Source organism: Equus przewalskii, chromosome 6 (genome assembly GCF_037783145.1).
Source record: "Equus przewalskii isolate Varuska chromosome 6, EquPr2, whole genome shotgun sequence".
NCBI classification, from domain to species: domain Eukaryota; kingdom Metazoa; phylum Chordata; class Mammalia; order Perissodactyla; family Equidae; genus Equus; species Equus przewalskii.
This window is the reverse complement of record NC_091836.1, coordinates 75,333,399-75,405,487: the sequence shown is the minus strand read 5'-3', so window position 1 is coordinate 75,405,487 and position 72,089 is coordinate 75,333,399. Positions and strand designations below refer to the sequence as shown.

The window sequence follows — 72,089 nt, the reverse complement described above, 5'->3', positions numbered from 1 at the left end:
AAAGGTATGAAACTAGAGATCAACTACTGGAAGAAAATCAGAAAACCCTCTATTATGTGGAGATTAAACAAAATACTAATGAACAACGATTGGGTTAATGAAGAAATCAAAGGAGAAATAAAAAAATTACCTGGAGACAAATGAAAATGAAAATACAACATGGCAAAATCTATGGGATACAGCAAAAGTGGTCCTAAGAGGGAAGTTTACAGCAAGTGGGGCCTACATTAACAAACAAGAAAAATCCCAAGTAAATAATCTACCAGTGCACCTAAAAGAACTGGAAAAAGAAGAACAAACAAAGTCCAAAATCAGTAGAAGGAAAGAAATAATAAAAATCAGAGCAGAAATAAATGAAATAGAGACTTAAAAACAATAGAAAAAAATCAATGAAACCAAGAGCTTGTGCTTTGAAAAGAGAAACAAAATTGATAAACCTTTAGCTAGACTCACCAAGAAAAAAAAGGGAAAGCTCAAATAAATAAAATCAGAAATGTCAGAGGAGAACTTACAATGGACACCTCAGAAATACAAATGATCCTAAGAGAATACTTTGAAAAGATATACACCAACATATTGGATCATCTAGAAGAAATGGATAAATTCTTAGAATCATACAGCCTGCCAAAACTGAATCAGGAAGAAATAAAATTTGAATAGACCAATCACCAGCAAGGAGATCAAAACAGTAATCAAAAACCTCCCCAAAATAAAAGTCCAGGACCAGATGGCTTCCTTGGTGAGTTCTACCAAACATTCAAAGAAGAATTAATACCTATCCTTCTCAAACTCTTCCAAAAAATTGAAGAGGAGGGGAAGCTTCCTAACTCCTACAAAGCCAACATTACCCTGATCCCAAAACCAGACAAGGACACAAAGAAGGAAAATTACAGGCCAATACCACTGATGGACATCGATGCAAAAATCTTCAACAAAATACTAGTGAATCAAATACAACAATACATTAAAAAGATCATACACCATGATCAAGTGGGATTTATTCCAGGGATGCAGTGATGATTCAACATCTGCAGATCAATCAACATGATACACCACCTTAACAAAATGAAGAATAAAAATCACATGATCATCTCAGTAGATGCAGAGAAAGCATTCGACAAGATACAGCATCCGTTTATGATAAAAACTCTGAATAAAGTGGGAAGAGAAGGAAAATCCCTCCACATAATAAAGGCCATATATGACAAACCCACAGTGAATATCATTCTCAATGGAGAAAAACTGAAAGCTTTCCCTCTAAGAACAAGAGCCAGACAAGGATGCCCACTTTCACCACTCTTATTTAACATAGTATTGGAAGTCTTAGAGCAATCAGGCAAGAAAAAGAAATAAAAGGGATCCAAATTGGAAAGGAAGAAGTGAAACTGTCACTATCTGCAGATGACATGATTTTATATATAGAAAACCTGCAAGCTGGCAGGATACAAAATCAACGTACAAAAATCAGTTGTGTTTCTATACACTAACAATGAAGTAGAAGAAAGAGAAATTAAGAATATAATCATATTTACAATTGAAAGAAAAAGAATAAAATATCTAGGAATAAAATCAACCACAGAGGTGAGAGATCTGTACATTGAAAACTATAAAACGTTGAAAGAAATTGAAGACACAAAGAAATGGAAAGATATTTTGTGCTCTTGGATTGGAAGGATTAACATAGTTAAAATGTCCACACTTCCTAAGGCAATCTATAGATTCAATGCAATCCCTATCAAAGTCCCAACAACATTTTTCACAGAAATAGAAGAAAGAATCCTAAAATTTGTATGGAACAACAAAAGATCCCGAATATCCAAAGGAATCTTGAGAAAAAAGAACAAAACTGGAGGTATCCCATTCTCTGATTTCAAAATATACTACAAAGCTATAGTAACAAAAACAGCATGGTACTGGCACAAAAACAGACGCATAGATCAATGGAACAGAATTAAGAGCCCAGAAATAAACCCACACATCTATGGACAGCTAATTTTCGACAAGGGAGCCAAGAAGATACAACGAAGAAAGGAAAGTCTCTTCAATAAATGGTGTTGGGAGAACTGGACAGCCACATGGAAAAGAATGAAGGTAGACCATTATCTTACACTATACACAAAAGTTAACTCAAAATGTATTAAAGACTTGAATATAAGACCTGGAACCATTAAACTTCTAGAGGAAAACATAGGCAGTACACTCTTTGACGTTGGTCTTAGCAGCGTATTTCCAAGCACCATGTCTGACCGGGCAAAGGAAACAAAAGGACACTACATCAAACTAAAAAGCTTCTGCAAGGCAAAGGAAACCATCAACAAAATGAAAATACAGCCTAAGAATTGGGAGAAGATATTTGCAAACCATATATCAGATAAGGGGTTAATATCCAAAACATACAAATAACTCATACATCTCAACAACCAAAAACCTAACAACCCAATTAAAAAATGGGCAAAAGATCTGAACAGATATTTCTCCAAGAAGATATAATGATGGCCAACAGGCACATGAAAAGATGTTAAGCATCATTAACTATGAGGGAGATGCAAATCAAGACTACAATGAAATATTACCTCACTCTTGTCAGAATGGCTAATTAACAAGACAGGAAACAATAATTGTTGGAGAGGATGTGAGGAGAAGAGAACACTCATACACTGCTAGTGGGAGTGCAAACTGATGCAGCCACTATGGAAAACAGTATGGAGATTCCTCAAAAAATTAAGAATAGATCTACCATATGATCCAGCTATTCCACTGCTGGGTATTTATCCAAAGAACATGAAAACACGAACGTCTAAAGATACATGCACCTCTATGTTCATTGCAGCCTTATTCACAATAGCCAAGACTTGGAAGCAACCTAGGTGCCCATCAGGGGACGAATGGATAAAGAAGATGTGGTATATATGCACAACGGAGTACTACTCAGCCATAAGAAACAATGAAATCTGGCCATTTCTGACAACATGGATGGACCTTGAGTGTATTATGCTAAGTGAAATCAGTCAGAGGGAGAAAGTCAAATACCATATGATCTCACTCATAAGTAGAGGATAAAATCAACGACAAACAAACAGAGAAACAGAGATTGGATTGGTGGTTACCAGAGGGGAAGGGAGGAGGGGGAAAGGGATTATTAGGCACATGTGTGTGGTGATGGATTGTAATTAGTCTTTGGGTGGTGAACATGATGTAATCCACACAGAGGACGAAATATATAACAATGTACACCTGAAATTTGTATATGTTGTAAACCAATGCTACTGCAATAAAAAAGACATTAAAAAGATAAATAATAAATAAATGAGATGATGTAAAAAAAAAAAACAAACAAACAAAAAAGAAATGGAACCCCTAATGATTTCTTGAATCTTTAGATAAACCTTATACTAGAAACACTTTTCAGGAACTAAGACATTTCCCTGTGTACTCAAGCCAGAATGGGTTGAATTTTCTGTTACTTATAATATAAAGTGTCCTGACTGATATACAGAGAGAAAAAAAAAGAATTACCTTAATGCATTTTAATCTTCAGTTTGCTTTTTCACTTAACTGTATGCCATGGTGAATACTTCTTTTTAAAAAATGGAAGCAAAAAATTCCATTGTACTATATATACTGTAATTTATTTATTGCTCTGTTGACGGATTTGGAAGTTGTAATGTACATTTCTTTTACTATTGCAACAGTATAGCAATGAATATCCTTATAAATATATCTATATGTTATAATGCTGTGCCACCAGCACTGGAGGCTGTTTTTCTTATGTTTCCCAATTTGATAGGAAAACAACAATATTTTAATATGATACTGATTTTTATTTCTTTAAATTTTTAGCATCTTTTCATACATATATGGACCATTTTTCTTGTGCTGTCAATTGTCATTTTGATTCTTTGTACATTTTCTAATTTTTCCTTATTTATTTATACCAACTTTTAGTATTTAAGGATCTTAACCCTTCGTCCATTACATGCTTTGTAAGTTTTCCTCCTGGGATTTTTATTTATCTTTGACTGAATTTTTGCTTAATTACATCGTTCAATTGTTACTGTCTGTGAAATATGGTTTCCTTGTTTTAGGAAGATCTTTCCAACTCCCCAAATATTTTCCTATGTTTTCTCCTAAAACCTTTATTTTAATTTTTAATATTTTTGTAGTTTCATTTTTTAAATGTACATCTTTAGCTTATCTGGAATTTCTATTTGTTTACCGAGTGAGATGGGAACTAATTTTATTCTCTAACAAAAATAACATAGTCCAATATCCCAATGCCATTAATTGAGTAGGCCTTCCTTTTCCCCACTAAATTGAAATGCTACTTTATTACATTTTAAATTCCAAATATGTTAGTTTCTGGGCTCTTTATTAAGTTGTACTGATCCACTGAATAATAATAACTAGCAGTTATTTAGTGTTTCTATGCCAGCCACTATACTAGGCAGTTTACAGAAAGTATTTAATTAAATCCTTTCAAGATAGGTATAATAGTTTATTTTCACAGATAAGGCTAAATTTTTGAGATGTGAAAAATTAGCTTTTTGTCAATAATCAGACAGTTGGAAACCCAGAATTTGAACCTGGGAAAGTCTTCCCAGATGATAAATATTTAAACTGTGAACTGGAAGATCAACAGGAGTTTAACAAACACCAAAGGTAGAAAAGTATGTTCCAGATTAAGAGAAAAGCTTGAGCAAAGTCATGAAGGTTGGAAAACTCAGATTTTGTGTGGAGAATGGATCATAGTCTAATTTAGCTTTATTAGAGTGCCTAAAGGGGATTGACGCTAGAGAAGGGAGTAACAGCAGGATTGTGGAAGGTTTGGCATGCTTGAGAAGTTAGGGCTTTTATCTTGTAATCAATAAATCGCTATGTAAGAATTGTAAGAGAAAACACAATAAGATTTTTGTTTTCAGCATACCACCAAGGCTGCAACATAGCTGATGCATGTGGAGGGGTTGAGGATGGGAAGTTGGGAGACAGGGAGACCATATTAGTGAGGATGCTACTGCAGAAGAACAGGTGAGGGGTGACCGAAGCCTGAGTAGGAGTATGTAAGTGAGAATGGCGAGGTATGTATGGATTCTAGGCATTGCTGAGTTGTGGGAACCTACGTTTGTATTTATGTTTGCAACGATAATGTAGGAAGTGAAAGCATAATGTTATATACTTTAAGTCAAGGCATTAGTGACTGATTTCATTATCTAATGTTCAACTTTTAGTGAAACTTACAGTTGGTTCTGCCCACTCACTCTCACTTTCTGTAGTCTTCGCAGACAGACATCAAAGCAGGTATGTCTGGTGCTATCCTCACCACCTTTCACCCCACTGTGTTCATCTTACATGGCATCCAAGGACTGGAGAACTACGACACCTGACTTTCCATCCCCTTCTTCCTCATGTACATCACTGCAGTCTTGGGAAATGGAGTCCTCATCCTTGTTGTCCTCAATGAACACACACTCCATGGACCCATGTATGTCTTCCTATCCATGCTGGATGGCACGGACATCCTGCTGTCCACCACCACTGTGCCCAAGGCCCTGGCTATTTTGTGGTTCCATGCTTGAGAGATTGCCTTTGATGCATACATCACTCAGATGTTTTTCATCCATGTTGTCTTTGTGGCTGAGTCAGGAATCCTTCTGGCCATGGCATTTGATGACTATGTGGCCATTTGTACTCCCTTGAGATACACAACCACGTACAACTTCTACAGAAATTGTAAAAATGACCCCTGCAATCTGGGGATGAAGCATTGGGACCATTTTCCCTTTCATATTCCTGTTGAAGAGGCTACCATACTGTTGGATGAATATCATCCCACCCTTGTACTGTGAACACATTGGAGTGGCCAGATTTGCCTGTGCTGACATCACTGTCAACGTCTGGTATGGCTTCTCAGTGCCAATGGCATCAGTTTTGGTAGATGTTGCACTCATTGGTATTTCTTAGACTTTGATCCTCCAAACTGTGTTTAGACTTCCTTCAACACCTGTGATTCTCACATTGGAGTCATTCTTCTCTTCTTCATCCCATCCTTTTTCACTTTCCTGACCCACCGATTTGGCAAGAACATCCCTCGCCATGTCTACATTCTTCTTGAAAATCTCTATTCCCCCAATGCTTAATCCCATGATTTATGGACTCAAGACCAAGCAAATCAGGGACAGTATGGCTCACATGATATCTATTGTAGGACATCTTGAGAAAGCCCATGGTTCCTTCATAGTTTTCTCTTACTAGCAAGAGAAAAGAGAACTTACCAATCAAGTTCCCAAGTGTAGGTGTTGTAGCGTATTGCAGCAGAAAGCACTTGGGCTTTGAAACAAAATGCATCTGAATTCATATCCTAGCTCCCTTACTTTCTAATTTTTGACCGTTGGCAAATTCCTACCTTTTAGAAATTTAGTCTTAACCTATAAAGTGGAACCACTTGTACCTATGCTCAAAGGTCTTTGTAAGGATTAAATTAAATATGTAAACTACTTGGTATAATGCTCTGCATTTAGTGAGCTCTCAGTGTTAGCTATAATTCTAATTTGAAGTTTGTTGCCTGAGGAGGATGTTTTAGATTTGATATAAACGAGTTTTCCAATACTTCCAGAGGCTCCTCTGCCTTCTCTTGCTTACCTTCCAAGACTGTATGTGACCATCACCACCTGAAACACTGTTGCCATCATAACCATAAGTTTGTTGTGTGAATGAAATTAGGTAATGAATATAAAAGAATGCTTTTTAAAAAGTATTAAGCTGTTGAGACAGACTAAGGTTGATATTGATTACATTTTATATTTAAGGAATTATCACAATTATTATATTCAAAAAATCTCTTTACTCATGCAGAAAATGGGTAGATTGACACAGGCACAGGCATTGCCCATAAAGAGCCAGTTGTTCAAGCTAGACACGTGAACAAAGAACAAGGCATGGGGGTCACATTGGTAATAGAAAATATGATATATCACACAAATATTCAGATGTTAAAAAGATGAAACAGGGTAATACTCTATGATTCTATGTTAGCTTCCATATCTATACTTTTTTTCCTAATTAGAGACAGTCGTATGGCTTTAAAATACCATTTCTAAATTAGGATGACTTCCAAATTGATATCTCCAGCCTAGACTTTTCCCTTGAGATCCACATTCATATAATCAACTGTTTCTTGACATATCTGGTTGTATGTCTAGTAGACATCTCAAAATAAACATGTCTGTATTAGGATAGCTTAAATTTTGCTTAATTTCAGTGAATTAGCAAAACAAAGTTAATTCCTTTCTCATTTAAAGTGCAGTGTGTGTCAACAGGATCTGTTCTCCATTTAGTGACTCAGGAATCCTGGATCCCTCCATTCTGTGAAACTGTCATGTCAACATGCATTTTTCAGAGCTGCCAAAGCAGGGAAAGAGAGGGAAGCTGAGGCACTCCAATTATTAACTGCCTTGGTCTTGAAGAGATTCATCACTTTTGTTCATGTTTTCATTGCTGAATGTATTGTCTTAAAATGGTCCCAACTCAACTGCAAGGGAAGGAGGGAAATGTGAGAGTGCTCCTGGATTTGCAATGAGTGCTAATTGTTCTGCCACCATCTGTGCTTTTGGTCACTTACTATGTTTTTTTCCCTTCTTCCCATGTATCTACTTGCACAAATCCTCTCCACAGGAGAGACCCAGAAGCCCCAGGCACTTTACTCAGCTCAAAGTGTAGGATCTTCAGGTGATATACAAGAACGTCTCTATGAGATTTGGTTGGGGCTCTTCTTGGTCTAGAGACCTATGACTTAAAAAACATTTATCTGCTTACTCTTCACCCTCCTATTAAAAATATAGTAGTGTAACAGAGATGTTTAACAACAATAGCTTCTCCCACTTGGAAAAATGAAGAACATGAGACATTCAACATTCATTAATTCATAACAATTTTGCAATCTCCATTGGGCAGACATTGGGAAGTTTTGGAGAAGTTTCTTGATTAGACTCTCTCAGAAACTCTCTTGTCCATTTCTCTCTGTGACCCATGAAAGCTTTTCTGAAAGCTGCTTCTTTTTCCTTTATCTTCTTGGGCCTATATCTAAAATGGGCTTTGGAGAATATGTCCTTCTTGGGGACAGTATAGCTTTCTCAGTCCACTTCCTGGTGCTGAAAGGTTAGGTACCAAGACATATGTTAACTCTTGAATAGTCAAGAGTTAGCTGAGCTCTTGGTTTCTTTGTGATATATGTTGAAAAACTCGTATTCTTCTCATTTATTTGGTTCCACTTATGTACCGGTAAATACGCTCCTAAATCTTTGAAAGACATAATACTTAAATTTTGTTTATTTTTCCCTTTGTCATTTCCATGTACATCTCTGTGAACAAAATGGAAGCTAATTTGGGACTATGATGCTTTAGTGGGAAGGTACCTGCTTTAATTTGAGCTTTGTCCTCAGTTGCTTTATCCATCTGAGGTGTTTCCTAGACAGCACACCCAAAACATGATCTTCATCTTTAGGTGCTTTAATTAACTGAGAAATGTACTGTAATATGAGAGAGAAAGAGAGAGGAGAGAGAGGATAAGGAGATATCTTGTTGAAGATACTTTATTGTTTTCTTTTTCAAATTATTATTTCATGAGAATTTTCCCCTATAATTACAAAGTTTTATAGACATACTTTTTATGAACTTCATTTTATTTTATGAGTAATGATGCAATGAACATTTTTCTAAATAAAATTTTGCTTTTTTAACAGATTATTTACTTTAAATAAATATTTAGTGTAAATTACTGGTTTTCTTTATTTTTTTGTTTTCTATTTCATTAATTTTGGTTCTGTTTTTATTAGTTTCTCTGCTTGCACTGGTTTTAATTCTTCTATTTCTTAAAATAGCTTAGATTATGGATTTGAGATTTTTCTTCTTTTCTAATACAGGTATTTAAAGCTATAATTTTCCATCTCCGCAGTGCTTCAGATGTATTCCATAAATTTTGATATGTTGCATTTAGATTCTCATTTAGTTTAAAATATTTTCTAATTTCCCTTATAATTTCTTCTTTACCCATGGTTTATTTAGAAGTGTTTTGTTTTATTTCTAAACATTAAACATTTGGGGACTTTTCAAATTTCTTCTTGTTGTGAATTTCTAATTTAATTTTGTTGAGATCAGAACACATATTTTGTATGATTTTAATCTTTTAAAATTTGTTGAGACTTGTTTTTATCATATCGTATATAATCTATCCAGGAGAAATATCCAAGTGTACTTGAAAAGATATGTATTCTGCTGTCATTGGGTTAAGTGTTCTATAAATGTCAATTAGATCAAACTGGTTGATAGTGTGTTCAAGCCTTCTATATTCTTGCTGTTATTCTGTCTAGTTATTCTATCAGTTATTGAGAGTGGCATATTAAAATCCCCACTCTTATTGTTGAGCTCTTCCTTCTCTCAATTATGTCAGATTTTACTTCATACATTTTGGGGCTGTATTGATAGCTGCCTATACATTTATAGTTGTTACATCTTTCTAATATATTGACCCTTTTAGCATTATTAAATAACTAGAAATATCTCATGTCTTAAAGTTGATTTTATCTGATATTAATATAGTCACTCCAGCACTCTTATATTTTTGTTTGCATAGCTTACATATTTTAGCTTTCATCTTTCAAACTATTTGTACTTTTCAAAGTACTTTCTTTTTTTTAAAGATTGGCACCTGCGCTAACATCTGTTGCCAATCTTTTTTTTTTTCTTTTCCCTAAAGCCTCCCAGTACATAGTTGTATATTCTAGTTGTGAGTGCCTCTGGTTGTGCTATATGGGATGCCTCCTCAACATGACCTGATCAGCGGTGCCATGTCCGCCCAGGATCCGAACCAGCGAAACCCTGGGCCGCCGAAGTGGAGCGTGTGAAGTTAACCACTTGGCCACAGGGCCGGTTCCTTGAAGTACTTTTGATTGGAGTGTTTAGTCCATGCACTTTTGATGTTATTGTTTATATGTTTGGATTTATACCTGCCAGTTTGGTTTTTGCTTTCTGTATGTCTGTTCCTCGGTGTTTTGTTTCTCTGTTACTACTATTTTACTTATCTTGCATGAAATAAATATTTTTAGTGTACTATTTTAAGCCTTCTGTTGATTTTTAAACTATGTTTTAGTTATTTTCTTAGATATTGCTTTATGGGTGCACCTCTTTTTTTAAAATCATGATTTAATTTAGATGAATACAAACTTAATTCTGATAAGATATAAGATCTTGGTTCCAATGTATCTACCTTTCCTCCTTCTTTGCTATTACTGTCAAATAAATATATTATATCTATATGTGTTATAAACCCACCAGTGCAGTGTTTCTATATAATCCTATGCCTTTTAAAGAAATTTTAAAAGAAAAAGAGAAAACTATATCTATATATAGTCTTTTATATTTAACATTTTGAGTGCTCTTCATTTCTTCCTATGGTTTCAATGTGCTGTCTCGTGTTATTTCCCTCCCTCCAGAATGATTTTCTTTAGTACACTCATGCACCACATAATGATGTTCTGGTTAATGACAGGCCACATATACAATAGTGGTCCCTTAAGATTAGTACCATATAGCTTAGGTGTGTAGTAGGCTATACCATTTGGTTTGCAGAAGTACACTCTATGAAGTTTGCACAATGACAAGATCACCTAACACTGCATTTTATCAGAACATATCTTCATTGTTAAGCAACATATGACTGTATTTCTTGTAAGGCAAGTCTGCTGGCAATGAATTTCCTGTGTTCTTTTTCTCTGTCTACAATAGTTTTTATTTTGTCTTCATTTTGAGAGATAATTTTGTTGGATTTAGAATTCTTGGTTGACACCAAGAACTTCTAGAACTTGGAATATGTCATTCTATTCCCTCTGGCCTGCGTTATTTCTGATGAGAAGTCATTATTAATTGTAATGTGTGTTTATTGTGAGTTTTTTCTTTTATTTCTTTAAAGATCTTTTTCTTTGTTTTTGTCTTTAGTAGACTGACTCCTCTATATGTAGATGTAGATCTCTGTTTTTATCCTAGTTGGGACTCTTTGAACTTCTTGATATGTAGATTGATGTTTTTATCTTCAAATACTTTGACCAACATTTCCTCAAAATATTTTTCTACTCTTTTCTTGCTCTCTCTTCTTCTGAGAGTTTAATTACACATGTGTTGGTATTTTTGATGTTGTATCACAGGTCTCTGAATCTCTCTTCATTTTTCCTTTATCTTTTTTTTTTTTTTAAAGATTGGCACCTGAGCTAACAGCTGTTGCTGATCTTCTTCTTTTTCTTTTTCTTCTTCTTCTCCCCAAATCCCCCAGTACATAGTTGTATATTCTAGTTGTAGGTCCCTCTGGCTGTGCTATGTGGGATGCCACCTCAACATGGCTTGATGAGCGGTGACATGTTTGCACCCAGGATCCGAACTGGTGAAACCCTGGGCCACTGAAGCAGAGCGTGGGAACATAACCACTCAGCCATGGGGCCAGCCCCTCCTTTATCTTTAAGGATTGTATACTTTCTATTTATTTATTCTCGAGCTCACTGATTCTTTCCTCTGCCACCTCAGACCTGCTGTTGAACCTCTCTGGTGACTTTTTTTGTTATCATACTTTTCAACCTCAGAATTTCCATTTGGTTCTTTTATACAGTTTCTGTCTCAATAGATTCTCTGCTTGTGGAGTCATTTTCCTCATATTTTTCTTTAATTTTTTAAGCATAGTACTCTTTAATTCTTTGAGTATCTTTACAATAGTTGCTCTGAAGTCAGTGTTTGATAAACCCAACATCTGGATCTAACAAATTATATTTAGCTAATGAAAGATGGAAATCAGATTCCAACCTCAGTCTGTTGGGTTTCAAAACCTGTGGTCTTTTGTAGTACCTCATAACTCATTCTTTAAGTTTGTGTCACTTCCGGGACATATTCCCATCTAAACCAAGCACCCTCTGGAAGCCCACTCTGAGCTCCTGGTCTCTAAGAGCATATATCATGGGGTAAACGGCTAGAGGGATGACAATATTAAGTACATTAAGAAGGGAAGACAGGAGGTACTTTTCCTGCCAGGGGGGCTATAGATACTTCAATAATAGTTGCACAGAAGAAGATGATGATGAGATGAGAACTACAGGTGCTCAGAGCCTTGACTATTGCCTCAGCAGAGTTGTCTCAGCACAGCGCAAAAGATCAGAACATAGGAAATAAGGACTGGAGCCATGTCACTTCCATGAAGGACCCATGTCAAAGCCAACTGATAAAAACCTATCAATGGTGATGTCATCACAGGCAAGCCAGTGACCTCTGGGTTAGAGCACATGCAGTGCTCAATTTCATTTTTGGGGCAGCAGTGTCTCCGGGCAGCCAGTACAGGCACTCGGATGGTCAATAGGACATTCTTAAGTACCATGAGTACTATGGCTTTAACCACAAAAGCTTCAGTAACTATGGAGGTGTGTTGAAGTCGGGGGCAGATGACTACATATCTATCCACAGTCAAGCAGAGGAAGATGCCTGACTCCATGCTAATAAAACAGTGAACAGCATATGTTTGAGCATAGCACTCAGGGAGGCTGATGGCCTTGTCATCAAACCAAAAGACAGCCAGAATCTTGGGCATGATGGTAGTAGCCAAGCCAATGTCCACTACAGCCAAGATACTAAGGAACTAATTCATGGGCTTGTGCAGGTTAAACTCATGGTGAATGGTGATCATGATGAGGAGATCGGCATCAAGAGCTAAGACACAGATCAGAGCCAGGGGCGAGAAGAGCTAGTGTTGCCACTCCTGAATGCCTGGGAATCCCCTCAGGATGAACTTAGACACTTGAAGTCTTGAGTTATTGGTTATACTCTGGGAGATATTCATAACTTGGAGCATCTTAATCCTTAGTGTCTGTAGATAAAGGAAAACAAGAAGGAAGCTTGGTTAAGTGTTCAGCTGAGATTCAGATTTAATTTAAAGATATGATTCACTCATATTCCCTTTGATTGTGATAGTCCTCCATGTCTCTTTTGTACCTGGAAAATGTTCTTAAAAAGTAACTGAGGTGGCCAAAATAAGCCCTAAAACGAAGATTACAGCAGGAAAAAAATAGACTCAGAGGGGAATCAGTTACTGGCTCCATGTCACTCAATGGTGTTTTTTTTACATGGAGCAAGAGGACGTGGACAAAAAGCAGGAGACACAATCATTATGAATAGCCTGATTTCTCAGAAGGCAAACACTAAGGACAGAATAGATATAGCCTTTCTTGGAGGTCTTCTAGGGAATAAAAAGAGTCAAAACAAGAATTATCATGATGGTTTTGTTTTGTATAGGGTTTAGATGTTCTCACAAAAATACCTTTGAAAGGCCTTTTTTGAATTTGAGGAAATTAAGGCTCATAGAAGTTAAATGATTTATCTGAGTTTAGAATTTTAAATGATAGATGATCAGGGACTAAAATTTTAGTATTCCATATTTAGTTGTTATGCGCTTTCCATTAAACTATTTCTGATGGCTTGATACAAATGGTTCTTTTAAGGTATAACCTCGTTTCCCCTTCTGATCACAAAAGTTAAATTGAAAACATATTAAAACCCATAGTTTTCAATTTGCTGATTTTTTAAAATACTGAAATATGCAAGATGATTAAATTAGCAGTAACTTTCCTAACACTTCTAAATTTGAATGGGATTTTCCCAAGGGTGTTATTTTAAAAATGCACAATACCATATTTTTTTTCAGGGGATTTTAACATGTACTAGATTTAGTTGCCATAATTGCCACAGTTTTACATTTAAATATTTTCACATTTATACATAAGTGAAATCAATGTTCATCGTATATCTTTTCATAACAGTATTTCTCCATTTGTGAGGTCTTTATTTTGATTCAAATCTTGCATGGCTGTAGAACATTTTCAAGTTATCTTATCAGAAAGGGAAAATGACAACATACCTTGAATGGATTAGAAAATCATCAACTCATAATTTTGATTACTATTCATTTCTCATTACTTTTTTTCTGTTTTTAATGGTTCATTACAAAAATGTAACTTATTTATCTTGAATAGATTTTGGTCTACAGTGAAAAGAATATATTTGTATTATTTTATTTTTCTCCAAATATAAAACAATAATTTTGGTTTCTTTTTCCATTAACTGTTGATGCCTCCTTTTGCATCCAGTAAGTTCTTACATGTGTTGGGTCTAATTTATTCTGCTCCATTTTTCTATTTGTGCCTTGTGATGAGAACGCTATAGTGACTAATACATTTCTAGATTTATAAGAGATTTAAATTACAATAGATCTTCTTGTAAATTAAGGTATAGTGCACATACAATATTATATTAGTTGCAGGTGTAACAATAGATATTTTTCCACTTAAAATTTTAAATTTTAAAGCTCTTTTTAGTGTTTAGACTCCCAGGAATATTTTAAATTCTTTTGTTGATTTACAAAATGTTTAAATTTAATTGAGATCCTATGAAATATAAAAATTAATTTGTAAAATCTTAAAAATATTTTTCATTCTTATTCAGCAATTTGATGCATCTCTTCCTTTACTTAAATTTTCTTTTACATCTGTCACTAAAAGGCATTATTTATATGTCTCAACACTTTACACCATTTTTTTTTTACAATATGTGAAGTTTTTTGAGTGGAATTTTTTTTTCTAGAGAATATTTTCTAATTAATTGTTATTGGTACATAGGAAGCCTGCTGATTTCTGTTATTTTGCCTGGATTCACTTTACTATTTTACTGTTAGTTGAAAACTTTTTTCAGTTCATTTTTCTCTCTTTGATTTTCTAGTGAGATCTCACAAATGTTATACAAATGAAAATTTGAGACTCTCTTTTCCAAATATTCTACCTCTTATCTATGTTTTTCTGTTTTATTTTAATCAGAGCAATGTGAAACAATAGTGAAACAGCAAGTCTCATTTCCCCTCTTTGGTTTATTTGGTAAAAGTCTATTAAATTTTTCATTGAGAATGGTGTTGGCTTCTGTATTTTACAAATAAAACAAGTTAACAGTGTATTTTATATACTGTAAGAGTTCTAGATCATGAAAGAATTGGGCCTTGTGATTCATAAAATCCTCTTATTTTGAGAATCTTTGCCTTATAATTTATTATTCAAGAATCACTTAGTTTGGTTATTTACTCACCAATTTTTTACTGAGAGCCTCCTGTGTGCATGACACTGTGATAGACAGGAGATCTTTTCATATTCCTCTGGCTAGAGAGCCCCATTGGCTCCAACAGGGCCATATCAGAGCTCAGCCTCATCACTTTGGCCTCATTCCCAGATATAGCTCCTAACCTTTGCACAAGTGAAGAACATGATGGAAGGTAAAGAAAGGCACATTGACAAATCCAAGGATGGTGAGCCAGATACATAGACCAGGACAGAACCCAAGAGAGGTTGCCTCCATTGATTCCCCTCTCAGAGTCCATGACATTGGCTGGTTGACTTACTACTGCAGGAGGAACCATGAAGATGCCTTCAGGCTGGTACCTACTTCTGGGCTGCTTCCCCTCTCCTGGCTGTTGCTGCCTGTCTTTGGCATTTTTTTTGCTCAGAGCAGATCTATTCCTCTCCATACCACTCCTGGAATTTGGGTTATAAATCACAGCCATGAAATGACCTGGTCTTGGTATAACTCTCCCTGGGCTCATTTCATGGCACTCCTCAGTCACATCTAACTACTCCCAGGGCAAGTTGTTGTCTCAGTCCAGCAGGAAGGGTCCCCAGTGACTTTGGAGGCTTGTCTTGATCACTTCAGGGAACACTCCTACTCAAACGTGGTCCCAGGTGGCAGGCCCACCAGATAGATGGCTCTGCCAGCTTGGATTGTTGGAAGAAGGTGTGTTCTCTCTTTTGTCTAGGCTTGGTTTCCTCCCCACTCACTCTAGAAAGTACAGTCAGTTCTTAAAAATCACTGTGCTATGCAAAATCCCACATGTAAAACCACAAGATTTATGGAAAAATGGCATTAGGAGCACAGCACTCAAAAATGTCATCAGTGACATAAAAAAGAAAACTAATACAAATAGTCGCAGTCTTACACATGTTAAATGGTTAAGAAAAACACAAATCCTACAATGAATACAGCACTTTGAAAAAGACATGAAATTTGCTTGTGGAAATGGGTGGAAGGGTTGCAGCTTGTGAGTTACTGTGAAGTGGTAGAAGGAGCTTTATCTGAAATCAGATGGAAAGTTGTGAAGTGAATGAAGGTAGCTCACAGATGTTAGGGATGTGTGTGTGTGTGTGTGTGTGTGTGTGTGTGTGTGTTTTGTGTATTCCCATGCAGTTTGTCTTCACCTTGATGCAGTTTTTTTCATTCAACCAGTGTTTGTAGGGGACAAATTGCACGAAGGCAAATGCGAAATTCCATCATGCCCAAATTGTTTTGTAATATACCATTGGTGCTGGAACGTGTTTGTACTTTCAGACCAAGTGACATAGAGAACTGCCTGTGACTCCTTTTGTTTTGTCAACAGTCTTCCTCTCTTCCATATCATGCACTTCAATATGTGAAGATTCCAAGGACTGCCAACTTCAAAAATATCTCTATTCCATGTACTTCTGCCTAGGTCTTCCCATGGCTTCTCATATCACTCCTGTGTCCTCAGGGTCTGCCTTTCATTGATCTAACCTCTTGTAAGAGCCATCTTTGTATATTGCCTTCAAATCCTCACCTTTTTAATTGATGGCCATCTAAAATGTGTCCTATCACGACATTGAAACTGCTTTTGGTAATAACTTCTACACTGCTTAACTGAATGAATGAGCATTGTAGTAGATGGAATCCCAGTAGGGAAAAGGCAGCCCACTCTAACTAGAATAATTAAAAAAAATGTTTTTTATTGAGGTATAATTGACACATAACATTATATTAGCTTCAGGTGTACGACATAATGATTCAACATTTGTATATATTGTGACATGATGCGTCTAGTTAACATCTGTCACCATCCATAGTTACAAAATGTTTTTTCTTGTGATGAGGACTTTTAAGAGTTACTCTCTCTCAGCAAGTTTCAAATATGTAATCGAGTGTTATTAACTATCCCCACCATATTGCGTATGGTGTATATTGCTATATATTACATCCTCATGACATTATTTTTTAATTTTTATTTATTTATTTTTTTGAGGAAGATTAACCCTGAGCTAACATATGCTGCCAATCCTCCTCTTTTTGCTGAGGAAGACTGGCCCTAAGCTAACATCCATGCCCATCTTCCTCTACTTTATATGTGGGATGCCTACCACAGCATGGCTTGCCAAGCAATGCCGTGTCCACACCCGGGATCTGAACTGGCAAACCCTGGGCCGCTGAGGAGGAATGTGCACACTTAACTGCTGCATCACTGGGCCAACCCCCCATGACTTAGTTATTTTGTAAGTGGAAGTTTGTACCTTTTGACCCCCTTCACTCATTTCATACCACCCCTCCCTCCCCCAGCCACCACCAATCTGTTCTCTGTATCTGTAAGCTTGGTTTTGTTTTTGAATTCCACATATAAGTGAGATCATATGGTATTTGTCTTTCTCTGTCTGACTTATTTTACTTAGCATAATACCCTCAAGTCCATCCATGTTGTGGCAAATGACAAGAATTCATTCTTTTTTATGGCTGAATAGTATTCCATTGTATATAACACATCTTCTTTATCCATTCATCCATTGATAAACATTTATGTTGTTTCCATATCCTGGCTATTGTAAATAATGCTGCAATGAACATGGTGGTGCATATATCTTTTTGAATTAGTGTTTTATTTTCTTCAGATAAATACCCAGAAGTGAAATTGCTGGATCATACGGTAGTTCTATTTTTAATTTTTTGAAGAACCTCCATACTGTTTCCATAGTGGCTGCACCAATTTACATTCCCACTGACAGTTCACAAGAATTCCCTTTTCTTCACATCCTTGCCAACGTTTGCTATTTCTCAAACTAGAATAATTTGAGATGAGATTACTTCCAAAGGGACTATTGATAAGGGTGTCATCAGTAAGAGATGCTAAGTTATAGTGCAGTTACCTAAGGCTAATAACAGCGCTTGTCACCACCCCTACACATGAAGTGATGAGGGACTGGCATCCTGAAGTAGAGAACTGGCGTAGAGAAAGTTACCTTATGAGGAGACTTTTTGGTTGATTCTGAATTTATTCTCTCTCTTCAAATGTGGGTAGTGCTTATTAACTTTAATGCTACTCTTTCATATTGATTTTGCTCAAATAGACGGCTGTATTTGGTGTTAAAGAAAAACTGTACTGGGGCTGGCCAAGTCGCCTAGTGGTTAAGTTCACATGCTCCACTTCAGTGGCCTGGTATTTGTGGGATCCCAGGTGTGGACCTACATACTGCTCATCAAGTCACACTGTGACAGAGTCCACATACGAAATAGAGGAAGATTGGCACAGATGTTAGCTCAGGGGCAATCTTCCTCATCAAAAAAAGAAAAACCCTGGACAAGATGAACAAACGAAAGTTGATTTTATTCTGATCCTATTACCAGCAATGGGGAAGAGTGAACAGCCCAAGTCTGGATACTCAGTTCTGCAAAAGAAAAGGCAGGGTTCGGCTGGGGTAAGGTGTCAGGTGGAATGCATTTAAGCCCTGGATTGAGCTAGTGGAAAAGTACTGGGGGACTTTAGGGGGAGATTGATCAACAGGATGTGTCAAGCACATCGAATTATTCCTGAGATTGCAAATGTTTTTGTCTGTGATTAGGACATCTGTGTTTGCTAATTGGCGCTCTTAGAATTAGGCTCCTACTTTTCACAGAGACTAGGAGGTGGAGTGCTATCTCCTTTGATATTTACATTTTAAGAGATAGTTCCCAGGTCCTTGAGAGAGACATCTCCTAGGTTGTAAAACTGGCAAGAGGTTAGGAGAAGATTTATATATATTGCAAAGGGGCAGAGAAAAAATTCACAATTACAAGTTTTCTCAAGCAAATTCCCCAAGAAAAGGGAGGCCAGAGGGTTATAGTCAGGAAGAAACCTGTCTAAAGTTTGGACCAAGCCATCTTGGTCTCTGGTTGGTTGTTTTCCTTTCTAGTAGGCAATCTCAGAATGCTGCCATATTTGTTTGATGCAACTTGTTGTAGGAGAGAGGTGGGGTGTGTTAATAGATTGATTTATCTTTGAGCTTTCTCCCCATGCCTCATGAGACATGGTGTTCATAGTCATGTGAGTCACTGTCTTGTTTTCTGACCCAATCTCCAATACTCTGGACCACCCACCACTGTTGCTTGACTGTTAGCCCACTTCTTGGTCCAAGAGTGTATGTGCAGAAAGATAGACCTGTCTGGCTGTTCTTACTGCACCAGCCATTAATCACCAGGTTGGTTTTCTTACGGCCCTCTGCCTCTGTTAGTATCAGACATCTCTCAGGCTGATTCTACCTTATTTTTGTAGCAATCCTTTCCTAAGCACCTTTTTGGCTTCTATTCTTCCATAACCCCATCACAGTTGCCTTTTATCTTTGGAGTTACCTCATTTTTTCTGTTTGTCAATGGCTCTCCATTTGTTTTGTATCATATTATGGATTGATTACTATTGAATATCTTGTTAGTATTGCTAGGTTTTAGAATCCAAAGAGAAAGCTGCAGTGAGTGCTGATTTCGTTATGTTGATTCAGAGACCTTTGGAGCTTGTTTACTCTTTGGAAGTTTTGAGACTTTCTTCATGGCCCAATATTTTATCAATTTCTGGAAATAATGCATGAAAAGAACATGATGTGTATTGTCTGTTTTTACTGAGAATTAATTCACTCAGTACCCATTCAAATCCACCTTTGCATAACTTTCCACTATCACAAAGACTGGGAAGCTAAAAGTCTTAACTTTTTAGTCTTCCTTGCAACTAGAGATGAACCTCAGACTCATTTCTGACCAATGAGATATATGCAAAAGTCTGTTGAGACTCCCTTTTAAATTTCTTCCTTCTTCTTGTCTGGAATATGGAGTTGAATGTGGAGTACAGTAGCTGTAGTTTAGAGTGACAGAGTAGTAACTAAAAAGAGCTTGGTCCCTTGATGGTACAAGAGCTGCCTTAAAAACTGAACTGCCTGATTTTGTGTGTGTGTGTGTGTGGCATGAAATAAACTCCAATTTGGTTAACTACTATAATCTGGGGTCTCTCATACACAGCTAAACACAATACTAATTGATAGTTTGTTTACTAACATTATGGAGGCACACTTTTCCTCCTCTTGATGTTTTGGGTCATGTGCTGGCCAGTCATTGTCATAACACTTCTGGCTTCTGTTCAATCTTCACTTACTCTCCAGAGTAGGATGAGTGTCTTAATCTTCCTGATTAATGTGGAAAAAATGGTCTAGTAGAGTTCAGTCCCTTTCTCTCTTTTAATCTCTGGAGCATGTGTCTCTATGGCTCTCAGCCATAGGGTAACTCCAGGTGTAAAGGTCCTCTGTCTGCAGGGAAATCTGCAGTTTTGGAAAGTCAGTTTGATTCAAGAAATTTTTAACATTTGGTTAATTTACAGAGAATACTGAGGAAGAGGATATAAAAAATCTGTAATTTGGGTATTTGAAATATATATATATATATATATATATATATATATATATATATATATTTTGTTTTACCTTCTTACTTGCAGCCAAGGAAGGCATTTGGAAAGAAGACACTATGCACTTAAGAAGTCAAGAATTATGCCTTACCTACTTGAGGGTGGTGTATCTATAAAATTATTTGGAATTTTTCTGCATGGGAGGTTTGTATATTCTCCCGTATGTATTTATTTATTGCATCACTTATTTTATCATTATGGACTCATGGATATTTATCTTGTACTTTAATTATAATCCAATACTAGAACTTCTGACATGTAAAGAACTTTGAAATGTCACTCCTGTCCTTACAACCAAAAAAGGTGAAAAAAAGAAAATTCAATGACTTTTCTTGGACACATTAGAGAATTGACATTGCAGGGCAATTGATACCCCAAAATTTGGAGAGGGAGGTGAATCCAGAGAATCTGGCTAATTGGAGCAGAAGCTACTGGAGTCACAAACTGGTAGGAAGACTTCAAAGGTAATTTTGACAAATTGCTGGAGGATGAGTGTGGTCTAGATTGAGAATGAGAAACACTTGGGGGCTGCAGTCTTAGGGAGCCCACGCTTTATATCCAGGAACCCAGCAGATTCTTGTAGTAAACATCCAAGGATGGTCCACTGGCTCTGGCAGGAGGAGGGGAAAAGTTAATGTTATGAAATAAACTCAGAGCATTTTCTGGAGAGAGGGCTCATCTCCAGGAAAAAAGAAAATATTAGAGTCATATCCCACCTAGATGAAGGGTATTTCTCTCCCTCCAGGATGGCAGTTAGCCCCGTGGCCTCAGTTCTCTGACAGGTCCAAGAAAAGCGATTGATTTTTAGTTTGTCCAGCCTTTTCTTGATGTAAGGATGGGAGTGACAACTTCTAAACTCTCTTTACTTGTTGGAGCTGAAAAGCAGTCTCTAAGTTTTCTGTGACACTCAGGTCTTAGCCACGTAATTTTTACTAATTTGTTACTTTCCAATCTCTCTATACCCATTTAAAGATGTTTTGTCTATCATTTCTACTTAGTCTCACTGGAAGGCTTTGTCTGAATTGTCCTATGAGCCATTAGCAGAAGTGGAAATCCAATCTCTTGGATGGTCAGATTAGAAGAAATTTCAGTACCTTTCTTTTGAGACTTATTTTTTCTTCCTGAAATGTTAAAGGATCTCAGGGACTTAGTCCAAATACTGTGTGGAAAGAGAAACAGGCAATTTGACCCATCCATTAGTGCATTACTGTTTGTCAGCTGTCAATGCTTCTGTTTTTGGTATATGGATCACTATTTAAAACAGATGAAAGCACGTGGTCCAATTCTGCCTGTTGATAGATATAGTAATGCCCTTGCTGTCTAAGTCATTCTGTCAAAGGAAAGATGATTCAATCCTTGAGTTTCAATGGCCTACAGTTCTCACACTTTGGCTTCCAAGTTTACTGGCACAAGTTGGTCTTTTTGCCCCAAAATCTGCCATAATGCCATGTGATTGGGTCAAAAGAATCTTCCAGCCATATCCATGTGTCATCCTAGAACCATTATTTCACCCTGATCTATGCCCTAGTGTTGAAATAAATAATTTCTTTTTACTTACTTTCTCTTCTTCCTGTCCTGAAACATATTATTTCTCTTATGGGGAAAGTTCCACTTTAGAGGACTTTGGGGTCCTTTATACTGCCAATGAACCCTAGGACTTCAGTTGGACTTTCTTAATTCATTATAGAAGCTCAATGTAACATTGAATGTTAAAAAAAGTGACTGACTATACATCTATGGACAGCTAAGATTTGACAAAGAAGCCGAGAACATACAATAGAGAAAGGAAAGTCTCTTCAATAAATGGTGTTGTGAAAACTGGACAGCTAGCCAAGTGCAAAAGAATGAAAGCAGACCATTATCTTACAGCATACACAAAAATTAACTCAAAATGGATTAAAGACTTGAATGTAATACCTGAAACCATAAAACTTCCAGAAGAAAACATAAGCCATACACTCTTTGACATCGGTCTTAACAGTATCTTTTTGAATACCATGTCCACTCAGGCAAGAGAAACAAAAGAAAAAATAAACAAATAGGACTACATCAGACTAAAAAGCTTATGCAAGGCAAAGGAAACCATCAACAAAATGAAAAGACAACCCACTAACTGGGAGAAAATATTTGAAAATCATATATCTGACAAGGGGTTGATTTCCAAAATACATAAAGAACTCACACAACTCAACAACAAAAAAACAAACAACCCCATCAAAAAATGGGCAGAGGATACGAACAGACATTTTTCCAAGGAAAATATACAGATGGCCAACAGGCACATGAAAAGATGTTCAACATTGCTAATTGTTAGGGAAATGCAAATCAAAACTAAAATGAGATATCACTTTACACCCTTCAGAATAGCTATAATTAACAAGATAAGAAATAACAACTGTTGGAGAGGATGTGGAGAAAAGGGAACCCTCCTACACTGCTCGTGGGCAAACTCGTGCAGCCACTATGGGAAACAGTATGGAGATTTCTCAAAATATTAAAAATAGAAATATCATATGATCCAGCTATCCCACTATTGGGTATTTTTCCAAAGAACATGAATTCAACAATTCAAATTGATTTGTGCATCCCTATGTTCATTGCAGAGTTATTCACAATAGCCAAGATATGGAGCAACCCCAGATGAAGGGGTAAAAAAGATGTGGTATATATATATATATATATAATGGAATGGAATACTATTCAGCCATAAAAAAGACAAAAGAGTGTCATTTGTGACAACATGGATGCACCTTGAGGTTATTATGCTAAGAGAAATAAGCCAGACAGAGGAAGGCAAACACTATATGATTTCACTCATACATGGAAGATAAACAAACATATGGATAAGGAGAACAGATTAGTGGTTACCAGAGGGGAAGGAGGTAGGGGGAGGTCAAAAGGGGTAAAGGGATACATATGTCTGGTGAAGGATAAAACTAGACTTTTGATGGTGAACGTCATGCAGTCTATAAAGAAACTGAAGTATAATAATGTACACCTGAAACGTACACAATGTTATAAGCCAATATAACCTAAAAAAAAAAGTGAAATATTCCTCTTAATGTTTTATGTAAATGAACTCGAGTTGGCAAAGAGTTTATAACGTGACAAAATAATTCCTGTCGAATTCGTCACTTATTTAGGAGAGTTCTCTACAGTGACTCTTTCGAGATGATTTAAAACCTACTATATTTACCATTAGAAAGAAAAATTACTGCCAACTTTTAAGTGGAATTTTCTTTTATTAACAGCTAAGTGATATATAATTTCACTTAGTTAAATATCATTCTTTTTAATGTCATCTTAATTACAGTTTTAAAAATTAGTGCTGAGGTTTAATAGAGAGAAAAGATTCAGAGCAGGGACTCTGGAGCCTGACATCTTGGGTTCTAATTTCACTCTGCAACCAGAAACTGAGTCAGTTTCTCAACTTTCTCGCCTCATCTGCAAAATGTATAAAAACAATTGTGCTTGCTTCATAGGGTTGTTATTGCAATTAAGTGACTTAATATTTGTGAAATGTTTAGAACAGTGCCTTGCACATAGCATGTAATATATAAATAGGTAAATTGATTTGAATTGATGTTCCTAGCAATTAGTGTATGTGGAATTTTAACCCAGGACTGTTGTACTTTCAAAGCCTGTGTTCTTTCTGTAATACCAACTATAAAATTCTGTCGTTTAAAGCTGGCTCACTTCCTGGCCACGTATCCACCCAAATCAAGCACCCTCTGGAAGCCCGCTCTCAGCTCCTGGGTCCAAAGTGCATACACCATGGGGTTAAGGACTTGGGGCATGACACTGTGCAGCATATCAAGGAGAAAAGTAGTGAAGGGAACCTTTCTTCCTGCCAGATGGTTGACAGATATTAATATAAGGGCTGTGTAGAAAAAGAGAATGAGTATGAGATGGGAGCTGCACGTATTCAGGGCTTTAGATCTTGCTTCAGCAGAGTTCAGCTTCAGCACTGAGCAAATAAAGCATAGGAAGCAAAGACCAGACCCATGTCACTCCCAAACATAACCCAGGCCAAGGCCAAGTGGTCATCACAAGCCAGACTAGTGATGTCATCACAAGCCTGACTAGTGACTGCCAAGTTCAAGCATAGTCAGTGGTAAATCTCATTTTTAGAGCAACAATCTTGCTGGGCAGCCAGTACAGGCACTGGGATGGTCAACAGACAATTCCTGAGTACCATGGACAGTGTGGCTTTGATCACAAAAAGCCTCGGTGACTATGGAGGAGTAATGAAAGGGATAGCAAATGGCTATATCTATCCACAGCCATGCAGAGGAAAATGCCCATAAAAGAGTTGATGACATAGATCTGAGCAAAACACGCAGGGAGGCTGATGGCTTTGGCATCAAATCAGAAAATGGCCAGGTAGTAGCCAGGCCAATGTCCACCACAGCCAAGATACCAAGGAAGAGATGCACAGGTTGGTGCAGGGAAAGCTCATGTTGGATGGTGATAAAGATGAGGAGATTGGTACCAAGAGCTAAGAGGTAGAGCAGAGCCAGGGGCAAGGAGAGCAAGCGTTGCCACTCATGAATGCCTGGGAGCCCCATCAGGATGAACTCACATTCTTGAAACCCTGAGCTATTGATTACCCAGGACAGTATCCATATCATGTGATGTCTTCTTCTCAGCATCTACCTGTGAATTAAGGGGAAACAAGAATAGGCTGTGGTTAGCTGAGCTGAGGGTTAAAATTTGTGTAGAGGTGTAAGATTCACCCATGATATCTCAGTCCTTTTTAACATAATGTATCCTCAACCCACTTGAGACTCTTGGAAAAAGTTCAGATAAGAACAGTAGAAGAGCCAAAATAGATTTTAAGATAAAGATGTTTAGTGAAAAAGTGAAGATTTACTGGCTTTGTTTTCTTGAAATTCTGAGTAGATTTTTTTATATGTGGGGAGTATGGACTCAAAGCATAAGATGCATACATTATGAAGAACCCAAAATTTCAGGTCAAGTTATAAGGTAGAGGTGTTGTCTCCATTCTTGGGGATTTTTCTGGAAGAGAATAAGTAGCCACAAGGAGAACCCTGACCAGGCTTTTCTTTTAAACAGTTCCTGTGGTTGACAAATGGGTTCTGACAAAACCCATCTCATTTAATCTTCACCAAACAGATGTTATTATTCACATATGAGGATACAGAGGGTGAATGATTTGTATAGATAAGAATCATATATTGAAAACACTAATAAGTGAGAAAGACTTCAGCAAAATTTTAATCTTCTGCGCTTAATTCCACCACTCTTTCCATCAAATCATACCCAAAATGTCAGTACCATTTGGGAATATCATTTGTTCCCCCTTCTGAATATGAAAATAATGTTAAAGACATGCCTAAAGCTATATTTTAAAATCATCAATTTTATTAATAAAATATATAAGGAGGGAAAATTAACGACAAACTTCCAACCACTTCCAGATTTTTCTTTAGTATTTTGGAAATACAGCAGGAACTTAATGCATACATTTAGACCTTTTCGTTTAAGTAATTTTATGGCTCATTCTTGGTCCTTTAATACTTGGTCCTCTTCATTCTTATATTCTTGATTTTGTTCATTCTTGATTGTTGTAGAATATTTTTAAGTATTTGTTTCAAAAAGTGTACATGGGAATTATGCTTTTGTAATCTTTCCATATCTGAGAAATCTTTTTGTTGCCTTTACCTGTGAATAATATCTTGCCTTGTCAAATATTTAGGTATCAAATTTTCCTTTTCAAATCTCTGCCTTTGCTTCATTTGTTGGCATTAAGTATAAGATAAAGTCTCCACCTCTCAACACCTCTGTGAAGAATGCATGACCATGCCATTTATAGATTATAACAAATATTTATTACTCATGAAATGAAGAAAGAAAAATAATACAACAGCACTTTTAGAATCTAAAAAATGTCAAGAAAAATAGCTATAAATCAAAACCCCAAAAACAAAAGATAATGATCTTTGACATTTCAGAATATTTAATTTTCAGCATTTTTCTTTGCAATATCTTTATACAGATGAAGTTCCATGTAAGTAGAATTCTTCATCCTGTGCTTTCTCTTCACGTAGTACATATAAATTTTCTAATTCATTGGGAAACTCTTTATAAACATTATTTTCAATGGCCACTAATGTTATCATATGGTTTTTATAACATTTTGTCAATTTTTGTTTGGTTTTATATGCTGCTTTTGTATTTCTATATACACACACATATATATTTGGAGATATGTATCTTTTACCTTCATATTTACACTATTTTCTTTTTATGTTTTTTCTATGTCTTTTAAGCTTAAATAGAACTCTTTAACCAAGAACTTATGAATGCGAGTCTATGAATTTCCTAAATTTATATGGAAAAATTTTGTCTATATTTGCATTATTTTGGAGAGACGATCTGTTTAGCTTTCATCAAATTCTCAAAACATTCTAATATCCAACCAAGAAACAACTACAGAAAATTATTCTTTACTCAAAATTTTACTAAAATTCACTTTTCTATGACAATTTTTAATGGCTGACCTTTTGGTTTTGTGACTCAAGTTATTTACATGAACTTAATTTTGCTGTTAAGGAGAGACATGTAAATAAATTGATTTCAAATAATTAACCAATGACTTCTACATCTTTTGCCAGGTGATCATTATGCCTCCTTTGTCACATAGTAAATTTTTATATGTATAAGTTCTGTCTGGGCAGCCAATTGTTTCTATTTTTCTCTTCTGTTAATTTTGTGCCAATATCAAACAATTAAAAGTTCTACCTTTACAATATTTTTAATACACAACAGAACTATATTCTCTTATTACTTGTTTTCTTTAATTTTAAAGCCCTTTTCATGTGTTTATTTTCCAGATTAATCTTAGAATATCCATGTTGAGTTCTAAAACAGCAGTTTTTGTTAGGCTTGTGTTAAACTTGTAGATTAATTTTGAAAAAAAAGTTGACACCGTTATACTATCAAGTCTTCTCATTCACAGATGTGGATTCTCTCTGCTTTTGCTTAAGCCTTAAAAAAAATTTTCAGGGGGTCAGCCCTGTGGCCGAGTGGTTAAGTTCGCGTGCTCCACTTTGGCAACCCAGAGTTTGCCGGTTTAGATCCCAGGTGCTGAACTACACAACACTCATCAAGCCAAGGTATGGCGGCCTCCCACATAGAAGAACTAGAATGACTTATGACTAGGATATAAAACTATGTACTGGGGCTTTCGGGAGAAAAAAAAAAGAGGAAGATTGGCAATAGATGTTAGCTCAGGGACAATATTCCTGACAGCCCCCCGCCCCCCACCAAATTTTTTGCATTCATCCACTTTGATAAACTTGTGCCACTTTTAAACATTTTGTGAGTTTTTTCTGTATTACATCAATCATTTAATGGTTACTGGTAAAGTAAATATTGTGAATTTATTATTTGATATATTACAATTGTATTTGTTTTGTTATTTTTGTCTTGCGTATCATTCATTTTGCTAAACTATTGTCAATTCTTGAATTTTTCCCATTGATAGTTTTTTTTATTTTCTGGGTAGTGCAGAAAGTTGCTTGCAAACAATGCAATTTTACCTTTATACAAATATTAGTATATCTTAATTTTTGTTTCATATCTCAATGAAATGGTTGGAAATTCATGATCAATGTAAAATACGTATGATGGCAAACATCTTCAGTTTATTTGGTTGAATTTGGTTGAATTCAGGTAGAATTTACATTAAATATGACGTCTTTTAATAAATAGTTATATTCTTTCTTTTTATCAGATGTAATAATCTTTTTTTTGAAGTTGGTTTTTCTTCTGAGAATCTTCAATATAGAATTTATTATTCTAGACCTCTTGGTTTATCATTTACTCACTGACAATCTTAGAACTCAGCATCATTTCTCTTTTGTTTCCTAATCACTGACCTTAGGTCCTAAAAAAGTGAAGAGCCTGATAGAAGGGAGCTACTAAAGGTGAAGAATCAAACAAGGAAAGCCAACTATGGAAGTCAAAGATAAGGCATGTAATCAAATTCAGATCAGGACAATTACAGGAATACAAGACACATCCATCCACTCATCTCTCAGGATGCAGGTCATTGACTGGTTTACTTACTACTTCAGGAGGGCCTTGAAGAGGATCTCAGGCTGCAATGCTTTCTGTAGCTGCTTCTGCTTTCCTGGCTTCAGCTGCCTGTGTTCAGTCTTTTGTTGCTTGGACCAGATTCCTGTCCTTGCTTGCTGCTCCTGGAGTCTGGAGTTTTTGTACAAATCAGATCCCTGAGATGCCCGATCCTAGTGTGCTGCTCTCTAGGCCCTCCCTACTCTATCCCAAGCATCTGCCAGGGTCTTTTTCACATTACAGTGGGAATAGAACCCAAGTGCTCTTAGGGGTTAGCTACGTAATGTCTGGGAGTCCATTCAAATGTAGTCCTAGGGCAGCCCACTAAATGGACAGCTTTTCACTCCAGGATCTTCAGGGATTAATTCACCCTTGTCTGATGAATAGTGCCCTTCATTATAGGAAGATTTTGAAGTCTCCCTGTCTCAAAATGTATCTTTATTCCATATCCTTTTCAGAGATTGCCCTGTCTCATTCCTTCTTCATGAACGTTACGAGTAACCTCTTTATGTCATTTCCTCATCTTCACCTCCTATATTCTTCTTATCTCACTTCAATTTAATTTTCATTTCAACATCACATAGAAATTGCACTTGCCAATGACCTCAATTGCCAAAAATATTGATTCTATTTTAGAACTTAATCTTACCTGAACCCTCTGCAGCATTTTTCTGTGCTGATCAGTTCCTTTTTCTAGGACCGCTTGCCACTCTTGTCTTTCTTGACTTTGTATTTTTAGTTTTAATTAAACTGGAATAAAAGAATGGTGTTGAATTTACATTCAGATCAAATGCTCCTTAATGAGATATTCATTCTCCTATCATTCTATCTAAAGTAGCAATCCCAGACTTTATAATTCTCTGCTTTATTTATCTCCATGACACATATCACAACACGCCATATTATAAAATCATTTATTTGTTTTTCTTTTCTTTTTCTCATGCTAAAATGTAAGCTGCCTAAGAGCCTACTTTTTCTCATTTTTGTTCACTCCTCTATCCCCAGCACCTAGACTAGTTCCTGACACTTAACCGGTGTTTGATGAATATTTGTCAAGTAGATGAATGAATATTGATGAGAGTGAGTTTGGGAGCAGTCTAGAGGAATTTCAGAATGATGCTGGTGTTGATATGCAGTGACTTTCTACTCTTTTCTGTTCAACGTTATTGTGTAGCTAGAAATTTTTAACAATAGAATCTCTATCAGTACTTTTTAAGCAACTAAGAGGTCAAGGGAAGTTTTTTAAAGCTAATTTCAGAAAATTAAAAATTAAAGCCCTGTTAGTAATAGCATATGGAGATAGAATATATCACATATGTTGATCAATGTGTGAAATTCATTTTTTGCCACAACCAAAGATATCTAACATTTCAGCAATTTTGTTAAATAGACTGTTAAGTTGGTTTGGTTTTGTAATATGATGCAAAGTGAGGTACAGCTTTCTAAATTAAGATGTACTGAGTCATAAATTGTTGTCAAGGTACAGGCAAAGAAAGTCACAGATTTATTGGAACATTAGGGACATTTGCTTCTTGACTGTAAAAGAGCATAGTCAGGGAAGTAAGCAGTTCTGATTGAACAGTAATTATTTACATTCTTAATTTTGGTAACAATAAATTTATATATTGAAAAAATGTGATGTCATAACCAGGAAGGATATGAGAATAACAATGTGTTGTTCAAGATACTGTGAAAAATTCTATGGAGAAAATTGGTAGAGATTTCCAAAGGAAGAACATTGGCAAGCATTTTTCAGGTAGGCTCATTCTCTACAGCTGAAATCACAAGGTACCTCAGAAAATCTATAAATATCTAAAATTACCTTCCCTAATAGAATATCAGTCTGCATTGGGGAAGTCTGTTCTCTGCGACAGTTTTCACCAATTAACTTGCCCAAAGGAAAGGTAAATGTACTCAATGGGTTTCTTCATGATGTTAGAGGAATTAAATGATAATGAGAATATAACGGGATGGAATTGTACTTGTTTTTAGATCACAAACAATGAATTGGTAATATGGTCTGAAGTGGACCCTAGATGACTGAATCATAAAAGGAATCTTGGTATGGTGTGCAAGATTATGGAACATTATGAGCCTGAAAAAGGAGACTTTAAAGAGGGGCGTATTGATGCTCATCAGAAAAACCCTCTTCTGAATTCTGAAGTGGACTAGAATCAACAAGTGGATACTCTAATCTACTTCCCGGAAGAGTCTTCTTGGGTGCCTGAGATGCGTGGTCATGAGGTTAGTCTAGTGATGCTATTATGGACAATAAGTAAGTCAGTCAGTCTAACCCACTGACTCCCTCTGAAGCTCAAAACTGTTCTGTTTCTCAACAGGGATTACCAGAGACTTAAGACCACTATGGGCCATTATCAGACTGACATGAAGCCTGAAAATGGATTTCGTTGGCTCCAGGAAGGTATTGATGGTTCCTGACTGGAAAAGGTACATATTCTGGATTTCAATTTGCATATTGGGTAATAGAAACAAAGGCTTCAAATATCATCAGAGGATTAGAACGGGGAAAATTTTAATTTGGACCCTCTATATCTACACATACCATGGGACCCATTTTGCTGCCTTAGATTCCAGAACCAAATTAAAAAAGGGATTAATCTATTATCTGGAGTGATTATTCCCAATTACCAAGTGGAAATTAGGTTGCTTCTATACAAAGGATGCAAGTAGACTATGTTGGGAACTCAGGGTATTCTCTGAAGTATTACTGCAGGTCAGATTCCCTGGAAGTAGACAATGAGACTGTCCAGAGTACAAGAAGTTTATTAAGGGTCAAAACCTGTGAAAAAGCGGGGGGAAGAAAGACTGAGAAAAAGGAGATGTCAACTGTGCTACAGGTGTGACAAAGCCTCAGTCAACCAACTTGGAGCTCTAGAGGGAAGAGTGCCCATCAGAATTTGATCCACATGAGACCAAAATGGCTCGGTATTATATCTTCACTTCATACTGTCACTGGATGGCAATTTCCCAGGGAAAGGAGTGACCTTGGGCTTTCTATAGCTAAGGGAGTCCCTCAGAGGTGACAGCTAGAGGATGTCTGCACTCCTACCAGTTCACAGAATGGCATTCCTTGAAGGGGGATCTGGGTGGTACATCTACATGTCTATCACACTTTGTGCTCTTAACTCAAATGGGAAGTTTTCAGTATTTCTCTTTTTTGATCTTGGTCCCTCAAATATGTTGTTTAAACTCTTGCCTGTGGGCCTTCAGAGATGTTTTTCTTTCCCCACAAAACCCTTATTATGTACATCTGGGTAACTTGGATTAGTCTTTTGCATCTCAGCCTAGGTATCACCTCTTCTGAGAAGGCTTCCCTGACTTCCTAAATCTTGTTTAGATGCCCTTCCTATGTATTACTGTGGTGCCATATACTTCCCTTTTTATCAGTTATTGGATGGAATTATAATCACCATTATGTTTCTCTTCTCCCCACTACTTTAAGTCTGTGAGAGCAGAAGCTGTGCCTATTTCATTCCTAGTATCTCTCAGGGTTGCTGGCTGATAATAGATTTTCAATAAATATTACATTGGAATCTTTTTTTTCTCTTTGCTGTTATGATATCACACTCTCCATATGCCATTATGTATATTAATATACACTAAAAATATTGGTGTTGAATCCAACTACTTTAATTAACTCTTTTTTTATTACAATAACTACTTCCGGTAAGATCTTTTTTTTAAAAAAATTTTTAAATTGCAGTAACATTGGACTATAACATTATACAGCTTTCAGATGTACATCGTAATATATTTTGAATTCTGTGTAGATTACATCGTGTTCACCACCAAAAAACTAATTATAGTCCATCCCCTCACATGTGAGCCCAATCACCCCTTTTGCCCTCCCCCCACTTCCCCTATGGTAACCACCAATCCAATCTTTTATTAATTCAATTTCAGTGGTCACATTTTCAGGGCCCTGAATTTTCTTTTTGTTTTTTTGTGTTTAATGCTTATACTGCCCAATGTTCTTTGCACAACTTTGTGTCTTCTCAGTCCATATTATTTTGTCGGATGATATCCATGACTCAGGTTTTGCCAATGGAAATCAAACAAAAATCATCATTTAAAATCTTTTTGGAGATGCATTTATATATTAATTTTGTTTCCACTTCCTTTCTCTTATAGAGGGGTGGACTTGTGTATTTGTTCCTTGAGGGGCCCAAAGTTGATTCGCGAGACTGGAAATCAGATACTAAAACTTGTACAAATATAGATGTTAAGGTCATTTTGAATAACAAATCCAGACTGGATGGTGAAGATTAAGCACATGGCACAAATCCTGAAAGAGAAAGGATCAGGCTGTTAGGAAAGCTAAGAGCACACAGCAGAGAAGGTGAGTATAATAATGTCTTGGAGGGGCTGGCCCCGTGGCCGAGTGGTTAAGTTCGCCCGCTCCGCTGCAGGCGGCCCAGTGTTTCGTTGGTTCGAATCCTGGGCGCAGACATGGCACTGCTCATCAAACCATGCTGAGGAGGCGTCCCACATGCCACAACTAGAAGGACCCACAACGAAGAATATACAACTATGTACTGGGGGTCTTTGGGGAGAAAAAGGAAAAAATAAAATCTTTAAAAAAAAATAATGTCTTGGAGTAATTTTAGAGATAGGGTACTACAGCCAACAGTGACCTTATAAAAAAAAATCTTATCCTATTGCCTTCCTGTATGAGTAGTATGGAAACAGAAAACTATTTTCCAAGGAAGCTTCTATTCCCAGATTTATGATACTCATACACTGAGTGATAGAATTCACATCCTACATATCCGTTTATAAAGAAAAATTTTAAATCCCTGCAGATTAAAGGGCATTTCCTTCGCCATATCACTCAGACTCAATAGTGTAAAACAAAAATTTGAAATTAAACTGGTTAAGGTTTTATGGCCGTGTGTCTTGATCCAAGTGCTCATGAGCACAAGAGTTATAGTCAATAGAAAACTGGGACTTTCTGCTTATGAAATAGTAATGGATAGATTCATGAGACTTCCTCGTACCAGAGCCTGCCCATCAGCAAGATATTAATGAATTTGATGCTATTTAATGAGATTTTTGCAAGCCATTTTATTCACAGGTTCAAAAAGCCCTACTGACATCTGAAGCTATGGTCTGCAGGCTGGTGCTGGATTCACATCAAAGTTTATCAAAGAAAAACATCGACTGAATTTTGCTGGGAGTAACCATTCCAAGTCTACTTACTAAAGTCCCTCAGTCAAGTGTTGGACTTTAGATTGGTGCCATGTTTATTATTGATAGAAGACATCAGTCTCACATACTTACCAAACTCTTATACATGATTTATGCTACTTTCTCAGACACCTGGTATTATAATTTGCCCTTCAAGCAAGGTCAAGCTTTGGATGCATTTCTACAGAGTCAGGAGGTTACAAACTTTTAAGCGAAATACAGATAATTCTTGCTCTGCCAGAGATGACTTAACTCCTTTCTCACTGATGATTATTTCTTTGTTACCTATCCTACAATAGTACAATGGTTCTATATGTTAGTGACTCATCCTCTGTTAAAGAGGTCTACTTAATAAACTATATTGAGGTCATCTGTGCACAGTAATGAGAAAACACTCTTATGCTAACTAGCATCTCCCTTGTTCCTTCTGGAGCCTCTGCTGTGGTCAGGTGTTTTTATTTGCAAGGTGAAAAGACTTGTCATCATAGACTGATTCCTCTTGGGTGTTACTATTACTGTACTTCTGTTTATTGAAATATTTGAATCTAAGGATAATGTCTTTCTCCAAATGATACGGCAATATGAGGAGTTCCTATGACACCAGTGGATTGATATATATAACATCGGAAAGCCAGAGGAAAGAATTTTCATGGATATTCTGATACGGCATTTATCCTAATATTACAAACTGATATTTCCCCATTTATTTGTTGAGAAAAATACCTGAAGAGGAGAACAAAATTGATGAATTTATGCTATGCTGGCAAAGTACTTTATAAGGCTACAATAGCTGACAGTGTGGTATTGGCCAAAGAATAAACAGAGACTAATGAAAAAGAAGAGGGAGATGAAAGATAAACCTACACATATAGGAATACATAATTTAAGACAAAGTTAAAACTACCAAGCCAATGGGGGAAAGGACAGTCTTTTAGCAAAGGTACTATGTCAATCGGCTGTCCACAGGGAAAAATGAATCTTGATCCCTAGCATACACAGAAAATTCATTTCAAGAATGAATGTGAAAGGTTAAAAACAATAAAGCCTTGAGATGATTCCAGAAGAATATATTCATGACCTCTGAGGTGACAAAAATTTCTTAAAAAGCACATAAAAAATGACTAAACATAGAGGAAATGATTAATAAACTAGATTATTTTTCAATTAAAAGCTTTTATTTCTCTTGTGTAAGTATTGAGGCATGGAGTTGCTGGGTTCTATAGTAACTGTATGTTTAATTTTATTAAAAACTTTTGCTAAATTGTCTTTCAAAGTGGTTGTAGCATTCTATATTCTCATCAGCAATATATGAGAGTTCCAGTTGCTCTGTGTCTTCATCAGCACTTGGTATTGTCAGTCTTTAATTTTAGTCATTCTAATATGTCTGTTATTCTAAGTCATGTTTAATTTGCATTTCTTTGATGACTAATGATATGCAACGTCTTTTCACAATGCTTTTGGGCTGTTGGAAATTCATAAATCTTCCTTTGAGAAGTATCTGTTCAAATATTTTTACTGTTTTAAATTGCGTTGTTTGTCTTATTGTTTTGTAAAAGTTATTTATATAATCTGGATTCAAGTTCTTTCTCAGACATGTTCAGTACAAATATTTTCACCCAGTTTTTGGCTTGGTCTTCTGAAAAGCAGATTTTAAAATTTTGGTGAACTCTAATGTATCAATTTTTATTTATTTTTTAAACATTTTTTTTACAAGTTATTTTTTTATTTAAGATTGGCACCTGAGCTAATATCTGTTGCCAATCTTTTTCTTTTCTTCTTCTTCTTCTCCCCAAAGCCCCTGAGTACGTAGTTGTATATTCTAGTAGGTCCCTCTAGTTGTGCTATGTGGGACGCTACCTCAGCAAGGCCTGATGAGGGGTGTCATGTCTGCGCCCAGGATCCAAACCAGCAAAACCCTGGGCCACCAAAGCCGAGTACTCAAACTTAACCACTAGGCCACAGGGCCGGCCCCTCAATTTTTATTTTATGGTTCATACTTTTTGTGTTCTATTGAAGAATCTTTTCCTATCCTAAGATTGGAAAGATTTTATTCTACTTTTTTCTAGAAAATTTGTGGGTTTAGCTCCTACATTAGGTCTAAGATTGTTGAAAGAGGTCACTGAGAGGATGACTCATAAGCTAGACCCTGACGATCAGAGGTTCCTCACCCCCTTCCCTGTCCTTGGAATGTATGTTCCACCCACCATTCCCACAGCTGGAACTGTTTTCAAGGATGAAGACCTTGAGAGAGCAATGTGTTGTTGACACCATCTAGTGCAATAGCTAGCTCATATGTGACTGAACCCAGTTGAGGCTCTATATAAACTGTTAAGATTCTATTGGGCTGTGGCCAGTGATCTACTCATCTTGTGGCCACCCAAGAAAAGACTTGTAAGTTCGTTCCCTTGCTTATTAAAAGTACCACTCACTAATCTGGAGCAGCCTGCCTCTTTCTTTGGTCTCTCCTTGCCATCCGTGTATGGGGGTCAGTTTGTGAACCAACAAAGATCCATTTCAAGTTAAGTTTTGTAGATGTAAGGTAAGGGTTGAATTTTATGTTTTTGTGTGATATGCAGTTATTTCAGTACCCCTTACTGAAAAGTTTATCCTTTTCCCATTGCATTATGTTGACACTTTAGTAAAAGAATCAATTGACCATATATGTGTGCATTCTGAGCTCTCTTTTCTGTTTCATTGATCTATATGTCTATACTTATGCCAATATTGCAGTGTCTTGATATTGTAGATTTATAATGTCTTGAAATAAGATAATGAAAGTCTTCCAACTTTGATAATTTCCAAATCATTTCCAAGATTGTTTTTGTTCTTTTGGGTCTTTGTATTTCATATAAGCTTGAGAATTAGCTCTTCAAGTTTTACAAACAAATAAGCCTGCCAGGATTTTGATGGGAACTGAGTCAAGTTTATAGATCAATTTGTGGATACAGCTCAATAATATTGAGTTTTCCAATACATGAACACATTTCTGTCTATTAATTTAAATACTCTTTAATTTCTCTCAACAGTGCTTTCTAATTTTCACTGTAGGGACTCAGATATATTTTATCAAATTTATCCCTAATTATTTTATATATTTTGAGGCCAATGTATACAATAACTTTATAAATTTAATTTTCCAGTGTTTTCATGGCTAGTATGTAGAAATGCCAAAAATCAATTTTGTATTTGCTTTGTATCTTGTGACCCTACTAAATTCACTTACTAGTACAGATCTTAGGCTTTTCTACATATAGTCATGTTGTCTGCAAGTGATAACCATTTTACTCTTTTTTTCCCAATCTGTAAGATTTGATTACTTATTTTTTAAATATTGTTTTATTGAGGTTGTATTGGTTTATAACATTGTGTACATTTCAGGTGTACATTATTATATCTCAGTTTCTGTATAGACTGCATCGTGTTCACCCCCACCAAACTAGACTAGTTTTTATCTGTCACCATACATAAGTGCCCTCTTACCCCTTTTGCCCTCCCTGACCCTCTTCCCCTCTGATAACCACTAATCTGTTATCCTTATCTATGTGTTCATCTTCCACATATGAGTGAAATCATATGATATTTTTCTTTTGCTGCGTGGCTATTTTTGCTTGGCGTAATACCCTCAAGGTCCATCCATGTTGTCGCAAATGGCAGTATTTTATCTTTTTTTTATGGCCGAGTGGTATTCCATTGTATACACATACCACATCTTCTTTATGCATTCATTTGTTGATGGGCACCTGGATTGCTTCCACATCTTGGCTATTGTGAATAATGCAGCGATGAACACAGGGGTACATATATCTTTTTGAATTATTGATTTCATATTCTTTGGATAAATACCCAGTAGTGCAATAGCTGGATCATATGGTAGTTCTATTCTTAATTTTTTGAGGAATCTCCATACTGGCTCCATAGTGGCTGCACGAGTTTGCATTCCCGCAGGCAGTGTCTGAGGGTTCCCTTTTCTCCACATCCTCTCCAAAGGCTGTTACTTATCTCTTCTTAATTATAGCCATTCTGATGGGTGTGAGGTGATATTTCACTGCAGTTTTAATTTGCATTGCCCTAACAATTAGTGATGTTGGACATCCTTTCATGTGCTTGTTAGCTAGCTGTATATTTTCTTTGGAAAAATGTCTGTTCATATCCTCTGTCCATTTTTTGATTGGAGCATTCATTTTTTTGTGGTTGAGTTGCATGAGTTCTTTAGACATTTTGGAAATTAACCCCTTGTCAGATATATGATTTGCAAATATTTTCTCCCAGTTGGTGGGTTGTCTTTTCATTTTTTTGATGGTTTCCTTTGCTTTGCAGAAGCTTTTTAGGCTGGCGTAGTCCCATTTGTTTATTTTTTCCTTTGTTTCCCTTGCCTGAGTAGACAGGGTATTTGAAAACATACTGCTAAGACTGATGTCAAAGAGTGTACTGCCTATCTTTGCCTCTATGAGTTTTATGGTTTCAGGTCTTACATTCAAGTCTTTAATCCATTTTGAGTTAATATTTGTGTATAGTGTAAGATAATGGTCTACTTTCATTCTTTTGCAAGTGGCTGTCCAGTTTTCTCAATACCATTGTTGAAGAGACTTTTCTTTTTCTATTATACGTCCTTGGCTCCTTTGTTGAAGGTTAGCTGTCTGTTGATGTATGGTTTTTTTTCTGGGCTCTCGATTCTTTCCCATTGATCTGTATGTCTGTTTTGCTGCCAGTACGATGCTGTTGTGATTACTATAGCTTTGTAGCATATTTTGAAACCAGGAGTGTGGTACCTCCAGCTTTGTTCTTTTTTCTCAGGGTTGCTTTGGTTATTCAGAGTATTTTGTTGTTCTATATAAATTTTTGGATTCTCTATTCTAATTCCATGAAGAATGTCATTGGGATTCTGATTGGGATTGCACTGAATATGTAGATTTCTTTAGGTAATATGGACATTTTAACAATGTTTTTTCCTCCAATCCATGAACATAAAATATCTCTCCATTTCCTTATGTCTTCCTCGATTTCTTTCAATAAAGTCTTATAGTTTTCAATGTATAGGGCTTTCACATCCTTGGTTAAATTACTCATAGGTATTTTGTTTTTTTTGTAGTGATTATAAATGGGATGGTATTCTTAACTTCTCTTTCTGCTACTTCTTTGTTAGGGTATAGAAATGCAACTGATTTTTGTATGTTGATTTTGTACCCTGCAACTTTAATATATACATTGATTATTTCTAATAGTATTTTTTGTGGATTCTTTACAGTTTTCTATATATAGAATCATATCATCCACAAATAGTGACCTTTTACTTCTTCCTTTCCAATTTGGATCCCTTTTATTTCTTTTTCTTGCCAAATTGCTCTGGCTAAAGATTCCAGTACCATGTTGAATAAAAGTGCAGAGAGTGGGCATCCTTGTCTTGTCCTTGTTCTCAGAGAAATGGCTTTCAGTTTTTCACCATTGAATATGATGTTGGCCGTGGGTTTGTCATATATGGCCTTTATTATGTTGAGGTACTTTTCTTCTATACCCGTTTTATCAAGAATTTTTATCATAAATGGATGTTGGATCTTGTCAAATGCTTTTTCTGCATCTATTAAGATGAGCAAGTAATTCTTATTCTTCATTTTGTTAATGTGGAGTATCACATTGATTGATCTGTAGATGTTGAACTCATCCCTGAAATAAATCCCACTTGATCATGGTGTATGATCCTTTTAACGTATTATTGTATGTAATTTGCTAATATTTTGTTGAAGATTTTTGCATCTACATTCCTTGGCAATATTGGCCTGTAATTTTTCCTTTCTGTTTTGTCCTTTTCTGGTTTTGGTATCAGACTAATTTTGGACTCATTTTATTTTTTGTCTTATTTCAGTGGTTAGGACCTCAAGTACAATGCTGAGTAAAAGTGGTGAGAGTGAGTATGTTTGCCTAATCCTGATTTTAAGGGGGAAAGTCTTCAGTCTTTTACCATTACGTGTAATGTGACTATAGGTTTTATGTAGATGGTCTTTATTACGTTTGAGAAGTTCCCTATTATCTCCAGTATACTGAAAGATTTTTTAAGAATTATTTTTGTGAATCAACGTTAATTTTTGCACAATGCTTTTTTCTTATTCTTGTCTCTATTGAGATGGTGATATGTATTTTTTTTATCTTTAATTTTGTTAAATTGATGAATTATATTAATTTTTGGATGATGTTATCTTACATTCTTGGGTAAGCTCTGCCTCCTCATGATATTTTATCCTTTTATATATTGTTGGATTTGATTTACTAATCATTTGTTAGAGATTTTTATCTCTCTGTTCATGAGTGATATTGGGTGGATTTTCTTATCCTGTAATGTCTTTATCTTTTTTTGTTATCAGGTTAATACTGACCTCTTAAAATGTGTTGGGAAACGTTCCCTCTTCTACTTTCTAGAAGTTTGCATAAGATTGTTATTGTTTCTTTCTTAAATGTTTGATAGAATTTGCTAGTGAAGACTTGGTCCAGTTTCTTCCTTTCTACGCCATTGCCTCTGCTCTCTTCCAGGATTTCACCAAGTCTTACCTGCTGTAATATCATATCCTTCTTCCTATGCCCAGAATACTATGAAAGAAATCTATTAAAGCACTAATCTATTAATATCACTGCCCTGCTTAAACAACTTGCTTATTCATTGTGTTGTCTTCCTTGATCTCTTATTAACATTTAGTGCTGTTTGCAGAGCACTGAAGGCCGGTCACAGTCTGGGTTCAACCTTCGACTCAGACCTCATCCCTTTCCTCTGCTTCCTCAACATTGATCTCTTCGCTGTTCAACAAGAATTCCATACTTTATGGGTTTTGGTGTTTTTTTTTTTAACGCTAATGAGTCATTCTGGAATATTCTATTCCCACTCTTCAACTTTCTAAAGTTGCCTCATTTGTGAAACCTCCTCTGATCCTCACAGGTATAATTAGATACTCTCTCTCCAAGGTGTTTCCATCTCTCCAAAGTGTGCCCACAGATCTTTACATGTACCCCTGCTTTGTCTTTGGTGGTGCTTTGCCTTAGCAAAGATGTGCATCTTTCTCTTGACCCTGTTTAAAAATCTGTATTTCTTTAGACAACCTTAAGAGAAACTCAGGAAATACTTGTTTGATATAAATTATTGTTCCAAAGCTTCTTGATGGTTTTTGGAGCTTCACACTTGTCCCAATCTCTTCATGTTTTATACAATTTCTGACTTTAGGTGAGAGTTTGAGAGTTTCAGTCAGGTAGTCCACATTCACACTAATCTAGTGTCCCACTTCTAATACTCTTCTTTATTTTCTGGGCCTAAGTTCCTGTTCCAGTTACCAGTCCAGCCTCTCAATTCCTCATGGACTGACCTCTGTATTGCTTTTGCTCCTTGTCCTCCCTACTCCTCCCTCCTCCACTGGGGTTTTGGCTGGTGTTTTCTACCTCGTAATACCTGTATCCTGCAGTTTCAGAGATATCCTAGCATCATCTTAAGCTCACTGTTACCCTGCTTAGCTTCTCTCTTAGAAAACTGAGTTCCTTGTGTTAGCATTCCTAATCTTGGCTCTACCTGAAATGACACCTATGTCTTCTTCTTCCCTCTGGAACTGGGTCAGCACCCTTAGAACCTGGTTCTCTTAAATGGATGACCTGATTCTGGGTACTAACCATTCTCGATCAACCTTGTGCTATTCCTTTCCAATATAGCCTGTGTTGACCTCTGTCTTTTTGATAAGGGATTATCATTCTGAAGACACACTGTTTGGCTGGGTTCTGAACTATAAATTTGCGTATGTTTGCTGTTTTTCCTTTGGCTTTATAAAACAAATCATTTTTTCCCACAGGGAGTTTATTCCTGGATTTGAAGAATCCGTGAAGAATCATGAATGACACCATGTGTTCTCCTGTGTAAGCTGTACACACCTAATTTCTCTGATACCTCTCAATCCAATGTAATATCCAGATCCTTTATGTTCTTGAATATCTTCCCATAGATTAATTTGGCACCATTTTTAGGAGTGATTTTGGTGGCTGAGATGAGAGTCAAATGTAGAGAACTTGATTAAGAAGGGGCAAAGCTGTGAGTTATTTCACTAAGGTGAGATAACATATGGATAGCAATACCTACAGGACTTGGCCTACCCTTGCATCTCACATTTTGGGTTCAAGCACAGGAGACATTTGCCATTTTCTCCAGCCTTATTTCCTGGCTAGGTTCCTTCTTCTCATAAACATTCCCACCTATTAATCATTCTTCCTCTCATGGTTCCACCTATGTCACAGGAGGTCATCTAGGTAATATTGTATGCTGGTCCTGATGTTGCCCCTTCCCATAACTCTGCCTTCTTCCTTACCCTCTCTAGATCAGATCTCGCTTGGTCATCAAACCAGGTGGTCCCATTTCCTGTGACAGGCAGCCTTTCCTTGCTTCCAGCTGCAGGGCCTTTGCCCCCTCTTGGCAAGGCACCCTGAAGTATGCTGTTCAAAGTATTCCCTTCTGGGGCTGTTCCCTGAGGCTCCAATAAGAGGAAAAGACCTTGTTAGACCTTTGTTTGAAGAGAAGGCAGAAGTACTAATTGGTGTTTGAGTGGTGGGAGCTTCACTTTGGAGCTGTACAGGCAATGCCTGAAAAGGTGCCCATTAAATATCCTGTTCTTGGGACTTCATTGTTAGCTTAACTTCTTGTCTCACTGTAGGCCAATAAGTGCAGCTCTTTGGTGAGTAATGGCCAAAGGTAGGCTCAAGGAAGAGAGGTTCATACAGGCTCCATCACAAATTAACTTTTTCCTGACCTCTCCAGATCTGGATAATCTGATAGACTGTCTGGATGGAAATGTGCAGTCTTGATATCACTGGGGAAAATCAGAAATACTGCCAATACTGTGTACATTGTCACAGTTCTATCTGGACCTTTCTTGTTATATAGATACAAGCAAGGGAGGGATCAGATGTGTGAGAATTCCTTCTTCCAAAGCAGGCAAACATCCTCCTATCCCTGACTCAACAAGAAGCTATTTGTAAATCTTCTCCTCTTTGAAGCCCACAGGGTGAGTCACAGGGAAACATTTACTGTGGTGCCTGCATCTGTGTCCTAGATTCCTCTGGTTCCAGGACCATTTACTTCCCTTTACCTACTTCCCTGGTGGAGGGAGAGGAACTGAACTTACTGGGTCAGACTTTTCGTTGAGTCACAAGGTTGTTTGCAGGGTCCTGAGGGGATAGTTGGGGTATCAGATGTAATTATTTCTTACATTGTTCTGAAGACATTGTTGTGTTCCACAAGGTGGGCTGAGGTTTAAGGAAAGGCAGCTTTAAGGATAATTTGAAGCAAATGCTCTGGTGATCAGAGCCACATTCTTGACACCCTCCTCCCACACAGCACCATACCCTGGGGGTGCTGAGGGCAAAAATGTGTGATTGGGAGGGAAGAAGGAGCAATATAGGGGAGGATATAATATTTTTGACTCGGTTGCTCCAGGTTTACTACTACACAACACCCACCCATGGGATGAATCTATCATCTTTTTTCCAATCAAATGCATTGTCTCTGAATATCTAAAGATTCTGTTGTCATTAATCAGATTCTTCCTAATGCATCATTTATTTCTTATAATTCATGGAAAATAATAACATTATTATTTTCAGCATTTGACAAAGAACTTTTGCATATTATATCTCATTGGTTTCTCACAAAGATCCTGTGAGGTAAGTTTGGATATACTCATTTCACATGTGAGAAAACAAAGGCTTGAAAATGGTTAGATGCTTTGCTTAAAGTCACACAGCTGACATATGGAAATATTACCTTGAATCAGGATATTGACTTCTGATCCAGAGTTTGTTCCATGACACCAGAACTATAGGTGCACTCAAATTTCCCATCCTCCAAGCCCTCATACCTTTTGCTGTCATTATGTAGTCTCCTTTGCCTCTGTGGTTGAAGATATAGGCAATAATTACATCATTTCTCTTGGCCAGAAAAGTAAAATGGCCAAGAAGGTCATTTTAAAGCTGTGCTTCTTTCTTGGACTATCTTCCTGGGCCAACTTCTGCTCCTTTTCCTCATGCTTAGAGGTCTCTCCTTGCTGTTGAAACTGTGAGATCAGTCCAGGTGCTTTTTTTCTACCTGGAATGCATATCACTTCTCTTATGCTCCAAAGCCCTTACAGACCCTAAGCCCAGGTCTCTGTGTGTCCTTGTTTTTTTCACATGAGATGATTGTGGTACTATAGGCATTGCGGGGTGTTGGGGAGACAAGTAATCCCTAAATCATTCTTTATCTGCCCTGCTATTTGATTCCTCTCCTGCCCACCGTCGGCCACAGGGCCCTGGATGTTCTTCCTTGGCCCTGCAGCAGTCACTGCTAACACAGAGACAGAGTGATGGCTTCCTAGCACAGGGCTCAGTGATGTGAGCTCTTGCCTGATTCTGTCACTAAATAGATCTGGGACCTGGACCATTTACTTCTTTCTAGACCTTAGTTTTCTAGCCTACAAAATGATAGTTTGGGTATAGTACATGTTGGGGAATCTGTATAATTTTGTATACTTCATGGGATTACATGAAAAATGGAATTGGAGGGAATATTTGCCCATATTCTCTCCTGTTCTCAGTTATGTGGCTCTGATATAGAATTCTTTGGCTTTCAAATGAATGTTATTATCATGAACTTCTGTTTACTCCAGGTTATCACAACTCTGAACTTTGTGTCTACCCCTATACAACACCACCTTGAAGGAGAGGGAGATACAGGAGGCAGTGAAATCAGATCTCCATTGAGATATCTGGGAGAGAAACAAGATATGCTTTTGAATAATCCAAGGAAGAACCTGATCAATATTGAGTCATCACAGACCATTTATTCTGTAACCTGGCAGTCAACCGAAGTTTAGAGTAGTCTACTGAAGTTTGGAAAATCTCTCTAAATTAAGAGATTGTCCAGATTTTAGGATTTTTGGCAGTTTCAGATGTCTGTTAGTGGTATAAGACTAGGGAACCATGTGAGGCCAATGATGATTAAATCAAGCACCAGGATTTAGAACTTGGGTATATGAGCATGATGTGAAGGATTTTTATTTAACAGCAGTTCCTGGGCATCTATTTAAATCTGGTTATGTGAATTGCTCTAGGTCACAGGTATAGTAGGATGTCTAATTCTGGGACCTGGTTTCTGATCTTGCCCAGTGCATTTCCCATGGACCAAGCTGACTGGTGTCTTCTGTATTTGAAGATCTTGCAGAAATATTGACTAAACTGAAAATTATTTCTTACTGTTTTCTGAGAACTATGGGGGAAATGTGACGGATATGGTGTGTCAGTGAGACCATATATTCTGAGCTCCCAACCTCCACATCATTGAATGTAACTTGCCTCCCTTTCTTTGCAGTGACACTTCACTCTTCTAAATGAAATGATCACCACGATTCTTTCCAATAATTCACAACTCTTCCCACATATTTTCTTTTTGACTGGCATCCCAGGACTGAGTGCTGCCCACATTTGGATTTCACTTCCTTTTTGCTTCATGTTCTTCCTGGCAGTGACTGGGAATAGTGTCCTGCTTTTTCTCATCTGGACAGAACAAAGCCTTCACCAGCCTATGTTTTTCTTTCTTGCCATGCTCTCCTTTGTTGACTTGGTTCTCTCCACTCTGCTCAAGATGCTGGCCATTTTCTGGTTTGGCATCACAGCCAACAGCTCCCACTCTTTTCTTTTCCAGATGTTCTTCATCCATGCATTCTCTGCCATGGAGTCAGGAGTGCTGGTGGCCATGGCCCTGGACCGCTTTGTGGCCATTTGTAACCCACTGCGTTATGGAATCATTCTTACTCCCATTGTTGTTGCTAAGATTGGAGGCCTGGTGGTGCTGCGAGGTGTGGGGTTGGCCATCTCCTTTCCAAGCCTGGCCCATCGGCTGCCCTACTGTGACTCCCACATGATTGCCTATACCTACTGTGAGCATATGGCAGTGGTGAAACTGGCCTGTGGGGCCACCACCATGGATAACCTCTATGCCTTTGCTGTGGCAATCTTTCTTGGTGTAGGGGATGTGTCCTTTATTGCTTACTCCTATGGGCAGATTGTGAGGACTATGATTCATTTCCTTTCACCTGAGGCATGTGCTAAAGTAGGCAGCACCTGCACGGCTCATATCTGTGTCATCCTCTTCTTCTATGGACCAGGATTTCTTTCTGTAGCCATGCAGCACTTTGGCCCACACACAGCCTCTGCTGCCAAGGTCATCCTTGCCAATCTCTACTTGCTCTTTCCCCCCGCACTGGACCCCATTGTCTATGGGATTAAGACAAAGCAGATCCGGGAGTGACTGTTTAAAATTCTAAGCCCCAAGCAGATCCATCCTACCTGAGTATAGTTCTCATCGGCTAGACTTCAGGGGCCAGGGTGACCCTCCCCTGTGAGGTAGGAGCCCCACAGCCCAGGTCATTTACCTAGTGGGGACAGTGAAGAGAAAGCAAATGAAGTTATCCAGGAAGCACCTGGAAGTTGGTAAATCTCTTCTGAGGCGTATAGTGTTTAGATATTGGGATGGAAAACTGAGACGTGCTGGGGTATCACAACTGATCAATTAGAAAGTAATTTTTTTGAATCCTTTTTCTTCTAAAAGTTTATGATTTACTTGTGTTGACAAGATAAATGCATCAGGCAATTAAGAAACAATTAGGACCTTGACAGACCTTGATCAGGTGACTGAGGAGTGCAGGAAGAGATGAACTGGGTGCATATTTTAAACACATGAAAACATGCACCACTTCCCACCACCATGACCCTGACACAGAAAGTCTGTGGGAGCAGACAGGCCCCTCTATCAGAAAAACTTTGTCATCACAGAAACAAAGGTAGCAAACTACAGTGATACTTTAGAGTTTCAAGTTTATGAGAGAAACTCTAAAATATTCATGTTCCATCTGACTCCAAAATTGCAGGTAAGCTTGATTTCTTTATTCCATGTATTTTTCAGCCTGTTTTTGAGGTGGATGACTCTCTATCATGCCCATAGTGTTATGTACTTGTAACCTCTGAAAGTAATGCTAATTCTTCTTTTATTTCTTCATTTTTAGTCTCAAGTGCAAAGACTTGAGTTAAAATTTATTGCACATAATAATTATCATTCTAATTCTTGTTTTGTTTGTTTATTTTCTGTCTTCATTCCTAACTCTTTTGCCCATTCTCTTCCAGTTCGTACCATTGGCACTCACTTTAATGTGTTTGTTGTATGTTAAGTATTTACATACCCTTACAATGTGTGTAACGTTGACTGAGTGTTACATATTTCTAATATACATAAATACCCTTCTTTAGTTCCTCAAGTGTCCATCCTTCCTCCAGCCGTGGGTAGTCTGGGCTCTTCCTAATGGAATGCATCTCCCTGTCTTTATACTCGACATTCCTAATCATCTTGAACTTCAGTTCAAACCTCACCTCTTTGAAGAAGATTCTTCTAACTAGATCAGGTCACTTGTTTCTGAACTCAGAACTCCGTGTATATTTATTTCATTATCCATCATAATTTATAACTATATATATAACAATTGGTTGAATAATCTCTGCTCCCATCCCTACTAAGTGGTGAATTGTATTCTTAGCATAGTACATGCACATGATAGGCTCTCAATAAACGTTTGCTCAATAAATAAAACATTATTTTAATGGACTGTGTCATTGCTAGCACATTTGCTCATTGGTCACATTGACATATGTGTGTTTTAGATAAATACATAAATCTCCAAAGTGTAACACATTCAGCACTCAATAAATTTTTATGGAAGAAATGAGATTAGTTGTCACAAAATTACCATTGCAATCACAATTATTAACACTATTGTCTCTACTGTCATCATCATGACTACCACCACCTTAACACTGTCTTTTCAAATGTAATTTCAGCTGAGTATTTTGGACACTGTGCAGACACACTAGAAGATGTGATTACTCTTATAAGGCAGACTTACTGCTGTATGTAAGCAAAGAGCAATCAGAAAATCAGCATTTGTCTTCCATCTTTTCTTTGTTTGCTCTCCTTTTCTTCATGATTTTCTTCCTTATCCTGAGTATTTACCAGGCTCTCAGTGTGATGATGAAATGAACTTGAAAATATAGAAATTATGATGAAATGTGACAGTGCTGTGGTAGAGATTGATTCCAAGTCATAAAGGAATAATTCTTAATGAGAGGCAATGGGCAGGAATGGGGCATGGGTTGGGTCAGGTTAAAGAGATACTGTAGATGACCAGGGTTTGGAAGACTGGGCCTGGGTTGTTGGGTGAGTAGGTGGAGGGTCAAGGCTAAATTTATGGTTGCTAGGGGGAGTCTGCCTCAATCTCTTTCCTAAGTGGCTTCTGCTCTATGCCATACTTTATGACCTCATTTTTCCTCTGTTAAATATTAATCTTCAATATTATTAGTATGAAGATAGCTGATGAAATAAAGGGGAAAAAGTGAAGACACCCCTCCCCGACTTTTGTCCTTGCTTCATGGGTGAGAATGGAAGAAAAGTCTGCAGGAAAGGCTGAGCAACCACAGGGTTGCAGAGGAAGTTTCCTTGGTGGTTGGAGGATTGAGTGATGATTACCACCAATAGGCTTAGAGGTCTTTAAGTGCTTTGGCTAAGCTTTGAATCCTCTTAGTCTGAGTATGTTGTATTAGTGTAAAATCTTGATAGTATGAGCAGTTCCTGTTCAGCTCTTACTCTGTGGTAACTTGTGCCATTGAGAAAAAACCTTTGCACATAAACTCTCTCGTTTAATGTCTACAAAATGTGCAGGAAGCTGGTGCTCTCATTATTCCAAACTTTTTATGAAGAAAATGTTATACTTTCTCCTAAGTGGGGACCATTCATTTTCTCATACTTCTACCCCTGTTTTGGCAGTGAGTTCACTGTTCTTGTTCCTAAATGCAATTTTCAATTCTTTCCTGTAAAAAAAGTCTAGCAAACAAACAAACACAGACTGGTGCTTTTGAGGTTCATGTCATTCATGCGTATAATTCTCTACCACTCCAAGTTATTGATATTTAACCTGGTTGCATTCCAAATGATGACTTGATTAATATCTTCTCTGTTTTTTGGTGGGCCATAGTCTTGGTGGGAGACTTCAGTATTCATGTGAATGACCCATTGAACACTCTGGGTCTTCATGTTTTTGGTTTCTTTTCCCCAAAAGACCCTTGCCTCATTTATCCATTCCCATGGCATATTCTTGAACCTCTCTAGAGACCACTGCATTTGTTTCCAGCAGATTTCCCAGCGTCTATGCTTCACTCCTTCCTATCCATACTCCTAGTGTGGTATTAGACAATAAGATTCTGATCATCTCTAAATCTTCTGCTTAAAATCTTCACGACTTTTCATCACCCTTTAACATGACTTAATGTGCATGCTACAGTTTCTGCTTCCACACCAGGCTCAGTTCCTGAGAACTACATTCCCAAATTTCTTGATTCTTTCAGGTCCTTGACAATATCAATTTCCCTTCCCTCCTGCATCAGGGATTTTGTGTCCTCAGCCTACCCTCGCAGTTCCCTTAACTTTTAACCCATTTTTCTGGTCACTAATTTGAATCAGGAAGGGGTTTGCCAACCTCCCTAGACTGATAAGATTTTCTTATTATATGCTTTATGAAATATTTTATGCTTTATAACACTGTAGTTTTAATTTAGAGAAATTTCATTGTTAGTTATTTCTGTGATCATCTAATTAATATATATCATATCATGATCCGTGATGACAAGGGCCATTTTATTATATTAATTGTTTTGTCTGACATCTAGTAGAGTACTTGGACTTGATTGATATTTAATATCTATTGAATGAATGAATAAATGAGCCTTCCCATGAGCTATACATGAAATACTTGTTGATTGGAGAAATGAAAAGACTGCAATTGAAACATTGTTCCAAAGGGGAACATGGTCATTGAGTGGACTGATAGTTGCTCTGTCAGACAAGGGACAAAGGAAAAAGTCTGCTTGGTGATGGGGGAGATATGATATTGGAGGTCTTAGCTTATCTCATTGGGAACTTGCTGGGATGGGCTATCTGAGAAGCTATATTCATCACATATTTGCCATGGTGGGGGAATTGATGTCCATGGATCTGTCACAATCCCCCAGAAGAGAAGCAGAGGGTTCAATTCACCTATGATGGGTGGCATTTGTCTTAGGTTAAGTTCTCCAGAAATAGACTCTCAGGCAGAGATTTATATTCAAGAAGCTTATTGTGAAGTGTACTTGGAAATGGCACCTGTCAAGGAATTATACAAGCAGCATGGAGTAGAGGAAGAAGTTAAACTGTGATCCAATTGCCCCAGATGCCTGAGCTAATTCCAGGAGAGGCTCTTGAGAGGGATGGCCTTTCAGTGATGGTTCAAACTGAAGAGAGAAGGTCAAGTCTTTGTATTCTTACATACACCAGTCATTGGGTGAGAGCTATACTCAGGAAGGAAAAATAGCCTTTGGTGAGTCATCTCTCTTTGTCCAAAGGAGAGTGACTCAATTATGAGCTTTGAGCAGTCAACACTCAGCAGATGGAAGATAGAGCATATTGAGCCACAGAATCCACTAAAGAATTTATTGAGTCTGCATTTGTTCTGTGAGAACAAGAAGTCTGAGCTTATAGAGCCATGTGAGTTTTCCTAGCTCACTGAGCATGAGGTTTCCTAGCACAGCCATCAGGATGTACAGGCTTAGGGATGATGACCAACACTGGAAAGAAACGGGCCACCTGTTCAGGGGCAGGTGACATTCCCTGTTCTACCTCTCTGCCCAACCAGCTATCCCTGGGGCAGTAGACTTAGCTTTGTGTGCCTTCAGCCAATCTAGAGGCTAACTTTGGATCTGTCCAGATTGTCTGTGTGTCCTCTGGGACCTGCCAATTCGTAATAATATCTCACCAGCCCAGTGCCTTGTTCACAGTCACCAGCTCTGCCTTGGGTAAGTACGAAGAATGGACCTGCCTTTCAGGGTAAGATTAAAGAACCAAGTATGAGTCATGTATAGTTATAGAATACCTACATATCAAGACTTTAATTTAGTATTATTTGTAATAAATATGTAAGATTTATATCACTTGTTCTACCATCCAGTGAGATATCTTGATTCAGAGAGTTTAAGTATCCTGCCAAAGTCATTTATAGAAGATGAAAGACAGAATTTAAAACCTTGTATGTCTGCATTCAGAGCTTGTGCTTATTCCACTACACTGTGAAGCCTCTACCAGCTAGTTTGTAGTTATAGAATTTAGTGAGATATGATCCTTTTCTTGAAACAAACCACTAAGGCAATGAAAGAGTTCCCATAATATAGATATAGCAGGAAATTGTGGATGAGCAAAGAAAGGTCATAAAAGAAAGTGTCCTAACACAGTCAATGAGACCTTCTAAGATGCTTTTTAGAACCCTCTGACTTCAGAGTGGGGAGTGGGTTGAAAAGGATTAATTGCAAAGGCAGAGAGAGCTGAGGAAACAATGCAGGTGAGAGAAGTTGGGAGTGTGAATTAGGCGGTCATTTGGGTTTGAGAAAAAGGAGTGAATATAAAAGAGGTTAAAAATACAAACAACAGCAAGTAGTGAATAGGTAAAAGGGATGAGAGATAAGAATGAGTAAAGATAGTTTCCAAGTTTCTACATTGGGTTGGATAGGTAGATAGTGATATAATTCATAAAAATATGGACAAAAAGGAGGTGCAGCAGATTAGGGAAGAAGAGGTGAGTTAATTCAGTCTTCAATATGTTGAGTGCAAAGTATAGGTATTTAGGAAGCAAATGGAAAGATGAGTTTGTGTTCCAGAAAGATATTTGACTTAGACACATAGATTTGGAAGAAATTAAACTATAGAAATAGTTAAAACCATGCAAATGGATGAATCTAATCAGAGGTAATATACAGAATATAAAAGAGAGAAGAGGATTGAACCCTGGAATCAACAATATGTAATGGTAGGTAGATAGAGAAGGCGGTGGGATGGGGAAACTAGGAGGAACAACTGTACAGTTCTGTATCCTGGAAACTGAGGGACACCCATTTAAAGAACAACAGATTGATTTACAGTATTCAGTAATGCCAAGAGGTAATAAAGAGAATGCTTTCAAACTGACATTCCAAATTATAAATAATTGAATGGTAGAGTTTAAAAAGCTCTCTAAAAGGAGCATATGCTTACTTGTCTCTAAATGAAACCAGACTAATTCTAATTCAGACATGTGAATGTCTCACTTTTAAAAAATTATCTCAAGAAAAGGAGATTTTCTTCCTTGTATTTAACTTTATTTCCTTGTGTTGCAGTTTAAGCCTCTTTCTTCTTCTCATGAAGATAGTAGCCAGATCTGGGCAATGTGATAATACATCAGGAATGGAGCAATCATGCTTTTGGTTTCTTTTCCTTCTTCCCTCTCTGAGCCATTGATGATGGCCCTTAGTAATTCCAGCAGGAGGCTACTCCAGCCTTCTTTTTTCCTGATTGGCATCCCAGGTTTGGAAGAAAGCCAGCACTGGATAGCATTGCCACTGTGTGTCCTTTACCTCCTTGCTCTAGTGGGTAATGTTACCATTATCTTCATCATCTTGACTGACTCATCCTTGCACCACCCTATGTACCTCTTCCTGGCCATGTTATCTGGCATTGACCTGGTCCTGTCCTCCTCCACTGCACCCAAAACCCTTGCAGTACTCCTGGCTCATGCCCATGAGATTGGGTACACCGACTGTCTGATCCAGATGTTCTTCATCCATGCGTTCTCTTCCATGGAGTCAGGTGTACTTGTGGCCATGGCTCTGGATCGCTATGTAGCCATATGTCACCCTCTGCACCATTCCACCATCCTGCATCCAGGGCTCATAGGGCGCATTGGCATGGCAGTGCTGGTGAGGGGATTCCTCCTCCTCCTCCCTTTCCCTATCCTGTTGCGGAGACTTGTCTTCTGCCAGACCACTGTCATAGGCCATGCCTATTGCGAACATATGGCTGTGGTAAAACTTGCTTGCTCAGAAACCACAGTGAACCAAGCATATGGGTTAGCAGTGGCACTGCTTGTGATTGGGCTAGATGTCCTGGTCATTGGTATTTCCTATGCCCTCATCCTCCAGACAGTGCTGAATGTACCAGGTGGTGAGGCCCAACTTAAGGCGTTTAGCACTTGTGGGTCTCATATTTGTGTCATCCTGGTCTTCTATGTTCCTGGAATATTCTCCTTCCTTACTCACCGCGTTGGCCACCATGTACCCCATCATGTCCATGTTCTTCTGGCCACACTCTACCTCCTTGTGCCACCTGCACTCAATCCTCTTGTCTATGGAGTGAAGACTCAGCAGATCCGCCAGCGAGTACTCAGGGTATTCTACACAAAAGGATGGATCTGAACATATACCAATTATTTTCTTCAGAGGCTCCTGTCAAAGACACTGCCAGGAGCCCATGGCTGGTCTAGAGTATATGGACGAAGGTCATTCCATAAACAGAAGTCCCTCTAGTCCTACTAGTCTCATGGCAAAGAACACCTATGGGTACTTGGCTCCATAGCTGCTTCAGATGTACCTGAAGCAGATAGCTGGATTTGCAAATATTTTCCCCGTCCTTTCTTTTGCTCCTTATGCCAACATTTCTCTACTCCTTGTGATGGAAAGGACTTGGGGATAGGAAAATAGATAATAGCTCCGGATATGCAATTTTTCTGTCTTTACCCAATGACTGACCACGGAACATCATCTGAAATCGAAATGGGAATTCCCAGTCTTTGCCTGGTTTTAGTTTTAGAGTATTTTCAGACTCTCTCAGTTAGCGCTGTGAGCTGTGGGTCACTCGGCTCCTGTGTAGCAAAGGAGTGTTCCTTAAAGTCTTTGAGAAGTCCACAATGTGAGAAAACACTTTCATTGCAATATGGGTCTTACTAACTTACAAAACAAACTTAAGTGAGGCAGATACTGTAATAACGTCTATGAATGATATGGCCCGACCCCTTCTTTAAAAGAAGAAACATATGTATATAGTGGATCCTTTTAAAAAAAAATCTGTGTATTTAATTTATTGTACTTTAATTTATTTATATTTTTGATTTGAATAAAGAGAAAATAAGACCAAGTATTGAATACATATAAATTTTGTAAGTATTAACTTAATAATCATCAGAATCTAAAACATAAAATGTGCTAGAGTCTGGTGTTGGTAAACATAGCTTTGGCAATAAATGCAAAAGCAACAATGCTGTTTATGAAATGTGGATATGTATTGATGTTAATTAGATCGCCCATTTACTAACAGGAACTGGGTAAAACTTACAAGAAGATTGTCACAATTGGTGTATTGCACCCTGTTTGTTGGATGTTGCTGTAAGATCTGGCTTAACTGTGTTGTATTCCTAAAAAGTAATAACTTTTGTTTAGTCCTGGAAGAAGTGAAGTCATTGTCACCTTGAGGTAAGATGCTCAGGTGATGAGAATATCCTGTCTTGGGATTCCATAGTGGTAGAAGGGGTGGAGTGGATGGTTGGTTTTTCCAGTTTCTCCTTTCTTTGTAAATTTTACTCCGAGTAAATAGTTTTGTTGCACAGACTGTGAATTAGGTCTTTAATTTGGTTGTCTCATGTGGGTCAATTAGGGAGGTGTGGTATGAGTTGTTCTTATTGCAGGAGGAATTATACATTCTCATCACCTTGGTTCTAGCTCTAGGACTTAAACTCTGTTAAGTTGTCCAGGAGAAGCCCAGGCTATGGTCTATCACGTCCATTGGAAAACAACTCTCTTGACCCTAGAAGTACTTAATTTGGGTAGGTTATAAAAGGAAGTAGTCTTCTCTCTCCTTCTATTTATACCATTGCTGATACTGGGAATGTGGATATGATGGTGGGATCTGAAACAGCTTCCTTTGATCATAGGAGATGTGTGGTGAAGATAGCAGAGCGGCACTTTAGAAGAGCCTTTGTTCCTGATATACTCTGGGTCTCCAACTCTGACTTAACCTGAGTCAGAAATAAACATATTTGGTTTAGGCCCATATATTTTTGGAAAACTTTGTTGCAGCAGACTGACCTATAGCTTAAAAAGTACATGTTTTTCATCTCAGATCTTCCAAGTGGGATATATCTTGTGCTTGAAGTATATCTTTTAGAATTTTCTTTGGAAAGGTTTGCCATTTCTGTTTGTTTAAAATGTTTTTATTTTGCTCTCTTTCGAATTTGCTATCAGAAAATTGTTTATATCTTTTTCTTGTATTTTATTTTCTACTGTGCCTGCAGTATATCCCCTATTTTATTCCTAGCAGTGTTTATTTGTGTTTTCTCTATTTTCATCTATAAACTGATGCTAAATGTTTATCAACATTATGAAAATATTTAAATATTTAAACTGTATAGCCATTTAGCTAAATTTAGCAATGGCCCTTTTTTTGACCTTTTCTTTTCTTTTCTGCTATACCTTTCTGCCATCTTAAAGATGCATCAAAAAGGGCATTTAACAATACATTACTTATTTTTTAAGTGCCTTTTTAAATCTGCTTTCACTCCTGTCTAATGGATTAGCTTTTCTGCTTGTTTAGCTTGGTCTTTCCCTTTCTTGCTAGTATTCCTCCAATATCTATAGATTCTTACTCTTATTTATCTGTTCATAGATGAGAATTAACTGGTCTGGGTAGTTGATGGGAGTTTCCTCAGAGGCCGTGAAGGACACAGCTCCCATGCCCTGATTGTAGGACTTGTATGTCACTGTGCAGGGATTTGCTAACAGGTAGAATTCCTCTCAGGCTGTGAATAGAAAAATGAAGAGGTAAGCTGGATTCCCTCTTCTTTTGCTGAAGTAGAGAAGCTTTTTGCCTGGAACCAGAGATAGAGTACATTTTGCTGATCTGTGGAGCTGGTTTTCCATACTTTTTCTCTATTTCTAACTTGGAGAACCAAACCTATCTTGGAATTGACTCCGATTCTTTCTTTCTGGATTCACTGCAATGACAGGGTTTAGAAACACAGGGCATGGTGGGCACTCCTACAGGTCAGGCTGCAACTCTGAAAGTGAAAATGTTCACACACAGGTCTGCTTGCCCCCTACCTCCTCTTATAGACACATGCTGGCTACTGTGTGAGGACCATCAACCTAGATCACTGCCACTGGGGATGGGGGGGATCCACTCACCTCCTTCCACTGCTTCCTGGGGATCCAGTACCCCCTCCTTCAGATATATGGCTGAGTGGATCTCTCAGACATACTATTGCGCTTTGTAGAGAATCCTCTCTTGGTTAATGAATGTCCATTTAGTTGTAACTTAGAGGGGAGAGACTAAGGGAACAACTCACTGCACCATTATGCTGATATCACTCCTGGATCTCTTAATAAGAACATTTCCCATCTCTGCATCAAGTTTTAATGTCTTCAATTCCTCATTCTCTAACTCATAATCCCTACCCTCCACACACACATACCTACATTGGTTTGAAGGTTTCTTCATTCTGGCTTTTCTGTAAGTACAAGCCAATCTGATTTATGAATTCAAGAAATTTCTCAAAGAATTTTAACTGACCCTTGTACACTTCCCCATATTCTGGGACTGTTATTAAATTGTCTTATTTTCTTATTTACTTAGCCATTAAATGGGAACTTTGGGAGAGAAAGGAAGTAAATCATGTTTCCAATCCAACATCTTTAATCAGCATGATTACAATTTTAATTTAATTTTGTGATATTAATTGTATTATATATCTTTCATGTTAAACTGTAGGCTCTAGGAAGACGGGTGTCTTATATGTTTCATTTACTTCTCAATGCTAATTGCCTGACTTATTCCACAATGCAACAAACACCCTCAATAATTGTTTGTGATACAGGATGAATTTACAAACTGGATACCTCTGCACTGAGTGCTCCTTTTTTCATTTTAATAATTTTCTGTGTGATTTTCTGTTTATGATTAGGAGGACATATCTCCCATCCTAGAAATCAATGCTCTTCACCTGATCACTTCCAGAAACACCCTCACAGAATACCCAGATATAATGTTTTGCCAGCTATCTGGGCATCTCTTAGCCCAGTCAAGTTGACACATAAAGTTAACCACCACATAAATGAACTCTCAGCCAGCTCAGGGGCCAGGCTTGTATTTTGTCTCCAACAAATGTATCTGAAAACCCAGCCTGGACTCTCTCTTCATTGTAATGACAGTATAATGAGAAAAATATGTATAAATGGAGTAAATAGGCGTTAGAGACTGAGCTTTACATTTTTAGTTGGTTCCATCTTGGAAGAAGGCCTGAGGAGCATGTGAGGAGTCTCTACCAAAGAGAAAATACAAGGACGTAAAGTAATTAATTTATGTATAAAACAGTGTTATCAATAATAGCTATCACTTACACACTTCTTACTATGAGCCCAGCACTGTTCTAAGTGCTATTTATATGTTGATTCTTTTATTCTTCACAAGAAACCTGTGAGGTAAGTGTACTATTATTATCTTCATGTTAAATAAGAAAACGGAGACCCAGAGAGGTAAACTGATTTGCCCTAAGTAACACAGCTTGTAAGCGATGGTGCTGGGATTTTAACCTAGACAGGCCACTTTATAGTCTTTCTCCTCATAGCACCTTGCTATCCACCTGCCCTCCATCTTATACCATATTGGTGGTAATTTGTATTATTGAGATGTCACTCCATGATACACTTCCTCATATTCCATTCTGCCTTGGCAAGAAGGTTTTCCACATGCTGAAGTGTGTGAGTGAGCCATCTTAGAATACCATTTTGAGGGTCTGTTCTTGCATCTTCTTCTGGTACCAGTTACTATATCATGCATGGTCTAAGCCGGAAACAGCACAGGAAAAGGGTTTAACTGAAAGGAACTTAAAAAGGAACTATTTGTAGAAGTGTTGGCAGGGTCAAGGGAACCAAACAAAGCACCTAGGAGCTTTCAGCTGCAGGATGCTACTATTACCCCAGGCTTGAAATGGTGAGTGGAGGGAACACTGTTACTCCAACCTGATGAGCTCTAGCGCTGTGGAAAAGGGGCTTTCTACTAGGATGTCCAGCTAGAGAGAAACACAGCCATTGTCCTAACTGTATCAAGGTGAAGGGTGAGGTAGGAATAAGTACCCCAGCCTCTTTCTCCTCCTACATTTTTATCTCCTGCAGGTGACTCCTATTGACTGAACTGGAAGCCAGAGAGTCAGGTTAGGGAACCCAGATAAAGCAGGCCATGGAGATCAGCCTTGCCCAGCACAGAGCAGGAAAAATAAAGAGGAAATGGATTTGTGATCAAATAGAGAACAAACGGCACACTGGGTTGAACCCAACTATCTGCCTTCTCTATGGTTGGACCTAGGATATAAAGGAGAAAATAATCACACAATGAATCTGAATGGTTTTACTTTAACTTCATCATCCTAAACTCCCAAGAGACATTCAATGTTTACGACTGGAGTAATTGCTCACTCAGAAAAATGGTTCTAAATACACTGGAGATGTAGGAAGGAGTCATATTATGTATGATCTTGATTTAATTAATTAGCTAAGAATGTGTTGATCCTACTACATTCTAAACACTGTGTGAGACACCACATTAATGGGGAACAAAATCAACTTGGATCTAATGCTCATGAAGCTAACAGTCCAGTTCATGTGTAGTCTGGAGTAGTCCATATTATGAAAACTGGTTTTATTTTATAAACAATGGGAAGTTCTGATAATACTACCTAATGTAACTACTATAATGGAATCTCATTGAGGGTGGCAGGGACCTTAACTACTTTATTCACCTGTTTATCTTTGTGACTAATCTGGTGCTGGACATATAGTTGACAATAAAAAATAAATACTTATTGAATAGCTGATATTTACATAGGGTAAATTAGCTACCCAAATTCATACAGATATCAAATAGCAGAGTTCAGTGCAGGATAATATAAAGGCAGGAAAAAGTATTCTTTTGTTAAGAAATTCTGAAAAGATTCAATATGACATTTCAGAATGTTGAAAGTGCTATAATGTTTAAGAAGCTGATCTGTGTGGTCAAGCAGATAGACATAGATTTGAGTTTCAAGTCAGTTTCAAATCCTGTCCCTCACATCTTGACTCCTGGCACCCAGTAGCACCTTAACAGAAGGTAAGATGAAGATTCCCATGGGATCCTGCTCATCAACTGTCAGGTCCCGGTATCCCAAACTATTACTGTTCCCAGTTGGCTTGGAGAAGGGAATGGCACAGTGTGAGGAGATACTATAGATCATAAAACCCATAAAAGTTTTACAGAGACACTCCTGTGTGCCTGACACTGTGACAGCCAAGAGGTCTTTGCATATGTATTCCTCTGGCTGGAGAGCCCCATAGTCTCCAACATGGCCAAGTAAGAACTCAGTTTTGGACTCATTCCCAGATATAGCTCCTAACTCCTACAAGGTGATGAGCCTATTGGAAGGTAAAGAAAGGAAAATTGAGAAATCCAAGGATACTGGACCAGATACATAGACCAGGACAGAGCAAAAGTAGGTAGACTGCCTCTATTGATTCCCCTCCCAGAGTCCATAACATTGGCTGGTTTATTTACTACTGCAAGAGAGATCATGAAGATGCCCTCAGGCTGATGCCTCTTTTTGGCCTCCCTTCACTTTCCTGGCTGTTGCTCCCTGTGCTTGGCCTTTTGTTGCTCAGAGCTAACCCTCTCTCTACCACTCCTTGGGTTTTGGTTATAAATCACAGGTGTGAAAAGACCTGGTCTTGGACTGATCCTCTCTGGGCTCATGCCATGGCACTCCTTAGTCTCATCCAGCTACCCCTGGGGCAAGCTGTTGTCTCACTCCAGCAGGAAGGGCCCTCAGTGACTTTGGAGGCTTGTCTTGGTCACTTTATGGAACAGTCCTACTCAAACCTAGTCCCAGGGGGCAGGCCCACCAGATGGATGGCTCTGCCAGCTTGAATGTTTGGAAGAGATGTGTTCAACCTTCTATCTAGGCTTGGTTTCCGCTCCACTCACTCTGGCAAGTATAGTCAGTTTGTAAAAATCACTGTGCTATGCAAAATTCCATAAGAAAAACTACAGCACTTATGGAAAAATGGAATTAGGAGCACAGCCTTCAAAAATCTTATCAGTGACAGATAAAAAAGAAAACTAATATAAACAGTAGCAGAGTCTTAAACATGTTAAATGGTTAAGAAAAATACAAATCCTACAATGAGTACAACACTAGTGTGAAAAATACATGAAATTCCTTGTGGAAGTGGGCAGAAGGGTTGCAGAAGGGTTGAGTTACTATGAAGTGCTAGAAAGAACTTTATCTGAAATCAGATGGAAAGTTGTAAAGTGAATGAAGGCAGCTGGCAGATGTTAGACATGTATGCGTGTGTGTGTTTTGCATATTCCCATGCAGCTTGATGCAGTTTTATGCATTCAAACTGCACAAAGGTAAAGGTGAAATTCAATTATCCTGAAATTGTTTCACAATATATCATTGGTTGGAACATGTTTGTGCATTCAAACCAAGTGACATAGCAGAACTGATTGTATCTCCTTTTTTTATGTATCAACAGTCTTCTACTCTCCTGAATCACAGACTTCAATTTATGAAGGTTCCAAGGACTCTCAACTTCAAAAACTATCTCTATTCCACTTACTTCTGCCTAGATATTTCCATGGCACTTCCCAGTCACAGCCCTGTAGCCTCAGGTTCTGCTTTTCACTGATCCATCCTGTTGTAAGAGTTATCTTTGTATATTGCCTTCAACTCCTCACCTTTTTAATTTATGGCCATCTTAAATGTGTCCTATCATGACGCTGAAATTGATTTTGATAGTGACTTTGATACTGTCTAATTGAATGAGCACTGAATTAGATAAAGTCCCACTAGAGAATAGATGGCCACTAGAATAATTTGAGAAGGGATTACTTACAAAGGACTATTTACAAGGATGTGGTCACTAAGAGATTCTAAGTAACAGCGCAGTTACCTAGGGCGTGTTACAACACTTGCCACCACCTCTAAACCTGAAGGAATGAGTGACTGGCATCCCGAAATAGAGAGCTGGGACAGAGAAGGTTATCTTGTGAGGAGCCTTTTTGGTTGATGTTGTTGAATTTATTCTATCTCTTCAGGTGTGAGTTGTTTGTTCACTTTAATGTCACTCTTTCATTTTTCTTAAAATTCACTTATTTTTTAATTACAGTAACATTGGATTGTAACATTATATAGCTTTCGGATGTACACCATAATACATTCTGAATTCTGTGTAGATTACATCATGTTCAGCATCCAAAAACTAATTATAGTCCATCCCCTTACATGTGAGCCTAATCACCCCTTTTGCCCTCCCCTCCTTCCACTAAGGTAACCACCAATCCATTCTCCGTTGCTGTGTGTATGATTGTCATTGTTTTTATCTTCTACTTATGAGTGAGGTCATACAGTATTTGGCTTTCTCCCTCTGACTTATTTCACTCAGCATAATACCCTCAAGGTCCATCCATGTTGTCACAAATGGCCAGATTTCATCATTTCTTATGGCTGAGTAGTACTCCATAGTGTATAAATCCCACATCTTCTTTATCCATTCGTCCCTTCATGGGCACCTAGGTTGCTTCCAAGTCTTGGCTATTGTGTATAATGCTGCAATGAACATAGGGGTGCAGGTATCTTTATGCCTTTGTGATATCAAGTTCTTTGGATAAATACCGAGCAGTGGGATAGCTGGATCATATGGTAGATCTATTCTTAATTTTCTGAGGAAACTCCACACTGCTTTCCATAGTGGCTGTACCAGTTTGTACTCCCACCAGCAGTGTACAAGGGTTCCCATCTCTCCACATCCTCTCCAACATTTGTTGTTTCCTGTCTTGTTAATTATAGCCATTCTGACTGGAGTGAGGTGATACCTCGTTGTAGTTTTGATTTGCATTTCTCTGATAGCTAATGATGTTGAGCATCTTTTCATATGTCTGTTGGCCATCTGTATATCTTCTTTGGAGAAATCTCTGTTCAGATCTTTTGCCCATCTTTTAATTGCGTTGTTAGTTTTTTGTTGTTGAGCTGTATGAGTTCTTTGTATATTTTGGATATTAGCCCCTTATCTGATATGTGGTTTGCAAATATCTTCTCCCAATTGTTAGATTGTCTTTTCATCTTGTTGATGGTTTCCTTTGCTGTGCAGAAGTTTTTATTGATTTTTCTCAAATAGATAGTTGTATTTGGTATTAAAGAAAAATTGTACTGGACAGGATGAGCAAATGGAAGTTGATTTTATTTTGATCCTATTATCAGCAATGGGGAAGAGAGAATAGACCAAGTCTGGATACCCAGTTCTGCTAAAATAAAAGGTGGGGTTGCACTGGGGTAAGGTGTTAAGTGGAATGGGTTTAAGTCCTGCGCTGAGCTAGTGGAAAAATACTGGAGGACTTTAGTGGGAGGTTGATCAATGGGATGTGTCAAGCACATTGAATTATTCCTGAGATTGCAAATGTTTTTGTCTGTGATTAGGGCCTCTGTGTTTGTTAATTGACACCCTTGAAGTTAGGATACTACCCTTCACAGAGACTGGAAGATAGAGTGCCATCTCCTTCAATGTTTACATTTCAAGAGATAATTCCAAGGTCCTTGAGAAAGACATTTCTTAGGTTGTAAAACTGGCAGGAGGTTATAAGAAGATATATATACACCACAAAGGGGAAGAGAAAGAATTTGCAATTACAAGTTTTCTCAAGAAAATGCTTTCAGCCTATAGTCAGGAAGAAACCTTTCCAAAGTTTAGCCATCCTGGTCATTGGTTGATTGTTTTTCTTTCTAACAGGCAATGTAATAATGCTGATGTATTTGTTGATGCAACCTGTTGTAGGGGGACATGGGGTGTGCTAATACCTTGATTTATGGTTGAGCTTATGCCTCATGGGTCATGATTGTTTATGGTCATGTGGGTCACTGTCCTGTTTTCTGACCCAGTCTCCAATATTCTGGAATACCCACTGCTGTTACTTAACTTTTAGCCTACTTCTTGGTCCAAGAGTGTATGTGCAGAAAGATAGACCTGCCTGGCTACTCCTACTGTACTATACATTAGTCACCAGGTTTGTTTTCTTGTGGTACTCTGTTTCTCTTAATATCAGAGATTTTAGAGTCTGAGTCTTCATTATTTTTGTAGTTGTCCTTTCTTGTGCACCTTTTGGGCTTCCATTCTTCCATAATTCCATCACAGTTGTCTTTCATCTTTGGAGTTTCCCCATTTTTTCTGTTTCATCAATGGCTCTCCATTTGTTTCGTATCATGTTATGGATTGATTTATTATCGAATATCTTGTCAGTATTGTGAGGTTTTTGGGTGGAAGGAGGAAGCTACAGTGAGTGCTGAGTTTGTTATGTTGATTCAGAGATCTTTGGAACTTATTTGCTCTTTGGAATTTTTGAGACCTTCCTCATGGCTCAATATTCTGTCAATTTCTGAAAATAAGGCATGAAAATAACATGATGTGTATTGTCTGTTTTTGCTGAGAGTTAGCTTGCAACATCCTTTCAAACCCACCTTTCCATAACTTTCCACTATAGAGACTCTGAAGCTAGAGTACTCAGCTTTTGAGTCTTCCTTGAGGAGAGGAACCTCAGACTCATTTCTCTTCAATCAGATGTAAAAGTCTGTTGAGGCGTCCTTTTCCTTTTTTTCTTTTTCTAATCTGGGATATGGAATTGAATGTGGAGGATGGTAGTCATAGTTTAGGATGGCAGAGCAGAAAGTAGAAAGAACTTGGTCTTTGTTTTTTTTTCTTTGAGGAAGACTAGCCCTGAGCTAACATCTGCCACCAATCCTCCTCTTTTTGCTGAGGAAGATTGGCCATGAGCTAACATCTTTGTGAATCTTCCTCTATTTTATATGTGGGACACCTGCCACAGCATGGCTTGACAAGCGGTGCGTAGGTCTGCACCCGGGATCTTAACTGGCGAACCCCAGGCCACTGAAGTGGAACATGTGAACTTAACTGCTGTGCCACTGGGCCAGCCTCAATTTGGCATTTTGATGGCATAAAAGAGGTGCCTTAACAACTCTAAACAGCCTGAGTCTGTGTCTGTCTGTGTATGTGATGAGATAAATAGACTCCATTGGTGAAACCACTATAATCTAGTGTCTCTTATACACCAGCTAAATAGAATCCAATCCTGATGATTGTTTACAAATGTTAGGGTGGCACACTTCCCCCTTCTTGATGGTTTGTGTCTTGTGCAGGCCAATCCATTGTAATAACTCTCCTGGCTACTGTTCATCCCTCACTTATTCTCTAGAGTAGCAGCGTCTTCATATGAGTGGCTAATGTAAAGGAAAAAAAATGGGCATATAGAGCTCAGTGCCTTCCTCTCTTCTTGTCTCTGTGTTACTGAACACAAACACAGGTTCATTTACCCACCACACAGGAAGGCCAATAACTGGAATGCCAGGTTTGTGGCAAGGAAAGAGGTTTACTGTCAAAATGCAGCCAGACGAGATGGGAGTTAAAACTCAGATATACCATTCTGAAGGGAAAAAACTATGGGTTTTTATCTAGGGTTTTAGGTAGGGGAGAGGGAGCACTTGGCCTTTCTGGTTGGTGCATTCCTACCAGCCTGTGTTTGTCCTTGAAGACTCAATTTCTTTTCCCTTGACTGTCTGCACATTTCTGGTTAATTTTCATCTTCAGCCTGCATTTGGCCTTGTGAATCTTGACTTCTGGACCTTGTCTTTCTAGAAAAAACAAGTCATTCATATACTAAGGAGGGAAAGAAAATCATGGTTAGTTTTGAACAACAGTTGATAATGCTGAGTATGCACAGCTATAGTTAGCAAAGCTTAGTCAAAGTTTTCTTTTTCTCTTCTTACAGACCAGGGAAGATTTTTTTAACTTCTTTGATCTTGGTTTCATCTGGAGCATGTGTCTCTATGGTTCTCAGCCATGTGGTAACTCCAATGGTATAGGTTCTATGTCTGAGGGTCCTATGTCTCAGAGTCAATTTGATTTAAGAAATTATTAACATTTGGTTAATTGACAGAGTATATTGAAAAAGAGGGTATAAAAATTATAATTGGGGCATTCAAAATACATGTTTAGACAAAAAAAATCCTCAAGAAAATTCTAGCAAATAGAATTCAGTAATATATAAAAATGGTTATACACCATAATCGTGTGATTTATCTCAGAAATGCAAGATTGGTTTAACATCTGAAAATCGATTAATATAAGACATCACATCAATAGAATAAAAAGCAAAAACACATGATCATCTCAAGATGTAGAAAAAACATATGACAAAATACAGTACTCTTTTCATGATAAAAACACATATGAACTAGGAACAGACATGAACTCCTTCAGTCTCACAAAGGGATCTGCAAAAAACCCAAAGTTAACAACATACTTAATGATGAAAGACTGAAGGTTTTCCCTCTAAAATCAGAACTAAGATTAGAACATCTGTTCTTACCATTTCTGTATAACATCATACTTAGGTGTAGCCAGGGAAAAGGCAAAAAACTGAAATGAAGGCATTCTGATTGGAAAGAGAGGAGTGAAACTATCTTTATTTGAAGATGACATCATCTTACATGTAGAAGACCCTAAGGAATCCACTAAAAAACTAGTATAACTAATAAGTGAGTTAGCAACATTGAAGGATACAAAGTCTTTTGTATAAAAGTCATTTGTGTTTTGCTGTGTTAGCAATGAACTATTCAAAATAAAATTAAGGAAAAAATTTCATTTACAATACCACTACAAATAATAAAATATTTAGGAGTAAATTTAACAAAAGCATGGCAAGATTTATACTCTTAAAACAACAAAACTGTTGAGGAAACAAAAGATGGGATAAATAATGGGAAAGATATCTTGTGTTCAGAGATCAAAAGACTTAATATCATTGAGATGAGAATACTCCTTAAATTAATTAAAAGATTCAGTGAAATCCCTATGAAAAGTCCACCTGTCTTTTTGGCAGAAATGGACAAACATCCTAAAATTCATATGGAAATTCAAAGGACCCAGAAGAGCTAAAACAATCTTGAAAAAGAAGAGCAAATTTGGAGGACTCACACTTCCAAATTTACTTCACAGCTATAAAATCAAAACAGCGTGGTATTGATATAAGGATATACAAATAGATCAATGGAATAGAATTGATAATCCAGAGATAAACTCTCACACTCAAGATTAACTCATTTTTGACAAGATTATCAAGTCAATTAAGTGGGAAGAATAATCTTTTCAACACATACAAAAGGATGAAGTTGAACCCCTTTCTCACATGTCACCCACAAATTTTAACTCAAAATGAATCATAAACCTGAGTGTAAGAACAAAAATTATGAAATTTTTAAAAGATTATGTAGGATTAAATCTTTATGTTGTGGGTTAGGCAAAATCCAAGTACATATGACATTAAAAGTACAAGCAACAAAGAAAAATATATAAGTAAGACTTCATCAAAATTAAAAACATTCTTGCTTCAAAGAATACCATTGAGTCAGTAAAAAGACAACCAATAGAATGGGAGAAAACTCTTGTAAATCATATATCTGATAAGGAACTTGTATCTAGAAAATTCAAAGAACAATTGGAACTCAATAAGAGCAGGACAAATACTGAACTAAAATTTAAATTTAAAATTGGACAAAGGATCTGAATAGACATTTCTCCAAAGGAGACATACATATGGCCAATAAGTACATGAAAAAATGCTCAACATTACTGGTTATCAGGAAGTGCAAATCAAAACCACAGTGAAATATCACTTAACATCCACTAGGCTGGCAATAATCAAAAAGATAGATAATAGCAAGTGAAAACCAGACTTTTCATTTTAGAACAGTTTTAGATTTATAGAAAAGTTGTTAAAATAGGACAGAGAGTTCCCATATATCACATTCCTAGTTTGTTCTTTTATCGATAACTTTCTTTATTACAGTACAGTTGCCGCTATTAAAGAACCAGCTTTGATTTATTATTACATATTTTATTCATATTTCCTTAGCTTTTACCTAATATATCTTTCCCATTCCAAGATTCCACCAGGATACCACATTGCATGTAGGTGTCAGGTCTCCATAAGATCTTCTTGGTTGTCTGATGTTTTTCTCATGATGACACTGGGATTATGTAGGTTTTGGAGGAAGACCACAGAGATAAAGTGCCATTCTCATCATATTAGAATGTGAAGATGATTTATCACTATTGATGTAAACTTGATCCTCTGGCTAATGTAGTGTTTGTCAGGTTTCTTCATCTGTAAACTTATTTTCCCCCCCTTCCCATACTGTACTCTTTGGAGAGAAGTCACCATGCACTTAAGAAGTGAACAGTTATGTTCCACCTACTTGAGGGTGATGTATTTACATAAATTATTTGGAATTCTTTTATATGGGAGATTTGTCTATTATCTTCCATTCACTTATTATTGAATTGTCTATTTATATCAGTTTGGACTTATGGAAATTTACTGTGTACTTTGGGTTATAATCCAATACTAGGACTTTAGAAGTCATCACTTTTGTCCTTACAAGAAGAAAAATCAAGAAAAAAAAAATCAATGAGTTTTTTTGGACCCACCACAGAATTGATGTTGCAGGGCAAACTGCCTCTCCAAAGTTTGGAAAGACAAATGAATACAGAGAAGCTGGCTACTTGGAATAGAAGCTGCTGGAGCCACAAACTGGTAGAAAGACTTCACAGGTAATTTTGACAAATTTCTGGAGGATGAGTGTGGTCTAGATTGAGAATGAGAAATACTTGGGGGCTGCAGTCTTAGGGAGCCCCACACTTTATATCCAGGAACCCCAGCAGATTCTCATAGTAAGGATTCAAGAATGAGCTGCTGCTCCTGGCAGGAGGAAGGGTAAAGTTAAGATTTTGAAATAAACCCAGAGCATTCTCTATAATAGAGTCCTCTTCTCCTGGAAAAAAGACATTATTAGAGCCATCTCCCATCTAAGGGAATGGTATTTCTCTGACTACAGACTATGAGTTAGCCTGTGACCTCAGTTCTCTGATGGGTCCAAAAAAAGTGGTTGATTTTCAGTTTGTCCAGGTTTTCTTGATGTTACGATGGGAATGACAACTTGTAAGCTTTCTTTACGTGTTGGAGATGAAAGGCAGTCTCTGAGATTTCTTTTACACTCAGGTCTTAGTCACATAATCTTTACTAATTTGTTGCTTTTCCAATCTCTCTATACCCATTTAAAGATATTTTGTCCATCATTTCTACTTGTTTTCACTGGGAAGCTTTGTCTGAATTATCCTATCAGCTATTAGTAGGAATGGAAATTCAATCACTTGAATGGTCAGATTAGAAGAAATTCCAGTACTTTCCTTTGAGATTTATTTTTCTCTCCCTGAAATGTTAAAGGATCTCAGGGACTTATTCCAAACACCATGTGGAAAGAGAAATAGGCAATTTGTACCAACTATTCGTGTACTATTGTTTGTCAGCTGTCAATGCATCTGTTCGTGGTATATTGGATCACTTTTTAAAATAGGTGGGTGAAGGCACATGGTCCAGTTTGCCTTGTCAATAGCTATAATAAAGGGCTTGCTATATAACTCATTCCGTGAAAGGAAAGATGATTCAATTTAGTGGCCTACAATTGTCACATTTTGGCTTCCAAGTTTACTGGCACAAGATAGTCTTTTCTTCCCAAAGTTGGCCATAATGTCATGTGACTGGGTTAGGACAGTCTGCCAACCATATTCACATGTCATTCTGGGGGAAGCATTTCACTCTTGCTGATCTATACTCTGGAACTGAAATAATTTAAAAAAAAACAATTTCCCATCTTTTCCTTCTCCTTCTCCTCAAACGTATCATTTCTTTTATTAGGAAAGTTCCCCTGTAGATACATTTGCTGTCCTTTATACTTCCAATGAACCATTGGATGTCACTGGGATTATTTTAATTCATTAGAGAAGTTCAAGTATTTTTGAATGTTAAAAAAAGTGGTTGGGACATTCCTTTCTGGGCTCTAATGCAAATGAACTCAAGAGGTGGTAAAGAGTTTATAAAGTAGCAAAATAATTCCTGTCAAATTTTTGATTTACATTTATTTGACTAAGATGGTCCTCTAGAGTGACAATAGAGGATTTAAGATCTTCTGTATTTACCATTAGACAGGAAAATTGCTGCCAAAATTTAAGTGGACTTTTTAAAATTAAAAAATAGGTTATTTATAATTTTACTTAGTTACATATTCTTTTTTTATTGTACTATAATTTATACTTTTGAAAATTAGTAGCAAGTTTGAATGGGGAGAAAGGGTTAAGAGTAGGGACTCTGGAGCCTGACTGCTAAGGTTGTAATTTCACTCTGTGACTTCCTTTCTTTTTGACCTTGGGTAAGTTTTTCAACTTTCTTGTCACATCTGTAAGATGTATAAATAATAATTAGATTTGCTTCATAGGGTTGTTATGGTAATTAAATGAGTTAGTATTTGTGAAATGTTTAAAAGAGTGCCTTGCACATAGTACGTGATATATAAAATTGGTGAGATAATTTGAATTGATTTTCCTAGCAATTGGGATATGTGGAATTTTAACCCAGGAACGTTGGGCCCCAAAGCCTGTTCTCTTTCTACAATATCACTTATAGTGATCTGTCACTTAAAGTTAGCTCACTTCCTGGCCACACTCTTACCTAAACTGAGCACCCTCTGGAAGCCCACTCTCAGCTCCTGGGTCCTCAGGGCATACACCATGGGGTTAAGGGCTGGGGGGATGACACTGTGCAGCACATTGAGGAGAACAGGGATGAAGGGAACTTTTATTTCTGCCAGATGGATGACAGATACTACAATAAGGGCTGTGTAGAAAAAGAGAATGAGGATGAGATGAGAGCTGCAGGTATTCAGGGCCTTAGATATTGCTTCAGTGGAGCTCAGCTTCAGCACTGAGTGAATAATTAAAGCATAGGAAGCAAAGACCAGACCCATGTCACTCCCAAGTATAACCCAGGCCAAAGCCAACTGGTAAAATCTGTTAATGGTGATGTCATCACACGCCAAGCTAGTGACCCCCAAGTTGGAGCATAGGCAGTGGTCGATCTCATTCCTGGAGCAGTAATGTCTCTGGGCAGCCAGTACAGGAAGTGGCATACTCAAAAGGCCATTCCTGAGTATGATAGACAGTGTGACTTTGATCACAAAAGGCTCAGTGACTATGGAGGTGTACTGAAGGGGACAGCAAATGGCTACATATCTATCAACAGCCATGCAGAAAAAGATGCCTGACTCCATAGCCATAAAAGTATGTATTGCATAGATCTGAGCAAAACACTCAGGGAGGCTGATGGCCTTGGAATTAAACCAGAGGATGGCCAGGATCTTGGGCATGATGGTAGTAGCCAGGCCAATGTCCACTACGGCCAAAATACCAAGGAAATGATACATGGGCTGATGCAGTGTAGGCTCATGTTGGATGGTGATCAAGATGAGAAGATTAGCACCAAGAGCTAGGAGGTAGAGCAGAGCCAGGGGCAAGCAGAGCCAGTGCTGCCATTCATGAATTCCTGGGAAACCCATGAGGATGAACTCAGACACTTGAAACCTTGAGTTATTGGTTATACTCCGGGTGGTATTCATATCATATGATGTCTCAGTATCTATCTGTGAAGTAAGAGGAAACAAGAACAGGCTTTGGTTAGCTGAGGGTCAAAATTTGTGCAGAGCTATAAGATTCGTGGACCATATCTCAGTGCTTATTAACATAGTTCATCCTCTATCCTTTTGAGACTCTGGGAAAAAGTGTACCTACGCATAAAAGAAGGTTCAAGATAAATCTTAAGATAACGATTTTAATATAATAAAAATGAATTTTAAAGACTTATGTGCCTGAAATTTTGGGACATGGACATAAATAGGAGACACATACATTATGAAGAAACAGAGATTTCGGGAGTGTACTAGTCTTCAAGAGCTGCAAAATAAAATACCACAGACTGGGTGACTTAACCAATAGAAATTTATTTTCTTACAGTTTTATGGGCTAGAAGTCCAAAATCAAGGTGTCAGGAGGGTTAGTCTCTTAAGGCCTCTCTTTTTGGCTTGCAGGTGGCTCTCTTCTTTGGTGTTCATGTGGTCTACTCTCTGTGCATGCATGTCTGTTTCCAAAGTTTGTTTTCTTAGAGACGCTGTCATATTGGATTAGTGCCGCCTCTAATGATCTCATTTTAAGTTAACTACTTATTTACAGGCGTTATCTGCAAAGATGGTTGAGTATGAGGTACTAGAGTTTAGGATTTTAGTATAAAAATCTTGAGGGATCAATGAGCCTTAACAAGAAAGTAAAATTAGAGAGCAGAGGTGTTATCTCCATTCTTGGGGATCTTCTGGAAGAGAATAAGTAGCCACAATGAGAACCCTAACTAGTCTTTGATTTTGAATGACTTATTGTTGAAAAATATCTTCCGACATAAACAATTTCATTTAATCTTCACTACACAGGTGTTATTATTCATAAGAGAAATAGAACTTGAATGATTTGTCTAGATGAAAGAATCGTATATTGAAATCACTAATAAGTGACAAAGCTACAGAAAAAGTTTAATTCTGTGTATTTAATTCCAGTACTCTTTCTTTGAAATCTTAGCCAATAGGTCAGTAGTGTGTAGAATACCCTTTGTTTCCTCTTTTGATTATGAAAGCAATGTTAAAGACATAGTTAAACCTATGTTTTAAAATCATCAATGTTATTAATAAAAGATGTAAAGAGGGACAAGGGGCAACAAACTTGTAACTGCTGCCATATTTCTGTACAATATAAGTTGGAAATAGCTGGCATTTATTGTACACATTACACATTTTTTTGTTGAAGTAATTTCATAGTTCACTCTTGGCCCCTTTATATTTGGTCTCCTCTCCTCATTTTTAGATTCTTGATTTTGTTAATTCATTTTTTGAGAATTTTTCAAATAATTGTATCAAAAAGTATAGTTGACAGACTAATGTTGGCAAAATGGTGGACTAGAAATCTCCAAGTCCTTGTTCTCCCACAGAAACACTAAGTAAGCAACAGACTGACCAAAATAGCTTTATGAGAGTTATAGAAACTAAGTAAGAATGTGTAGCAACCAAGTGAACGCCCAATGAAGAAAATGCCACATTCAAAATGGCAGGAATTTTTGTGGTATTTTTCTTACCCTTGCCCCACTTGCTCCCTTGTGCAGTATGGTGCAGGCATTAGGAACTCATCCAATTCCTGGTTCCTCCCTTGTGATGGAAGGTAAAAAGTGGAACTTGTCTGCAAC

At 37.5% G+C, this 72,089-nt stretch overlaps 3 protein-coding genes and 2 pseudogenes across 3 annotated transcripts; 2 read left to right on the top strand and 3 right to left on the bottom strand.

Moving 5' to 3' along the window:
* Positions 1–11,906: 11,906 nt before the first annotated feature.
* On the bottom strand, positions 11,907–12,862 carry LOC139084327 (olfactory receptor 56B4-like; annotated as a pseudogene).
* Positions 12,863–24,288: 11,426 nt separating this feature from the next.
* On the bottom strand, positions 24,289–25,227 carry LOC103553542 (olfactory receptor 56B34-like; annotated as a pseudogene).
* A 20,060-nt stretch (positions 25,228–45,287) lies between these two features.
* Positions 45,288–46,202, top strand: LOC103553541 (olfactory receptor 52K1-like). The gene has a single exon (XM_008524144.1). It carries the CDS (start codon positions 45,288–45,290, stop codon positions 46,200–46,202), a length of 915 nt encoding a protein of 304 aa, XP_008522366.1.
* A 6,050-nt stretch (positions 46,203–52,252) lies between these two features.
* On the top strand, positions 52,253–53,248 carry LOC103553540 (olfactory receptor 52L1-like). The gene has a single exon (XM_008524143.2). The coding sequence runs from the start codon at positions 52,253–52,255 to the stop codon at positions 53,246–53,248; it is 996 nt and encodes a 331-aa protein (XP_008522365.2).
* Positions 53,249–69,459: 16,211 nt separating this feature from the next.
* Positions 69,460–70,425, bottom strand: LOC103553520 (olfactory receptor 56B34-like). Its single transcript, XM_008524112.2, has one exon. The coding sequence runs from the start codon at positions 70,423–70,425 to the stop codon at positions 69,460–69,462; it is 966 nt and encodes a 321-aa protein (XP_008522334.2).
* Between the last annotated feature and the right edge of the window lie 1,664 nt (positions 70,426–72,089).

Coding starts and splice junctions, on each gene's coding strand:
- LOC103553540 (XM_008524143.2), top strand. CDS start 52,253: ATGCTTTTGGTTTCTTTTCCTTCTTCCCTCTCTGAGCCATTGATGATG.
- LOC103553541 (XM_008524144.1), top strand. CDS start 45,288: ATGATCACCACGATTCTTTCCAATAATTCACAACTCTTCCCACATATT.
- LOC103553520 (XM_008524112.2), bottom strand. CDS start 70,425: ATGAATACCACCCGGAGTATAACCAATAACTCAAGGTTTCAAGTGTCT.